General features: G+C 38.4%; 1 protein-coding gene across 1 annotated transcript; it reads left to right on the top strand.

Moving 5' to 3' along the window:
• The first annotated feature begins 2,723 nt into the window (after positions 1-2,723).
• Hpgd (15-hydroxyprostaglandin dehydrogenase) lies at positions 2,724-30,748 on the top strand. The gene is made up of 7 exons (XM_059244649.1): positions 2,724-3,187; positions 3,428-3,551; positions 6,724-6,830; positions 13,816-13,912; positions 26,485-26,561; positions 27,739-27,902; positions 29,779-30,748. The coding sequence occupies exons 1-7, from the start codon at positions 3,095-3,097 to the stop codon at positions 29,915-29,917; spliced, it is 801 nt and encodes a 266-aa protein (XP_059100632.1). The 5' UTR covers positions 2,724-3,094; the 3' UTR covers positions 29,918-30,748.
• The last annotated feature ends 41,341 nt before the right edge of the window (positions 30,749-72,089 follow it).

Here is a 72,089-nt window from a genome sequence, read left to right on the forward strand (position 1 = left end):
GTCTCTGTAGATTTCCCCATCATGATCTTGACCCCTCCCCCCCCCACCCCTGCCTTGCTCATAAAATCCTTCTTCCTTCTTTTTCACTGGACTCTCGGAGCTTGCATGGTTGTGGATCTCTGCATCTACTTCCATCAGTTACTGGATGAAAGCCCTATGATGATAGTTAGGGTATTCAGCAATCTGACTACTGGGTAAGCCAGTTCAGGCGCCCTCACCACTGTTGCTGGTAGTCTAATCTGGGGTCATCCTTGAGGATTTCTGGGAATTTCCCTAGCACCAGGTTTCTCCCTTACCCCATAATGTCTCCCTCTATCAAGATATCTTTTTCATTGCTCTCCCACTCCATCCCTCCCCCAGCTTGACCATCCTGTTCCCTCATGTTCTCATCTCCCATCCCCTCCCCTCTATTGCCCCCCCATCCCCAGTTTACTCACAGGGATCTCCTCTGTTCCCCCTTCCCAAGGTGATCCATTCATCCCTCTTAGGATCCTCCTTGTTCCCTAGCTTCTCTGGAGCTGTGGGTTGTAGTCTGATTATCCTTTGCTTTACAACTAGTATCCACTTATAAGTGAATACATACATGTTTGTATGTACATGTTTGTCTTTATGAGTCTGGGTTACCTTACTCAGGACTCTGAGATACCATCTTACAGCTATCAGAATTACTAAGATCAAAACACTGATGACAGCTTATGTTGGAAAGGATCTGGAACAAGGGGGACACTCCTTCACTGTTGGTGGGAGTGCAAACTTGTACAGCCACTTTAGAAATCAGTATGACAGTTTCTCAGAAAATTAAGAATCAATCCACCTCAAGACCCAAGGGATGCTCAAGCATACCACAAGGACACTTGCTCAGCTATGTTCATAGCAGCATTATTCATAATAGCCAGAATCTAGAAGTAACCTAGATGTCCCTCAACCAAAGAATGGATAAAGAAATTGTGGTACATATACACAATGGAGTACTACTTAGCTGTAAAAAACAATGACATCATGAAATTTGCAGGCAAATGGATGGATCTAGAAAATATCACCTCATCGTTTTCTTAAAAGAAAAACTTAATCACCTTCTAATCTCCCCAGTTACCACCCAGCCCATATTGTGTAATGATGGTCATGGCTCTAACACGATCTCTCCTCTACTCAGCTCCTTTCTCCTAAAATTTCAGCACTAAGTGCTGTGCCTTTTAAATATACTCATACTAGCCATTATTGCCCTAGCAAACTAAAAAATCTTTTGCCAAACTTCTACCCCTACCCCACCCCACCCCCACCACTCCCACCACCCCCACCTCATGTTCCTCAAAGCACTGGCCATTAGTAACCACTTCTTTCTTCTTGGAAACTTTCTCCTTGTTGAGCACAGCAAAGAGATGTCTTCAGACATCGTCACTCATATTTCAGTAGTTTTTCTTTTTCCAGCTCTGGCCAGGTCTTTCCTAGGGAAGGACCTGTTTCGTTTCTTTTCCTCTGTGCCGTGCATGCCATCAGTGCTGGCTTTCTGTTATTTGCCTTTATTATTATTTCTTGTCTCTGCTTTTCTCCTTCAACATGAGCCCTCACATGTAGCCACTGGTGAGTTTCTTACGCTTCAGAGCCTGGTCTCATACCCACGCACAGATAGGCAGGACTAACTGAACTTAGTGGGTTACTTGAAAAATAAGAGGAGAGGTTGGTGGGGCATAAGGACCTTGGTGGGAACGAATAGGGGGTTAAGGTGGTCATATTTCCTTGTATCCGTGCATGAGATTCTGAAGAATAAAGTACAAAATTTAAAATATTGTCTCTCCATTTCCTCTTCTCAGTACAATGCTGAAATATAAATATCTTCCTATCCTCTTTTCTCAACATTTTTTTTTTCAAGATCGAGTTTCAAGGCAACTTTGAAACCAGTTGGCTCAACACCAAACTCGAATTTATGCAGCCTTCCCAAATACTTCCCTGAGGAACCAGGCACATTCCCTAAGATTTCCTTCTATACGCAGGCAAAGTACACAAAGAATTCATTCTGCTGTTAATCTCGGGCTGCCCGGGGTGCTCTGATTTCTTTGTTTATGAAAATAGATGCCAATGAATTAAACTGACAGAATGTACTTTGAAGACTGCCGCTGTGAACGTGAGAAAGGGCGAAGCTTAGTCAGTGGACCTGTGCCCTGGCACACAGCGCTCCAGTTCTTGCGGGCTCCAACCCAAGTCTAGAAACTGAGCCTTGCGGGGGGCCAGGACCATCCAATGAGTAAGCTTCCACCAAAGCCACAATACATCAGGCTACCAGCGATGCTGACAGTCTAAGCGAAGGCATGAGTACAGACCTTCCAAGATGACACACGATTGGCACAGTTCTGAAACAGGATCGCTGAGGGGGTTCTTCAAGCTCTAGCGCTGAAATATGATTCAGTTTAAGGTCAGAGCAAAATTAAACTCTCATGCCCGATACTTGTACAAAACGCCAGTAAATAAAGTTATCATTGCTCACTCCTACCTTACAACAGTATTCGTTTATGAGATGAGAAATGATGCAAAAGCTTTAATACACACACACACACACACACACACACACACAGAGAGAGAGAGAGAGAGAGAGAGAGAGAGAGAGAGAGAGAGAGAGAGAGAGAGAGAGAGAGAGAGAACCGTCCCTTAACATTTTGTGTTCATTCTTTGGCTTGCTTGTAGCTCAGTATCCGTCAAGAGTGGGAGGAGAAATCCCGGTTCCTCAGCCTCTCCTCTGCTCTCCTATAGGATTAGCCTTTGAGTAGTCCAAGAAACTTTTTAAGAAAGTTTTTTCCCCCCTTCCTTTCTGTGTTTCCTCCGTCAGCTCAGAACCTTCAAGCAACCAGAGGCTTGAGAGCAAATTCTCCCATGGGCAAAACCGGAAAGCCTAGAAGGCAAAAGTCACCTTGGGTCGCCCCGGGTGCTCCGGGGCAGGTGACAGAGGGACAGTTTCCTAGGCGCTGGTTGACAGTTTCATCCCCGCCCACTGGCAAGGGAGCTCCTAGGGCCGCTGCACAGGCGCACAGAGGGGGCCATAAAAGCTGCAGCCGCGCAGAGACGCGGAGCTCGCCCACCCCCGGCGGAGCCGCGACCCACCATGCACGTGAACGGCAAAGTGGCCCTGGTGACCGGTGCAGCGCAGGGCATAGGCAGAGCCTTTGCCGAGGCTCTGCTACACCATGGCGCCAAGGTAAGGACCTCTCTGTCCACCCACACGCCGGAGCCCCAGCCCCGAGGGTTGCAAAGCCCCAGGCTCGCTAGCAGACCTCCAACGCCGCTGGCTGGCAGAGAACCCGAACTTGGATGAGCACATTCTGAGGTCTAAGAAGGGAGCGTCTTGTTTATTCATTGCTCGTGTGTCCCGCGGCTTGGTGTGGCAGAGCTGCACACAAGACCTGCTCCCTCTCTCTCTCTCTCTTCTTGTTTGTAGGTAGCCTTGGTGGATTTGAATCTCGAGGCAGGTGTAAAGTGTAAAGCTGCCCTGGATGAGCAGTTCGAACCTCAGAAGACTCTGTTCGTCCAGTGTGATGTGGCTGACCAGCAACAGCTGAGAGGTAAGACATGGGAAATCAACCCATAGACTTGGGAACACGCCCTGAGCAAGCAGCAACCTGAAGACTGCCAGGTAAGAGCCCGACAAGGCTGAACGCCAGCATCGCTCCCTTGGAAGAAGCTGTGACCTTCAAGCTCCCATGGATAGTTTGGACTGTTAGGGTTCTTTCTGACAATCCAAATGGCCGTAAAAACTAAAGGGAAGACAGGACAGCCTAAGAAATCCTTTTATTTTAGTTACTTGGCAGCACATAATGTAATCCAATGTCTTTTGTGTATTCGAAGACAGTGCTGCTACAGTAATTACTCGGTTGAGGGGACAGGCTGAGGAACTGTGGCAATAACTCCCAGAAAGCTGGAAGACACAGTTAAATGACAAGCAGATGCCAAGTTCAAGGGTCAGGGTCACAGGCAAACCACATACTTTTAGCCAGATGTTTTCTCTGGGTTTTCCCCCCTCTAAGATGGCTCTTAAAATAATTACTGTGTGATGTGAGAAGGAAAGAAGGAAAGACTCTATCGCCTTTCCCCAATGTTTTCCTGTTTTTCTGTGACCTCTTAAAATAGACTTGCGAAACATCGGGAAGAATATTGGCGTCGGCACTATGCACCGGCTGTATAGAGGGTTCCAAGAATTTTCATAAAGAAAATTTCCCAGGGGGGAAGCATAGGAAAAAATATTGGTTTTTCACAAGGTTGTTATTCAAAGGAATGAAGTAAATTGGTAGGCACATTTTTTTAATCCAGAAGTCAGAAAACTTACACCAGGTCCACGCTAGAGCTTAAAGGGATACTGAGGTCCTAGGTGTCTTACAGCTTAAGATATCCTATGAATAAAATGGACTGATCTGTTAGAAGACAATGAGTCTAAAGATAAGGGAAACTGGGTTAAAGAGAATGTCATTAAAATATGAGTGATGGTATGTCAGGCAATAGAGCTAGCATGCGTGAGTAGAACAGATTTTTAAGGGCAGTCGTTAACAAGGCATGCTTTGCCAGAGGATAGTTTTATTGAAAGCATGTTAATGACATTTAGGTTCAACCAAGAGCCAACATTTATTCTGCTGGAATAGAGGACCAGTATAGATAATTCGTATGGCTTTACACAAGACATTTAATGTAAGTTATTTTGCCAGTATTTAAAATGAGTACCATGGCTATGAAGATATTTATTAAGCATAAGTAATTGTGAAGGAAACTCAGACACATAATAAATGACCCGGAAGGCCTGTCAATCATAAGAAGTTCACCTGTTGTTTAGAGTGAACAGGCATAAAATGGAAGGATGACAGTGATGCTCACAATGTCACAACTGAAGGCTGCCCGGGACTTGTGAAACTGTTTAGATACATTGTTACAATGCAGAGTTGGAAGGGTTCTTGGAGACATCTAGACATGTTATTGTACAAATTAACAAACCGAAAGAACACAGACATTTAGGTGAAGTATAGAGTGTCATAGCATGTAAATGTCAGAGGGAGCCAAACTTTGAAGTCACGTGAACCAAGATCTCAGTGATATGTCAAAAAGCAGATGGCACAGGGCACTTTGGCAAAATCAAAGCAGTGGCAACTAGGAGGAAAGAAAACTGAGGAAAAATCAGACATATGTATTTAATAACTTAAACCTAGGATAGAAGGGGCAGGGGCAGGTTAATATTCCTTGACCTTTTCTGGAACCAATTGAAGACTTAAGAAATGGTTTTAAAAATCCATTAAAAAGTAAAAAAGTTTGTTTTATTGTTATTATTTTCGTTGTTTTCCAGTTTGGCCCAATGAGTATAAAATGATGCTTATGTAAAATCTTGGAAAATGCGCTTCACAATCAACTTGCGTGTTTATTGCCTCCCCAAAAATATTTGATGATTGTTAATAATTCTATAAATTTGTTTCAGTCACATTAAATTTTGGATTGATCTGCCTATTTAAAGAAACCCATGTGTTCACTTGCAGGGCTGGAAATAGACTTATGCCCCGTGAAAGGAAAAAAAACATAGTTATTGTCTATAGGCTGAAGTAATAGAAATAGAATAAAAGTGACCACTTGTTAAATCTATAGAACTTCATAAAAGGATGCTTTAAGAAATATGAGCTTCCCAATACCAAAATGGTAAGGCCAACTTTGAACTGGATATAGAGGGTTTACAGACTTTGATAGATGGTTAGACAATGCAATGTGTGAGATTCAGGTCTTGGAATCTATATAAACTTCTCCAACTTAACACAGTTTTATACAAATCCATAATGTAAAGTAGTAATGATAATAAGAGGGAAGAATGAAACAAGAAAGTAACATTAACATGGTGAAATCAACTGAATAAAAAGTAATCTTTTACTAATTAGGACAGCAAAGATTCCTGGAAAAATGGTCGTAATGGATTTAAATGCATGAGTACTGAGTTAGTTTAATGCTTCATGTATACAATAGAGCTTATTAAAAGGGGATATTTGAAAAGCTAGGGTCATGGTCACTATGGTGGAGCACTTTTCTATAGTGTGTAGGCCCTAGATTTGACCCTTGCTGCAAACAAACGCAAAGAATGTGTATTATAGTCTATACCAAGGAGTTACAATAATTTTCTAAGAAGAGAAAGATACTAACTGCCCAGACCGAACTCAGGAGGGCTCTTAGTTTGCAATGCTCACTTCTCTAATATCTGCTCCATCAATTTATTGATTATAGAATGCTAACATGAATTCAAATCATCTAAGGATATGTTGAAGTAAGATTCTGATTCAGTGGGCATGCAAGAACTATACTGCATTTCTAACATTTGGGTAACTCTAGGTATTACCCAGAGTTAGTCTGCAGACCACTTACTGAGAACCAGATTATGAGTGTACTTCTTGCTAAGTGGTCAAGTAGACTTAAAAATCCCACCAAATTTAGTAGTGCAAGCCTGTAATTTCAGCTACGGAAGCTGAAGAACGAGGATTCTACGTTTAACAACAATCTAGGCAATGTAGTGAGATCCTGACTCCAAATAAAAAGTAGAAAGATGGCTAGGGATATAACTCAGTTGGAGAGTGCTTGTATAGAATGTCAGGTCCTAAATTCAACCTCTGGTACAACAATGAAATAGAATAAAATGATAAAGTAGACTCAATGAAATCCATAGGAAATTATTTAAATACATATGTGGAAAATGAAAATCTCTTTCTCTTTTTTTATTAGATACTTTTAGAAAAGTCGTAGACCATTTTGGAAGATTGGATATTTTGGTCAATAATGCAGGAGTGAACAATGAGAAAAACTGGGAACAGACTCTGCAAATCAATTTGGTAAGCTATATTAGACTCACTTATTCACTAAGACTATTCAGTATCACTTCTGCATATCTAAAATGTTATTATAGTCATAGAATAACAATAATGGCCTTCAGTGTAGAAAAATGGAAGTTACAGAAAACTAGCAAATTATCTTTTCATAAATATGATGATACTTGATATTTGTAATTATGAAAACATGTCTTAAAATATTAAAGAGAAGCAAAAACAAACAGTTCACCAATAACCTGACATACATGAATAAGTGAAACTGAAATTTTGGTATCTATAAAGTTTTATTAGAATACAACCCTGAAGTCATTGTTATGTTTTCTGCATCTAGCTTTGTGCAGTAACGGCAGACTGAATGTTATGACAAAAATCTCATGGCTTGCAATGCTAAAAATATTTACTGTCTAGTCCTTAACAAGTTAAGATTGCTAAACCCTGACTCAACTTAAGTTTTGAAAAACAAGTCTTGAATTCTAAAAATAGATCAGAAAACAAGGTTAAAGAGATCATTGAACTTTATAGTTATTAAGACTTTTGCCATAAAATTCAGTAATTCTCTCTCTCTCTCTCTCTCTCTCTCTCTCTCTCTCTCTCTCTCTCTCTCTCTGTGTGTGTGTGTGTGTGTGTGTGTGTGTGTGTGTGTACATGTGCATGCATGCTCTTGTGTGTGATATCCACATTTGAAGATGAGTTAGCTCTGAAGTAAATTGTGAGTAAAATTTTAAAATGAGGTTTTTAATTCATCCAGTGTTGTACAAGTGGATAGATTATAACATTTTATGAACACCCTCAACATAAGGCTATTGTGGTTTAATAAAACTCAAACCTTTCCCCAGCATTGCAAGAAAACAGGAACAAAAGCAGAATGTTAAGAAGTGTGTAGCTAAAACAAAACGTCAGATGGATTTTATACAGGGCCACCATGCCCTGGCTCAAGTTATTACAAATTTGCTAAGCAGCCAAATGTCAAGTACAGCACAATGACTTCATGGGTGAGAATACAGAGTACTGTTTCATGAGCTTCCTCCTAGGAGATAATAAGCTTAAAAACAGCAAGTAGATGGGGCTGGAAAGATGGCTCAGCAGTTAAGAGCATGTTTTCTGTTTTGTTCTGTCCCCCCCCCCCCGAAGTGAGTTTAGGGGTCCTGATCTAATTGATTTGTTGCCATGGATTTATTGCCTACCACTGATCTATTGCCAGAATGATCGTTTGTGATTTTGCAAATACTCATTCTATCTAGAACATTCTTGGTGAGCTCTGAGGGGTTACAAATGGCCCTCCAGTTGCCTTCAGAGAAAGGGAGAAGCTCAAAAATGGCTTGTGAGACAGTAGAATGGGTGCATTTCCTGTGTGGGAAGGGCTGATGAGATCAGCAGGGTGAAGAATAAGAGAGGGATAACTATGGAAAGTAATGAACGTGCAAGGACACACACATGAGATGGTTTGGCAAATCACCAAGGACTGTGCCAAAACACTGAGACGCACACAAAACCACTCATATTAATTTGTACAAGATTCTTTGTATTTCTACCCTCTAAGAACACAAAAAGTAATTTTCTGCCTTCAAAGAACTTAATTTGTGCTAGCATGAATTATGCATCTAAAAACAGTTCTAATGGAATTATACACTGCAGAGTTTCTAAGAGAATGGTGGAAATATGCTGGATGGGATTTCTCAGGAGGATGCATTGGGAATGGAGGTACAGAGCAATGGTATAATTATCTGTTTCATATATATGAATCCTGAACTCAGCCCTCAGGAAAAAACAAAAAGGATGCTCTTAACTGCTGAACTATCTCTCCAGGTCCATATAATTCCTATTTTTAAGCTTATTATCCCCAAAACTCATGAAACAGTACTCTGTATTCTCACACAGGAAGTCACTGTGTTATACTTGACCTCTGGTTACTTTGCAAATTTGTAATAACTTTGGCGGGTAGGTAGGTATAGAATTGCTTCAAATATTAGTAAAGCAATTCTATAATGCGATTCTTTTAACATTTTGAAGCTTTTGTAAACATAAACAATTCATCTCCATGCAGATGAGAAATACAATCTAATTTTGATAAATAATTAACATATATTGAATCCTTTGGCATATTCAAATAGAAAGCTGCTATTGATGATTATCTTTCCAGAAATACTAGTTGACTACCGATTTCCTCTGGGGAAAAAAGGGGTGCATATTCGGAATTAGTCAAAACTAAAGTTTAGTCCTGAATGTAACAATTTATGGACTCTATATAAATATCTCTGACCTTGACATTCACAGTTGTGAAAGAAGTTAAACTTCTTGCCTCTAAGAACCATTAAGGTTAAATAGGACACAATTTGTGTGAAGGATACAGCCCAGTGTTACTACAGAGACATTCAAAAAAGCAAATTTCCCTTCTAGGTACCAGAATATATATTTGTGCACAATCTCCTTTTCATATGAAGTGGATTTTTCTGCCTTATTGTTCCTCTAATAAGGAGATGAATTGAGAAAACAGGCAGAACTGTTGCTGCTTAAATAAAAAGTTTATTATGGATTCATCAATAAGAGCTTAAGAAAAAGCAAAAAAGCATGCTGTTGGAGTTGAGCCCACAGGGAGGTCAGCCATGGCAGACAACAGACACACAGTGGGGAGAGTAACATCAGAAAAAGAATGAAAAAATCCCAAAGTATTCCACAGAGTATACAAGACTCTGACCAGCCCCCAAAGGACAAAAATGGAAGAGAGAGGGGAAAAAAGGAGAGTTACTCCTGAGTCAGGACTCAGAAACCTGAGCAGACCCAACAGAACCTCACTGTGGTTAGTAGGTGCCTGCTGCACTTGGGGTAAAGATTCTGGGAGGGAAAAATACATTGTCTCATTAAGCTAATTATCTGCTCCCTCTTTAGGTTAGTTTAAAGAAGCATTGTTCTTAATGTGTTTGCTTTTGTTGGCTCCAAAGGAGATTAATAGCAAATGAAATATGTAACCATTTGCTGCCAGTGATACTCTGTAACAAGGAAAGTTCTAGCTGAAGTATATTAGCAAGAATTGCTAAATTTAAGTATCTTTAGCCAAGTAGAAGACATTATATCTAGCACCAAAACAAGGAAAAACTAAAAAAAAAAAAAAAAAAAAAAAAAAAAACTCAGACATGAAAAATTAAACAATGAAGGAGATTTCAGAAAAATAATCTCCATTAATGTTCTTTGGGAACTGGCCTGGAGAAAATATAACGACCTTAAAAAGCAAGTTTGCATGGTTTAGATGCCAGAATATTCTCAATTACAATGTAGTGTAAGAACTATAAACTGTGAAATATGTCAAGAGAAGGGGAATAAGATGAGGGAAATGGAGAAATGACAGATTGGGAATTTTAGTAGTGAAAAATATACGTGTATGTCTCTCTGAGTATGCATGTATGTACACTGTGTATGTGTGCTGTAGAAACATGTGAAACCTGATAAGAAAGAAAGCAAACAGGGTATGTTTTTTCTAGATGTCTGTGTTACTAGAGAATTATTTCCAGTACAGAGGAATAGAAAAGCATGACTGTAAGTTACAGAACACTGCAATTAGCAAAAAATTCTAACACTTGCAATAGGTTTTAATTACAATTTTAGTATTATATATAAAAGTTGACTCTTCATAACTAAAAGTATTGATTGAACATGTTGATTTGATCATTTTGTCAACAGTTAAGGAATTTCTCCTCTTTGAAGTTAGAGAATTTTTTTCCTATGAAGTCAAGAACAGAATTTTAACTACATTCACAATGTATCTTAAATAATACCACAGAACCAATTTATAATCTGTTTTATCTAGAAATGTCATGTAGTTTTATCTTGATGCTTGATTTAGTGATCCAATATTTTATATATATGCATTCCTCAAAACCAAGAAATATTAACAAGAAATATTTCATTCTATGATTTTTCTAAAAGTTCAGTGTGTGTGTGTGTGTGTGTGTGTGTGTGTGTGTGTGTGTGTGTTGTGTTGTGTGAAATCTGGAACAAGGAAAAGATTTTTATGGTAAAAAAAAAAGTGCAAATATTATTTGTATACAGCCCAAACATTGGATATTCCTTAAAGTTTGTCCCATCAATACTTTAACTTAAAAAGTTATTCAGTTCTTGAACTTAGACGGTTAAGAAAAATATTCCCTTGTCCACCTCTACAGAAAATATGGAAATGAATCCTGCTTTTTAAAGCTTTAAAACTAGGGAGCTGGAGAGATGTCTCAACAGTTAAGAGCATTGGCTGCTCTTGCAGAAGATACGGGTTTGGTTCCCAGCATCCACAGAGTGACTCACCACCCTATTGTAACTCCAGTTCCAGGGATCAGGTGCCTTCCCCTGATCTTCAAAGGCACTGGCCACCCACATGATCCCCATCCATACTGACAGGCGGACAGTCATACATATAAAACAAAATACACTTTTTAAAAAAAATTTAAAATTGAAGCATAAACTTTTGTGCATTTCTTATCTTACTGCAACTTGAAGATTTTTAGAAACACAGAAGCAGAATGTCAGGAAAGCTTTAAACATCAGAATAAAGGCATATACTAATGTGTGTAAACTAGAACCTTACTCAAGCATGCTGAAGAATTGGGCAGAAATTAACAAACAGAATTGAACTGATTTTAGTAATTTCAGCCATGTACATATTTTTCCTTCTTATGTAATCCATTTAGGTGTTTTTTTTTTTTTTTCACTTAGAGGGAAGTGTGATTAATTATTTAATGCCCTTGCTTAACTGGAAAAATGCTTAAATGAATAGAATTTTCAACTTACCTTTTTTTTGTTTTGTTTTGTTGTTGTTGTAGACATACTAGCAGAAAATGGAATCTCCCTAAACACTTTCTAAGAAAGTACTTTTTCAAATGAAAAGAAGGAAAACACTAGTATGTACCCCTAGTTTCAGACTCATGGCCTATTGACCTTTATCTGTGCATTACTGTAAAGTATAGATAAAGCAAGAATTAAGCTGTCCAAAGTGAATTTTCAGTTTTGAAAAGCTTAAGCTGAAAGAGAGAAGAGTTCAGAGAAGTAAAAGGAAACATACTATCAGTTTTCTCTCGAGTTATTTCAGAGAGTAGGAAGTTCTTAAAAGTTAGAATAGAAGTTGAGTTCCCACTGAAGGGGTAAGCAGGGAAACAGTGGACGATCAGAATAAAGCCATCAACAGTGTGGAATAATATTAAGTAGTAGATATGTCTAAAGACTGTGTCCAAGTAGCAGAAAGTCTCCGCTCAAATTAGAACTAGAAAAGAGTCATGTGATTTCCCCAAACTGAAGGGCTCAGGATTATCCGACACTGTACACCAGTGTTTTCCTCATGATCTGGTCTCTTTAGCCCCGCCATCTTTTACTCAGGTTTCGTCTTCATGATGTTAGTATCTTAGCTGTGCTTTACAGTGACTGAACAGTCACCAAGCAATGTAAAGGGGAAAATGTAGCCATTTCTTCATACCTTTCCTAAGAACAACAGATTTCATGATCCTATTCTTCACCTCCACCTTCACCTCTCTATCCACAGGTCTCACTAGCCATAGCTGGGTCATACTCTAGGTCTCAAACATAGCACTATAAAGGGGGATGAAATTTCCCTGACTGAATCACATCAGCCAGTGTCTACACTAATTCTAGGAAGGTCACATTCTACTGTGTTACATGGAGAAGATGCATATAGATGTAAAATAGATAGTTTATGCTGTAATCCCAGCACAAAGGATGATGAGGCAGGAAAACTTCCTTGAGATCAAAGTTAACTTGGGCTACATAGTGAGATCTGGGCCAACCTGGGTCATTGTGTGAAAAGCACAACAGACCCTAGATAAGCAATCCAATCCTGAGAAAAGAGAACAATTCTTGGGGTAACATAATACCTGATTTCAAACTACAACTTGGAGTTATGGTAACAAAAGCAACATGATATTAACGCAGAACATGTATGTAGATCAATAGAATAGAATAGAAAACTCACATTTATACCATCATAGCTAAAACTATCTGAAATTTCACAGGGATGCTAAAAACATACATTAGAGAGTCTCATCAACAAGTGGTATACACATGTAGAAGAAAGAGGTTAGATTTCTGTTCTTCACTCTGTACAAAAACCCACTCAAAATGTTTCTGAGATATTAATGTAAGACCTAAAACTCTGGAAGTCTTAGAAGAAAATCCTGAGTAAATACTTTAAGATACACACATAGGCAAAAGCTCTCTGAAAAGAACTTCAGTCCTTGGGAAATAATAGTAATAACTGACAAGTAGGATTTGTGAAAGTCAAAAATTTCTGCACAGCAAAATAAACAAATGAGTGAGGAGACTGCCTACAGAATGGGAAAAAAAATTCCTAATTATTCATCTTATGAAAGATTAGTAACCAGAATATACGAAGAACTCAAAGAGAAAAATAAACATACTCTTGAAGTAAAAAAGCAAAACCATCAATAAATGAGCTAATGAAAGTGGACCAGCAAGTCTCAAAAGACAAAAATACAAATGTAACCCATAAACATCAACCAAACTTCCAACATTCTTAGCCACCAGGAAAATGAAATTGACAGGATCTATCTCATGGCAGTCAGAATGACCGTCAATGGAAAGTAAATAAAATAATGTTGACAAGGATGTCGGGAAAAGGGAGCCTTTGTACACTGCTGATAAGAATGTACATGCTTGCAAATGAAAATTCAATTTTCTCTATGGGTGTCCATATGAAAAGAGAAATTACTCTTGAGGATATAGGCTGCATGCCCAGACATAGATATGCCCATAAGTTAGGTGAACTTATGTAGAAATATGATAACTTACACTAATGTTAGGAGGGCAAAAAAAAAAAGCAAATCAGGAGCAATTAAAAATTTAAAGCATGCAAAAACTCTCATTGATTATACTTGCAGCTCTCCCTACATACCTGAGTGAGCAACATGTTTGGTATGCAGACAGAAGATAAAGACTAATAGCTGTATCGCTCTTTCCATTTTTGCTCCTGGGTTAGGTTTCTGTTATCAGTGGGACCTACCTTGCTTTGGATTACATGAGTAAGCAAAATGGAGGCGAAGGCGGCGTCATCATCAACATGTCTTCACTAGCAGGTAAGAACAATTCTCATTTTAACAGGAATTTTTTTCTTACTGATAATTTGGACCACAGAAGTAAATCTGTGAAGTATATGAATCATCACAACAAGATTGAATTAAATCTGGTTGTTTGTTTCCTTAAAGATTTTTTAGATTTTTCTACACATAATACAAAAAATTTGAACAATGTATCTGTTACTTCTTTTCAAAGTTATCTTTACGGTGATATTGCTTTTGTGTGTGTGTGTGTGTGTGTGTGTGTGTGTGTGTGTGTGTATTTCCAGTTACTTGTTTTCAAAGATTATTTTAATACTTCCAAGCAGTCATACTTGTGAAAAAAAAACTTTTGACAAAATAAAAACTACTAATGTGATGTCACCTATCTCTACTCCCTTGTGAATTTAGTGAGAATGTGTAATTTTAAAATGTGACATCATTTGTACTAGTTGGTGTATGTTAAGCTGTTAAACAATATCCAAACACATCTTAGTTTTGAGATATAATTAGTTTTGACAACATCTGTATATTATCAAGGGCAAAATTTTTAGTCCTGGGTACCTAGTCTATATACAGCAAGTTGGAAAACCTGGCTGACAGAAGATCTTCACCTCTATCACGGACCTACTAGTGTTGATCTGCGGTAGGCAGAAACCTTTTTGTCCAGTAGAAAGAAGTAAGGCATGTGGAGGACACATCACTGCTCTTCCACCCCCACCCACCCAAGCCATGGCAGACCTTACTGTGCTTGCATTCCAGTGCAGAATTTGACCCATGATTCATCGAGCTACTTGAAAAATCTGGAAAATATTTTCTAATTGTACATGTAAGAAAAATGGTTTCAGTGGACAGCTGATCTTTTGCCACACCAAGGACTGAAGAAATGAAGCTACACAATCAATCCAAAGGTGGTTTTCATTCAGAATAAAGTGGTTTAGTGTCAGCGAAATGCTGTATTCTTCAATAACAGCCGCCAATGTGTGGAGCGACTCAGTTAAGTAACTATACTTTTTACAACTCCAGTCAGGGATGGATGTGCTGGTCCACACCTGTATCAGCAGCACTTGAAGGAGCTCAGGTAGGAGGAAGGAGGACGGCCCAGATTAGAAGCCAGCTTAGCCAGCAGCAATGCCCCATCTCAAACAAATGAACAGCAACAACACAATTTCTCGGAATAATTCACCAATGCTTCTAGAAGGGTGCAAGTGAAATCATGACATTTAAGAAGCCTGCTCACACTTGATAGCGAGTCTAAACTCTTCTTTATCCAAGATTATGAGCCTAGGAAGAACATAAAGGAAACTGAAACCCTGTCTTGAATAAATCTTTTCATTTGGCTGGTCCCTCCAGGCCTCATGGGGGAGGGGGGGTCCCGACCCTCAAGGCTGTTGCTAACTTTCCTGTGACACTGCAGCTTGCCCTCCTTTGACACACACGCTGGGAGCTGGCCTGAACCCCAAGTTCCAACGTGTCATCAAGAGGAGCAACTTAAGGGCCTCAATCTAGTGTTCATTTTGCTTTCTTGGCTAAGAACTGGCCCCATCATGCCGCTTACCCATGGAGCCTTTTTTTTTTTTTTTTTTTTTTTTTTTTTTGCCTATTTCTGACACAAGTCCTATAACTATGTATAAGTTTTTGGTCCTGCAGGTGCAACTGTGGATTATTAGAAATTCAGTGATAGGATATTGCTTTGGTTCTAAACTAACTTTCTGACCCTATTATCATAATGACTATTATGTCATCTCAAATTCCTCCTCCCTTTGATTTTCATCCTAACATGTAAGACACCCCCATTTTAAAAGGCTAAACAATGGACTAAGTGTCTCTGTGTCCACTCGGCTCGGCTTTCAGGCCTCTTCAAGTGCCCTTTGCACAGCCAATGCAGCCTGCACACCTGCTGTATATCATTTCCTTGTTCTCATTAGCTGTCTTCTGCTACCGCTCTTCCCACCCAGAGCTTTTGCTAACATGCCTCCATCGCAAAAGTTTCAGAACAGTCTTGTGTTTTATCAAGTAATGTCTAACTCATACATAGTGGATCAATTTGATAAAATTTCAGAGCATATATGTACATATATATATAGTCCCAACATTAAAGAGGAGCAGACAGGAGAATGGCCAGTCTGAAGCAAGTCTGAGCTACATAGTGAGATTTTTGTCTCAAGACAAAAAAGGTTGACCATGTAGCTCAGTAGAAGAGCATTCACCTAGCATGAATAACAGCATGTATGTGTACATGTACTTGCAGCCATATATAGACACACGCACGCACACACATATGAACAACAGAGTATTAAAATAATAAGAGATAAAAGAGAACTCCTTATTCATAATTTTCTCAAAACCATATCAACAAATGTAAGACCTTGAGTCATGGTACATAGATTGAGGTCATCAAACAAACAAACAAAACCTTAGAGGTATTATTAAATATTAAATACTTTATTTTATTTTTGAGATTATAATTACATTATTTTTCCCTTCCTTTCCTCCCTCCCTCTCATATACCCCTTCTTGTTCTTTTTCAAATTTATGGCCTCCTTTTTTCATTAATTGTTGTTACATACATATAAATATATATATAGAGAGAAATTATATATATCTACATACATACATATATATGAAATATGTATATATATATATAATTTCTAAATATAAGTTGCTAATCTATATAATGTTACTTGATCTATGTTTTCAGGGCCAACCACTTGTTATTAGATAACCAATTGAATACTCTTCCCTGGAGAAGACTATTTCTCCCTTTCAAAATGTTTTTAACATTTACTTCCTGTTTGTTTTCCAAACTTCCTTTACACATTTTTCAGTTTGGGTTTTGTTTTTTCTGCTTACTCTAGTGCATGTAGAGTTGCAGGCTATATTCAGCTCATCTGGTTCAGCCCTTATGATTTCTTATAGTCCTTCACTGCCCTGGGAAAACCTCAAGTTGTTATACTGGCTTGGGCAGAGAACCTATGAGTAATGACCACTGACGCAGTTTTGAAGGCAGTTAATGGGTTTAACAAACAGAGTGGATGAGCCGGAGCAGAGGAATGAATGTGTTCCACCTGCACCTCCAGAAGAGGGTCTGGCCATTGCTCTCCACGTGGACTCTTCTATAGGAGTTTTTGTTTAAACACGATATACAAACACTCATTCTGTTACACACTCAAGTATTAAAAAAATGCTGGAGGGAACAAGAGAGAATGAAGTCTGTCTTATTGCCGATGACTGGGTAGCTGTGCGGACATAAGACACCTCAACAAGTCAAATGGGCTTCTTAGGATGGGAACGAAGTTCCGTGAGTAAGACCATTTAATAGGCAAGCGTGAAAACCCAAGTTCAAATCCTCAGCACTCATGCAACAAGCTTGGCACGGCCACTCATGCCTGTAACCCCAATACTGAAGAGTGGAGACAGGAGAATGCCAAGAGCTCAATAGCCAACCAGCCTCCTCAAAACAGCAAACTTCAGATTCAATAATTCAGATAATTCATTGAATTATCTTCAATAGTCATTGAAACCACTAATTTCAAAGGAACGACATAGTGTGAAAAACATTGTAATTATGACTAGTTATAATAAAAGAAAACTCACCTTGCAATATTTTAGTGAATGTCCCGGGGTGGGTCAACTTTTCCTACTATATGGATCCTAATGGTTCTGATGCACACTGTCATGAGTGTATGAGCCCCACTTCCTGATTGGCACTGCCAAAGCTCCCCTTGCTAGTCCAGAAAGACTAGTATCACTTCTGTTGTATTTAATCATGAAATAATTAAGAAGACACATATTAGAAAGGACTGGTGTGGAATCTTAAATGTTTTTTAATGAGGTGTTTAGGAAGTGAGCAGATTCACTGTTTCCTAGCATGGGAAGTAATAGTCTTCTAGAGCTGTGTTTCTCACTGCAAACTTTACTTAGGAATAGGACTTTGGGTGATCCTAAAACTCTGTTCCAAGGTAAGAGGACATAGGTGTTCACTGCAAGAAGCTGGCTTCCACTGTGACTAGGGATCTTCACTGGCTGGGTAAAGGCCATCTCTGTTTCTTCTGGCAACATCACAGTAGGGACTGGACTTATAGGAAGTAGAATTTTGATAGAATATTAACAGCAATTTTCTGAGAATTAATCACTGAAAATATTCTTGGACTTATCTTCCTGAAAAGATGTTTATTATAAAATATGTAATAGTTGTAAATATTCTGTCACTTTTTATGTCATGCCACACTTTCACATATAACCTCTCAGTAAACCTAACAATAAAAAGAAAAGCCACCCGAGGATGGGGATGGTGCTAACTCAGTATGAGGACAGTTTCCTAGCGTGCATCACTCGCTGTGCTGTATCCCAGAATCACACAAAGCTAAACAAAAAATAACAAAACTGCCCTGAATAACGTGTTCTGTCATGTGAAAACCGTATAATGAGGAAGTTCCCAAGTTTCTTTGGTCATTTTAGGCATAAACATAGATAAATAGATCCCCACTACTTCTCCTTTTCCCCCTCATAAAAAGAAGTGGAGATAATAATAGACAGATAAGCAAATGGTTAGTTTCCTTTGGGGTTGTATAGAAAATGTGGCAGATTTAGATCCTGTTTTTCTGACTCCAAAATTAGCATGTTTGGATTTATATTCACAATTTATATTCATAAATTGAGTTATTTTCAGTATTTTTACATAGTATATTTTACATGATTCATATCTATTGAGAAACAAATATGCTTGCAGATTCTATACAATTGTGAGAAAAACGTTAGCTTTTGCACAAAATAAAAAAATTAACTTTTTATTTATTGAGAAATGTAGCTATTAAGGCTGGGTTTTACAAGTATGGATAGAAAAATATTAAGAAGAGAATAAAATGAAAATAGAATTTTAGCATTATGACTTTATACATACATCAGTAATTTTCAAGTATTTCAAATGTCTTATATATACTATACAAATTATTTTATCATCTGGGTATTATGTAGTAGTATCTTGAATAGTCACAGAAAACATTTATTTTGTGTGAAGAATTTCTCCTTCTACTGTGTTGTGATCTGCACAGCTTTGGGGTTGACCAGACTCGAGAGATAGAGAGTGGATACATGTAAAGAAAAACTGTGACTGGGTAGGCCATGAGCTCTGATAGCAATGAGCCAGCAGCCAGGAAACAGCCATGTTTGTTATATGCAACTGCACCAGGAGATGAGTTAGGGGTCTCGGTAAGGGAGCAGTCCAAAGGTGAAGTTATCAAGGAGAAAGAAGCTGGGCTTCATATATTCTGTACACACTGTCAAGATCCATATTCAGAACAGAGGAAGACTTTACCATTCCCCTGAGCCTGACCCGCCAAAGATCCTGCTGTGCTGTTCCATGGGTCTGAGGCATTAGAGTCCTTGACATGACTATGCTTATGGCATAAATGCTCATTCATACAGAAGTACACACACTGCTTACCCTACTGATTTTTTAAAACTGTATTTTATGTGTATGTGTGTGGTGTTTGTTTGTGTGCACATCTTAACTTTCCAGACCGTTCCTCAGTGCACCTAGAGCTCATCTAGACAGGCTGACCAGTGAGCTCTCAGTACCTGCCTGTCTCTGCCCACCCCTCAGTTCTGGGGTTCCAGGTGTACACTACTGTGCCTGGCTTTGTACATGGGTGCTGGAGATCTGACCTCGGGTCCTTACACTTTTACAAGCATTTTACCCACTGAAGTATCTTAAATTTATTATTGTTGGCAGACATAAAGGCTAGCATTAGACTTGATAGAATGTTTTAAAAGAACCATCTTGTATTTTATTAGTAAACATAGTTATTGAAAAATACCATGCTTGACTTTTAAATATCAAGTATCAATTTTAAAGCACCAATCAGAGATTTCTTACAGTGTTAAATAAAAGAATATTTTTTATTAGTTTTAGTTATGGTGTGTGTCTGTGTGTCTGTGTGTGTGTCTGTGTGTGTGTGTGCCTATGTCTCTGTGTGTGTCTATGTCTGTGTATGTGTGTGTGTATCTATGTCTGTGTGTGTGTGTCTATGTCTGTGTGTGTGTGTATCTATGTCTGTGTGTGTGTGTCTATGTCTGTGTGTGTGTGTTAAGTGTGTGTGTGTGTGTGTGTGTGTGTGTCTGTGTCTGTGTCTATGTGTGTACACAGGTCAGTGCAGGTGCCCCCAGAGGGACAGAGGCATTAGACCCCTGAAGCTGAAATGACAAGCAGGTGTGAGCTACTGATATGGCCATCGGGAAACAAACTGATCCTCGGCATAGGCAGAATACGCTCTTAGCTGCCAAGTCATCTCTCCAGCCCCAGCACAACCAACTGTTTTGTTGTTGCTGCTGCTTTTGAATCCTTCACAAAAGGACAAATTATTTATTTAGCAGGTATTCATTCCAGCAGCTTGACCTTAGGAGTCCTTGTATTGTCAAAGCTCCTTGTATGGTTAGACGGACTCATCTAATCCGCATTGCAGCTGAATATGTTTAAAATAGGACGTGATTATAGTTTACTCTTAAAAGGAACTAAATTCATAGTTCTTATATGAATCTACTTCTGTAAGTTTTTTTTTTTTGTGGTAGGGTTTATAACAGTCCATGGTTTTGCTAATTAAGATGCTGTCCCAGGTTTGTAACATTTTAGAAAAAAAAGATATAGTTTCTTTTTTTAAAAAAAATGCAAAGCAGATAGATGGGTAAATATGTCAATTAATCAATAATTTCAATTTTTTTTTATCTTAAGAGAAAATGATGAATGTTCCAGTATGTTGATGTAAAAATAATAACAAATTGTACATAGTGTTTGTTAACTCTCTATGGTTGTGACAAAGTGACTGGCTTGAAATAAGTTTGGAAGGATTTGTTTAACTCACAGTTTTAAGGATATAAACAATTATGCCAGGGAAGGAAGGAAGTGTACTTGTAATAATGGAGCCTGTTTATGCTGGACAGATCTGGAGGCAGAGAAAATGGAATGCTGTCACTCTGCTCTCTCTCTCTCTCTCCTCTCTCTCTCTCTCTCTCTCTCTCTCTCTCTCTCTCTCTCTCTCTCTCTCTCTCTCTCTCTCTCTCTCTCTCCTCTCTCATCTACTCCCCCTCCCCCTTTTCTCTTCTCAGTCCAGGACTCAACCCTTCCTGGTTGCACCTTTATAGAAACATCCTCAGAGACACATGCAGAAGTGTGTCTCCTAGTAATTCTAAAGGTAGTCAAGTTGACAATGAAGATCAACTCTCATAGTGATGTTGTGACTATGTGGGTAGCATCATTTTAAGCATATTGTGTACGTTGATTTACTGTAGACTCATAGTAGCTTTTATTACTACCCTGGCTTGCATCAGAAAGCACTACAGTATGCGCCACTTATCTCTGCAGAGTTGACATGGCAGATGGGCTCATAATTCTGGATTGAAGATTTGAGCTCAGTCTGCCTGATACGCAAGGTCCAATCCACTGTGTTGTAATCCCTCTCGATACATTTAATTACAAAGATAGCATTGCCTAGCTTAGTGGGACACGCCTGTCATCCCATCACTCAAAAAAGGTGAGGCAGGTGGATCTTGACTTTAAAGCTAGCCTGGGTTGCATCATGAGTTCCAGGCCAAGCTAGAATACAGTTGCCAGATCCTGTCTCAAATAAAGTGAGACTAAGAATATTGTTTTCGGTAGGCTTCATTTTTAATAGAGAAGTGTTAGGTTCAAAACAAAATTGGGCACAAAGTACAGAGAACGTGCCTACCTCTCTACTATCACTTAGTAGCAGTCTCTTTCACTAACGGCACCCTTTCTAAAGTGCTCCATTTGTTCCAATAGATGAATATACGCTGGCACATTTTCACTTACAGTTCATAACTTACATTAGGATTCACTCTCCTACCATCACCACCTCCACTACCACCACCACCACCACCACCACCACCACACCACCACCATCACCTCCATCACCACCACCACCACCACCACCACCACCACCACCACCACCACCACCACCACCACCACCACCAAAACACATATTTGATTAGATTAAAAGATCCTCAAAGTGGATGAGTACAGTCTTTATTCACCAAGCCTCACTGAAATTTAGCATTCCCTTGATCATGAAGGTAGGCATGGTGCTGTGACTTCCTCATAAGGTGTAGACTTGAACAGACGACACTGACTCAAATTGGCAGCTATCTTATTGTATACATGCTGCCCTGTCTGCACTGCACTGATAACCCTCTGCTCTACCCGTCCATTTCTCCCCTATCCAGCCTGGCAAACACACATCTTTCCCCTGTCTCCACAGCTTTGCCTTTTTTAGGAAGTCATGGCTTGAATCCTACCATATGTCATTTTTGCAGCTCAGCTTTGTTTCTTCATAATAAAAAGTTTAGTTCTGCCTCATCTGTTCACGGCTTGATATTTCATTTATTTTTAGTTCTACGTACAGTGTACTATTTATTCATTTACTCATAGAAAGACATCTCACTTGACTCCGACTTTGGGCAGTTACAAACAAGACCACTGGAAGCATCCACGCTCAGGTTTTTGTGAGGACATACATATTCAATTACTTTGGGCCAGTGCCAAGGAGCACAATTGCTGAGTCGTGTTGTAAAAATACATTTTTGTCAAAAACTGCCAGGCTGACTCCATGGTGCCTGTGCCATTTTGCATTCCACCAGCAATGACTAGGAATTCCTATTGTTCTATTTCACTAGCATTTGCGACTCTCAGTGTCTGGATTTGGGCTATTCTAATTAGTTCCGGCTAGTGAACTAGAATTGAAGTATGAAAATAATTTGTGATTGCCTGTGTGCCTGTGACAAGGAGAGAGGAATTGAGAGTATGTTGTCCAGGAACAGTGGGTACAAAGAGGACCAAAAACAGCAGTAAAAGATGAAGGGGTGCCTCATTTTAGCTTGAAATTTCATGAGGACATAATGAGGTTGAGCATATTTTCTTTCTTTTTTCTTTCTCTCTCTTTATTATTATTTTTTATTTGTTTGTTTTTTGAGACAGGGTTTCTCTGTGTAGCTTTGGAGCCTTTCCTGGATCTTGCTCTGTAGTCCACGCTGGCCTCGAACTCACAGAGATCCGCCTGCCTCCCAAATGCCGCGATTAAAGGTGTGCGCCACCACCACCCAGCCAGCATATTTTCATATACTTCTTTGTCATATATAGTATCTTCTTCAGAGAGGTAGTTTTATCTGTATTAAAAAGTTTTTATTCTTTCTGTTGAGTTTTAAAATTTGATAGGTATATTTTGTTAGCAGTCCTTTATGACATATAACTGTTAGAAGTATTTTCTCCCAGTCTGTGTGAAAGTTGTTTAGTTTCTTGGAGAAAAAAAGCAAAGTGGTCATATTTAAATACTAAAACAGTGCTTATAAGTGATATTTTGTATAGTACTAGTCCACCCATTGGTTATATGCATTTAATTTATGTATGTTTGCCTTTGTGCTTAATTTTACTCGTGTGTGTGTGTGTGTGTGTGTGTGTGTGTGTGTGTGTGTGTGTATACTGAAATGAATTCATTGCAGCCCGAATGTTGGAATTAGTATCCACATAATTTAAGTAAAGAAGATTGGCAGGAGAGGTGCTGTGACTAAAACAAAGCTCCACGTCAGGAACAAATAGCAGATGAGGGGTTCTTGCTGAGAAGTTGGAGTTCAACCATGAGAAAAATTGCCCCATCTGTGTGTGTGCACATGACACATAAAGAGAGGAACAGGAAACTATGTTCACCAGGAGCAGATAAAGTCATCCAGAACAGGAACATACAGAAACCAGAGGGTCGGGGACAAGTCTAGAGTTGTTCGGCATGCTTGCTTAAAGGTCTAGCCAAGGAGAGAAGCCAATGCTTCCAAAGCGTAGCTGTATTTGCTACTACAGAGGAAGAGATTGAGCCGAAGGAAGACAGACGCTTAAACTACATGTGAATGGGGTCCCAAAGTCACTTTATACCCACCCCAGTACAAGAAGCACTGCAGATCAATAATCTACCCTACCCATTCAAAGTCTGCGAGGCAATAATTGAAATCAACACCCTCTGTGAGATGAAAAAAAAAATCTCCATTTAACCAAATCATCTAGAATTTGACCAAACGCCTAACCGGTGGGTAGAGTCCTCTTTCTTTTGAATTTTAATACCACAAAACTGGAAACAGCCCAAATATCTATTGCAAAGTGAATGCATTGTATAGATAAATGCTATATCATTCAGTGGATTACTGTTTAGCAGAATAATAGTAATGATGATAATATCAATAAGATACTGATGAATGAATCCCAACATAGTTATCACAAATGAAAGAACCAGACCCCCCCAAAAAAAAATTCAGTGATTACATGTGCATAAAATTCTAGAAAATGCAAACACTAACGAAGCATATCAGTAGTTTCTTGGGTGGAGGAAGAAGGGCAGAAGGAAAGAATCATAAGGTGATGGACTTGTTTGTCATATGCTTATAGCTTCATAGTTTATGCTCATAACATCAGTTGTTTATACATATGTCAAAACTTATAAAATTATGCACCTTAAGAATATGCTGTTTTTTCCATGAACTGTGGACTGGTGGTTGTGGAGCCCCCATGGACTGGACTAGGCCCTCTGGACACGGAAGACAGTTGTTTGGCTCAAACTGTTTGGGGGGCACCCAGGCAGGGGGATCGGGATCTGTCCCTGGTGCATGGGCAGGCTTCTGGGAATCCTGTGCTTGTGGTGTGACACCTTGCATAGCCTTGGTGCAGTGAGAAGGGGCTTGGACCTGCCTAGGCTCAGTGTGCTGGGCTCTGCTGACTCCCATGGGAGACCTCGATTTGGGGATGTGGGATGCAGGGTGGCTTGGGAAAGAGGGCTGGGGGTGGGAGAAGGGAGGAGGGGAGTCTGTGGATAGCATGAGGAGTGAGTAGAAAATTTCTTAATAAAGAAAAATTTTTTAAAAATAAATAAATAAAAAGAATATGCTGCTTTTTATATCAATTATAACTCATCAAAGCTGTAAAAATTTAAATACAGCGAAAACTTACAGTGTTAAAATAAAATTCATAAAACCCAATGCTATTTTTTTTAATGGGAACAAAGTCACTGGGATATGGTAGCTCCTGCTTTTAATCCAAGCACTTGCAGGATTGAGACAGAAGGACTGAGAGTTCAAGGCCAGCTTATGTTACATAGAAAACTTGAGACCCAGTCTGGAGTATATAGTAAGACCTTGGTTTTGTTTGCTTGGTTGGTTGGTTTGTTGGCTGGTTGGTGGGTTAGTTGGTTGGGTTGGTTTTTGTTTGTTGGTTTGTTTTATAGTTACATATAAAAGCAAACAAGCTCTTTGGCATTCCAATTGCATTTACAACTCTACTTCTAAAGAAATGGCATATATATATATATATATATATATATATATATTTATATATATATATATATTGTGCTTGCTCATGACCACAGCCAAAAAAACACTAGTTGATATATTTCTCATGTGTGACCCCTTGAAATAACTAGAGATCATGTTTGTCCACTCTACCTAGGTAACAAAAATTCATTCAGTCATCATTTTTGATAATATTTATGAACAGTATTCTTGTCATTTCTGTGGCTGTGTCAGTTAGCTTATCTGTGATTCAAGACACACCTTTTGTTATTTGCGCAGGATGTGAACACCATCCTGCAAACACTACCTTTGTCCCGTATACCTGTAACAAACAGGTGACACAGGGACATAAACAGTACCATCTGGCTACACTCCCTTGTTCTCTTTATCTTACACGTCTGACATCCCTATGTACCCTATGGAGACACTGTAAATTCTTGCACATTTTACTGACTCAAAACAACAAGAGGACCAACATGTTCTAGTACCTTGAGATCACTGTGTACTAAGTGTGATCTACCCTCTTCAGGGATTTAAACTGCTCTTGGGCAAACATGCTTCATAAATGGAAGCCTGGAAGGCACCCAGGGAGTGGTTAAGGTCTGACTTTATTGCTGAACTTTGGCATGACACTTTCAACCGTGTGGTGGTGATGTTGTATGACCAGTTAGCTGGGTGGAGACTGGCACATATCAGCAGAATAATTTAACACGAATATGACACTTGATGTGAATGAATCTCACAGTAAACCAGGGGCCAGTCACTATTTCCTGACTGAGAGGAATTACATATTGAAAAAGAATTGTTAAAACTGGATCACCTGAGTCAGGCAAAGTGGTACACACCCATAATCCTGGTACTTGGAAGGCTAAGACAGGAGGATTACAAGTTCAAAGACAGCCTGGGATATACAGTGAGACTCTGTCTCAAAAGGAAAATAAAGTTAGCGGAAGAAACTCATCAGACATGAAAATATATAAATGAGTAGTTAAATCCGACCGTTAAGTTTGGACTGACGTGAGAGATAAGCTTGGCAGCAACAGTCACTCAAGCCAAACAGGTTCTGTGGGATGGTTGTTTGTTTGGGGTTGTTTGGGGTTCTGCTGTTGCACCTGGGGGTCTGGTTTCACCCCCAGTGTACTTTCTGGATGAATCTTAAAGTGCTGTGACCAAAAGCCATCCTCTGTACAGTCTTTATAAGATAGTCCACTTTTGAGAACTTCCACTGTTTTAGACTTTTGCTTCCTTTCTTTCAGGACTTATGCCTGTTGCACAACAACCTGTTTATTGCGCCTCCAAGCACGGCATAATCGGATTCACACGCTCGGCAGCGGTGAGGAAATCAGAAGCACAGTCTCTCTTCCTCCTTGTGCTCATGGATGAAACCCAAATTTTATAGACTATAAGAAAAGAAATACAAATTTAAAAAAAAATCTAGCCGAAAGATGGAGGAGACATCCCACTTAGATCCTTATGATGAAAACATTTTCGATCATGTAGAAGACTAAACAAAGGATATATCACTGTCATTAGGTGACACTAATGAATATTTTAAATAATAGAGAAATACTCTTTGTTTTTAAAATTGTGCACAGTTTCTACAATATTAGTGTCAGGAGTCCTTAAATAGAACACTTAAACAGAATTTTGCCTGCTGTTTGGAGAATGTATTATGAAGCACAGACAGCAGAAAAGGACAGTTGGGAAGTCTCTGAGTGGTACTGGATAGGATGAAAGGACCAGAAAGATGAAGTGTTTCACATTAACAAGGCAAAATCATAAGCAGAAGCATCAAGGTTAATCATTCTTGAGAAGGAAAGTAGTCTTTACTCTTAATTTGGGTTGATTAGACCTCAGTACTTAATTTGAAAATATTTCAATGTTTTAGAAGATATTACCAAGCAGATATTTCACATTTAAATGTATGACTGACTATTTCTATAGTCGATTCTCATGGTTCACAGCAGTTAGGAAGTTACTTGCAGATGCTGAATTAGTAAATGTTGAGCCATCATTTCTGGAAGAAACAAAAGGAGAAGTTACTGAAAAGCCTGAGTTGAAAACATTTCGGTCAGCCCCCCAGTATTCAACCTTGTTTTATGTGTATTTCTGTATAATGAAAAGTAATGTTTACATAGTGTGACAATACTGAATTCATAAGTAGTAGAACTTTTATTATGATGTTTGCCCCCCTCCAAAAAAAAAAAAAAAAGCCTCAGTTGCTTGGCTTCAGGCCCCTAAAGACTTCAGTAGAGAAGAGCAGCTTGGATAATTCTGTAATCTTAGGAGTTTTCCAGTGTTGGTATTTTTAAAACAGTGAATGCACTGGAGCTTTCATGAATGAATTCTATGTGTTTATACCTTATATGCCCGCTGGTAATTATTCCATATCTCAGAGCCTGTCTAGTGAGTGTGCTTTCCGTGAGGATTACAAGGAACTGTTAGTTTCAGTGTCCTGTGCTGTACTTTTATAAAGCTCCTGATGCCCTCAACTGTGTTCTGATTGGCAGATGGCTGCCAACCTTATGAAGAGTGGAGTAAGACTGAACGCTATTTGTCCAGGCTTTGTCAACACACCCATCCTTGAGTCCATTGAAAAAGAAGAAAACATGGGCCAGTATATAGAGTATAAGGATCAGATCAAGGCGATGATGAAATTCTATGGAATCCTGGAGTAAGTAAATCTCTGTCTTTTCACAGTGGATCGAAGCATTATCTACACAAGCAATTGATCTTTTTAAAGTTCTAAATTTTAGAAAGTGATACAAATCTCAAGGTTTGGGTTGACAAACTTTTGACAGGAAAAACAGGCAGGAGGAATAGAATTGTGGTTAAACGTTATGAATTTTGCTTTGAAAACAGACAGCCTTCAGCCTTTATCAGATTTCTTTTCTAAATGATATTTGCTCACTTTTCAAGGCAATTATACCTTACTTGCTTAAACTTCAACTTCAAGCAAAAATCAAGTAAAACCCGTGTGTAATGTTGTATAGTTATATGACCCCAAAATTTCAACCACTTTCATAAAAACAATTGATCATCTCTCTCTCTCTCTCTCTCTCTCTCTCTCTCTCTCTCTCTCTCTCTCTCTCTCTCCCTCCCCCTCCCTCCCCCCCCCCCCCTCTCTCTCTCTCTCACACACACACACACACACATACACACACGGACACGGACATGGACATGGACCACACACACACACACACACACACACACACACACACACACACACGGACACGGACACGGACACGGACACAGACACGGACACACACTTAGGCACACAATCAAAGAACTGTGTCTAAGTTAGAATAGACGGACCGACACAAATACGAACTCACAGAGACTTTGGCAGCATGCACAGGGCCTGAACAGGTCTGAGCCAGATAGGGTTCCAGCACTGAGATGGAAAGCAGACACATGCCCCCATCCCTAACCCAGAAGCTGTCTGCAATTGAGAGCCACTGGAAAATGAAAAAATAGTTTTCTCCAGTGGAATCTCACTAGACATACAAACCACTTCTAAGGCCAGATCCTATACCCCATGGTAGACAGACAACATAAAACAAACTCATTGGCATTTTTAGAGGTTGTCTTATAATGCCTTTCCAGGACTTTTTTTTTTAAAAAAAAAGCCTTATTTTGGATTCTTATGGGATTTCTGGATGTGTCTCTGTGTCTATACGTATTACTTGAACTTTTTCTTTGGCTGTTTTTCTTTTATTGGTTTGTTTTTATCTTGTTTAATTTTATTTTATCATCATTATTTTTAATATCCCTATTTTATTTGTATTCTAGTGTGGTAGAAAAAGGAAAGATGTGGATTTGAGTGGGTGGGGAAGTGAGAAGATCCTGGAGTAGTTGGGAGAGGGGAAGCCATAATCAGAATATAAGACAGGAAAAAGAATCTATTTGCAATAAAATTTTCACAAAAAATAAATAATAAAATCCAAATATACTGCCACAGCATAAGGGTACCCTTCATTTTAAAAAAAAGTATGTGAGGCTTTTGCAAGATGAGTTAGATGAGTTTTTCTCAACACAGAATTATAGCTGTTGTGTTGAAGGAGTCAGAGCTACAATCAAATCTCAGCTTTAACTCCACCACTGACCATGAACTTCTCCACCAAACTTCAGAAAGTATCAGTTTTCTCACATGTAAAGGCATAGAATAACAAATTTAGGAATCTTTGGCAGACCAATAAGATGATATACATCATGGAATGTAGTTAAAATGGCACTTGGTAAAAATGATCTTCAATAAATGCTATTAATTGATTCTATTTTTCCTCCAGTGGAGTCAGATATCTACTGATCTGGTCTAGATGAGAAAGTGAACATTTTTAACAATATAATTAATGACTTCAAATGCATTGCCCAATGAGCACTAAATTTGTTATATAATTTACTTAACATCTCAACGAATAAAAATTGAAGGTAACAATAGCTTAATGAATTATATTTCCCTATGACAAGCATGCAGCTGCTTAAGAAAATATTGTGATTTTATTTAGTTCCATTTATTTTCAAAATACAAATGTTTCCTTCATTTTTAGCCCATCAATCATCGCCAATGGATTAATAACACTCATTGAAGATGACGCTCTCAATGGTGCCATCATGAAGATCACAGCATCTAAAGGAATTCATTTTCAAGATTATGACATCACTCCATCTTTTGTAAAAGCTCCATGAACATCTTAAGCATGGACCATCACTGAAATTAAGCACAAGGGACTCACTCAGACTGCGTCTTTACTAATATAGCTTTTAAAATGAAATGCTGTAGTATGAAACCTACCTGTCTGTGTCTGATGTTAATATTTTTCTAAATGATTAGTTAAGTGTATAGATAAAGATGTACAATAAGCTAGCAAAAATACAGTGCAAGCCAAAACTGGGTTATAACCTACATAATCTAAGGGCAAAACACAGGATATTCAAGAGATATTCTGCCTTTCAGAAAACATATTTATCACTGTGGCTCATAAATATTAATGGTTTTCAGAGAGGAGATACTTGAATTGTTATTTAAATCAAAACAGATCTTAAATGATTCACTTTATATGTTTGCACTTCAAGAGGGGGAGGCTACTTTGCAATGGAAATACTTAGTAATAACAGCTTGTACATGATCTACAAGCTAAACATTTTAACTCTGAAGATATGGTATGTGTGCGGGTCAGTAGTTAGGGAATGAATTCCAGTGGGACCATGTCTGAATAAAATGTCTGATGTATGGGAAAATGATATTTTTACTAACACTGAAGATTCACACTTCAGCCTCAAACCAAGGAAGATGGTTTTTGTTTTCCTTCCTAATTTTAGAAATTTAATGGATCCCATAAACCTCAGGAATGAAACTTTCAACAATAGTTATAGCAATAAAGGAAGAACTTGTAAAGTTTTATATGTACTGTATATGCTTATTAAGAAATGATTCAAACGTATTTTATTGATTATTTCTTTGGTGGTTTGTACTAATTTCAAAAGTGCCTATCTTTCAATAAAACTCTTTTGTTCTAATTCACATAAATTACCTAGTTTATTATATGTACACCTAGTGAGATGATAAAACCAATTCCGTTATATCCCAAACTAAAAATTTTTTTGTACATATACTCATATTAATAACACAAAGTGAGAAATAGTTCTGCTTTGCTTTCTTCGTCATCTGATATTTAAAGATCTTTAAATACACTCATTTTGAGTAATGCTATTTGTAAGCAGTAAATGATACTAGTAAAAGTGAAAGTACATGATTTTCACATCAGTCAGTTCCTCAAAGAAATGCTGTGTAAGTGATTCACTGTGCCTGAAAAAGTCCAAGCTTCTCAGCTTGGAACAAATCCACCTATTTGAAATTGATGAGTACTTCCCAAATACTGCACTATTAGCATTTCTTGCATTATTTTAACTCTTCCATAAAGACCTAACCACTTAATTTTTAAGGAGGAACTTGAATAGGAATGACTAGTCTGAAGTTTCACCAGAAATATGGACATGTAGCAGGAAACCAGTATTTGTGAACATCTAGTAGAAATGAGTTACAATTAGACACAAATGCCTTTGCATATTCTAATAGTGACCAGTCAGCAAGTACTGCAGGTATGTGTAGTGTGTCTTACATCTTTCCTCCCTATAATGTGAAGTTTTACTTAAACTTCTTATTTATGGCCGGGCGGTGGTGGTGCACGCCTTTAATCTCAGCACTCGGGAGGCAAAGGCGGTCGGATCTCTGTGAGTTCGAGGCCAGCCTGGTCTACAGAGCGAGATCCAGGAAAGGCGCATTTACGGATAATTATTTTGTGCTCACAGACATCAATGTATGTTATACTTTGAATTAAATTTTTTCAAATTAACTATAAATGTACTTAAAATCAAATATTACATAAAACTGAAATATTATTGCATCATGTTAAACATTTACTTAAAAATTTATGTTCTATAGGTAGCTTTAAATAAGTCTACAATGTTATGTATCCATATGATAATTGAAAAAATAATTAAACTAAATATGAAATGGAGACCTTGGTTTCCTTAACTTTTTAGTAAAAATTCTAATATAAATAATATGTAGTTTTAAATACTTTCCTTTATGAGTGGAATTAGAAGTTACAGAACAGAAAATCTACAAATATAACCACACAAAAGAAATTGAGGACTAGATGAAAAGACATGGAAATATCCAGCCACCCTGATTTTTCTCAAATAAAAACTTTAAATAAGTGTTACATGAACATAAGCATCCAGATGCCATGACTGCCAATCTGATAGCCAAGATGCTAATTAGTGGGTAACATATCCAATATGGACATGTAGGACAAAGTTGTTCATGTCTCAAGCGAGAAAGAGTCAAAAGACACAGGATTTTATCATGCTACATAAAATGACACTAACTTAGAACTTGTGAATGACTTATATCTGGGATTTTTCCATTAAATATTTTCAGACTATTGTTGGCAACGAGCACTGAAACCATGGATGTTGAGTAATTATATCCTAGGGACTGAAGAAGCAGCTGATAGAGTGATGAAATATTCCTGTTCCCTTTGTTTCTCCAACTATAATCATTTTCTAGTTCTAGCATGGCTTCTAAACTGCCATCTTCTCTGATCAACTTCAATTCTTAGTAACAACAGCAGAGACACTAAAAACTTATACCAAGGCCAGCAAGATGTCTCAGTGGCAAGAGACACTGATAGACCTGAGGCTCTGAGACCAACCTCAGGATCCCACAGTGACAGGTGAGAATAGATTCTGAGAACTACCTCTGACTGCCACACCCACACTTCAAGTGTCTGTATTTACACACAATAGCATGCGTGCACACACACACATGTATACACACAAATTAAAAAATAATAAAAAATTTGAAACTCATACCATATTAAGAGTGTGATTTCTTAGTCTTTCAGAAAACACCTACCAGAAAAATTGTCATGCTAAATGATCAAATGTTAACAACAAAAACAACTTGGGGTAATTGGGAAAAGAACCAGAATTCCCATTATCTCCCCACTTTTACCCAACACTCTGGTTTAATTAGGCAATAAAAAGGAAATTTGACTGTGAAGGGAAAAAATAAAATCCCCACTTTTACCCAACACTCTGGTTTAATTAGGCAATAAAAAGGAAATTTGACTGTGAAGGGAAAAAATAAAATTATTGTTCTTTCCACTGGATAAAACTATAATTGTTAGAAAGTCCACAATTTTTAACTAAAGAGTGAATGACGAGCTGAGCAGGTCTATATGACGTTCGGGATAGCTAGGGGATATTGCAAATTCAATGCCACACCCCCAGTAAAGTAAATATCAAAATAAAATGAGTCACATGAGTTTGTTAGATTGCTTCTGCTTATAAAGTTATATTTACACTTTTGTAGAATATTAACTTGAGAGACCAATGTGCTCAAAATGTGTACATTAAAATACTTTATTTTATGAACAATGAGATGCCAAAGATCACTTGAGCTTTCAGGAGCCTTCAATGAATTTTTTTTTTTTTTTTTGAGACAGGGTTTCTCTGTGTAGCTTTGCGCCTTTCCTGGGACTCACTTGGTAGCCCAGGCTGGCCTCGAACTCACAGAGATCCGCCTGGCTCTGCCTCCCGAGTGCTAGGGTTAAAGGCGTGTGCCACCACTGCCTGGCGCCTTCAATGAATTCTAATGAGTTTGTTGGTGGATCAGGGTGCTAGTTACTGAAGGATAAGATGGCTGAAAAGTCCCTTAAGATACAACATTGTAATTTGCTGCATCCTTTTCTGCTCCCTAAAGATTTTTTTTGGCAGCATTTACGCACACTAGGACTTCAACTACTCATTCTAAAATAGCTCCTCAGCTGGTTCCCAACCCTCCCAACAGCCAGAACCAGATATACAAGTTTTACAATGCACTTTTCCTGGGGAAGCATGAAACACATATCAATTCACCCCAGAGAATAAACCAATGACTGATAAAAGTAACGATTACACCAGCGTGCAACGGGGTGAGTTTGTTGATGTTGTTTCTAGGAATATGGGTGAGAAGTTACTTAGAGAAGCAGTGATGATTCCAATACAGCTGCATCACTCCGGCCTGGTGGGGTTTTGATGAATCACGAAGCCTGGAACCCTGAGACTCTGTAAATGTTGTACTCACATAGCCCAACAGGTAGAGGAATGTTTTCTAGGCAGCTCAGCTCATGGGAGTCTCCTCTAGATAGCTTAGCTAGTCAGAGTCTCTCGCTCCAGATGTTTTTACTGTGTTTGTAATCTTGTGGATGGGTTTTGGGAATCCTGTAAGTTTTATTTCTCGTGGAATCTGTAAAGGTTTTATTTTAAATGTTTTCTTTTTTTGATATGAGAATATAATTATACCATTTCTCCCTCCCCTTTCTTCCCTCCAAAACCTACTATGCACTGGCCCAGCCCCCTTGATTCCTTTCAAATTTATCACTTGTTTTTCTTTAATTGTTGTTACATGTATGGCGGGGGTGGGGGGGCATGGAGAGACCTTTCTAAATACATAAAATACATTAATACAATCTACTCACTCTGGAGAGTGTTACATGTGTGTGTGTAATTTCAGGACTGAAGTTTTGTATTGGATAACCAATTGTGCTCTTACCTGAAGAAGCCTGCTTTTCTTGCTTTCAGAGGTCTTAAGTTACCTAACATTCTCTGTCTACGGTCACTGCCTCATGAGCGTTTCCCTTTCCACATTAGTGTTTCCCTTGTTCAAGCCATTTTTTTCATGTTTAGGAAGTCAGGTTGGTAAGACTTATGGATGTAGCTTCTGACACTTCCAGGAGACACAACCTCACCGAAACTCCCAGCTGCTCTGGCTCTTACAATCTCTCAGCCCCCATTTTCATAATGATCCCTTAATCTTAGGTGCAGGAGTTGTGTTGCAGATCTGTTGGTACTGGGCTCCACAACTCTGCATCTTGATCAGTTGTGGTTTTCTGAAATGGTCACTGTACATATGTTTCCTTAATGAGGGTGAAGACTACTACACTTCTCTGTGGGAAGCATGAGAAGCATTCTTGTGAGTTGTTGGTAGGGATATCCAAGAGACTCCAAAAATATTGGAGACTGTTACTGTAGGACATATATATATATATATATATATATATATATATATATATATATATATATATATATATATATCCTGAACCTCCTATCAATATGGAATATTGCAACTTGGAGGAAATTGCTGCACAAAAATGAGTGAGCCCCAACCAACGTTAACCAAGCCTGACTCAAAGCAGAGAACCTTCTCCACTATACGAAACCCAAATCATCAACATACAGAAGCAGACAGTTGTTGGAATCCCTTGATGTATATGTGCTTTGTTATACAGACATGCTCCCCAAAACGATAAGGTCTAACAATAAGATACTGTAAAGAGTCTTACAAAAATCCTGAAACAAAAGAAAACATGTAAAACACAGTAAAGTGAATAACATAAAAATTATCAAGTACCATCTGGCTTTGACAAGTACCTTCCAAGAAAAGGTCAAAAGAAAGAAAGAGGGGGAAAGGAAGAAGGAAGGAGAAAGAAGGAAGTTTTTTTCAAGGAAGATGGAAAAAAGTTTTTAAATGAAAATAAGATCTCCAGACGAAGGAAGATGCCCAGAGAAATGAAGGATAGTGAAAGGAGATGAGAAAGAAAATCAGAATGAATAACAAGTTTAAGTCATGGAAATCATGCCTTCTAGAAAATAAAATATCCATAGAACTGAAATACACAAAAGCACTAAGTGTAGATAGAAGTGAGTGGAAATAAAGTTTCCTAAGGCCTTTGTATTTACTAGTATCTTGGGATGGTAAACATTCACCTTGAACTTGACTGGATGGGCTCTAGGGAGGCACCATTTGTCATGTGTCAGTGCAGACATTTCCAGGGAAGATTAACCGACAAGTGAAAACTCACCCTGTACGTGGTCGGCAACCGTGCTGTGGGCTGAGGTTCTAGACTGAATTATAACAGGTAAATAAGAGAAACTGCTGAACATCAGCACCCACCTCTCCCTGCTTCCCAACTGCTGATGAATTCTGGCCAGCAGATCACAAAGCATGGCTCTGGGGTTTTTGTTCTACTTTGCTTTTTTTTTTTTTTTTTTTTTTTTTTTTTTTTTTTTTTTTTTTTAACTATTATAGTGTAGCTGGTCTCCAACACATTTAATACCTGGATTATTTTGGTGGGGATATCTTGTGAGTTGTGTGGCACTCCTTTCGCTGAGGCAGCCCCACGGTACTGGACACCTAGGTGTCTAATTCTTTAGACACTCTGGCGAGGACCTTTTCTGATAAGTCATGGTAGCCACCTAAACTTGGATTAATCCAACACGTATGTCTATTTTATAGTGAGAGAGTTATGAAGTCTGACTGCTCCACTGTTTCTGGCCATGTGGAAGTGTGGGAACAGGAAGTTTTCTATCAGGGAGGATGTTTTGAGTATCAGTTGTCTTAAATAAATTTCATTGTCCTTATCAGATGGTTGCTTAACTGCTAAGTGAAAACACGGTTATGTTTCTTTCTGTATCTTAGTCAGTATGGGCCTACTGTAAATTTAAGGGAATAACACAGACATCTAGGATTTTTCAGGAATCAACACAATGCAACCAAGGTTTATGAGATCATCAAGTCAGAAAGTAGGATCTTTCTAGACTAAGATCTTATTTTTTTCCAACCATTTTTTCTCCGACCCACATCCACTGTACAATGTCAAGCTCTCATAACACTGTATACTCATTAATATATTTTTATTTTTATTGGAATTAATCTCAAGCCTAAAGTTTTTAACCTTAGTCTATTAAGCCCAAATACTGTTATTGGGGTCATTTATCTTACTCCTTTAATTGGGTAGTTTCTCAGCTCCAAACCTTGTCTGCTATTTCCAGAAGCGTGAAACTGAGCCCTCTAGGCAGACATGCCAGACACACACAATCAGATCACAAATCGGTGTCTTGTCCCGGCCAAAGTTTATCAAATTACACGCTTCTCACCCTGTGCTCTGGCTTTGCTCATTCCATTTCCTTTGCTTGTAAGTCTTCCCTATTCTGAAGCTGGGAGAGAGGGGAGGCAATTCTTTCAAGCAGAAGAAAATTAAAATTGAGTTGGGATAGGCTGGGTATGTAGGGTCTAAAGCAGAGATATGTGGAAGAGAATTGGACGTGTCTCAAAGAAATGTGCCTTTGCAGTTTAATCTAGCATAAAAGCATAAGGAATAGATTTCTGGATTTCATTCTCTGCACACAGATGTTCGCAATCATGGTTGATTCAGAATCAACTGAACAAAGAGAATGTGTTTCCTATTATAAGAATAGCCCTTGAGATGATGAAGCAAGCCTCCCCATGGTGAAGCCTTGTCCCACAGTGGTGTTCAGCAATGTATATGATGTATGAGTTGATCTGGACCATGAATGAAGAAGTTTAGTAGTCATAGTCTAAAACAGTATTGTCTTCACCCTAACACAATTCTTTTTTTTTTTCTATTCTAAAACATCAAAAGGTAAAACATCTAGGATGCTGGGCAGCTTCCATTCTGCAATATAGTTTCACACACAGCACCACAGAGCACTGATGGGTCTCAACTCCTCATTATCTTTATTTATCTTATCTACCTCAGATTGGAGTAAGTGACTAATGAAAATGTTAAATATACAACAATTCTATCTGGGTCACTGCACTAAAACATTCAAGTCCTGAAGAAAAGAAAAGAAAAAAAAGCAGGTGTAATAACACTTTGAAGACCTCTACACATACATACATACACACACACACACACACACACACACACAGAGAGAGAGAGAGAGAGAGAGAGAGAGAGAGAGAGAGAGAGAGAGAGAGAGAGAGAGAGAGATTAAAATATAACAATGAGGAAAAAGCCAGGCTGAGTACAGACAGCAATTTCTGAGAAAATTTATTCACTTTAAGACTGTAGGTACTTCAGATATTTCTAAGGCAAAGGCTGGTTCCTTAGTCACACTCTCAGCTTCTTATACTTCCTTATAACAAAGAGAGGACACTGAATCAAATATTGCTATTCTACCCAGATATTCTCCACATAACTGAAATCTACATTTGCCCTTTCTGCACAGCAAATAGAGTTCATGCCTGTTCCCTCGTTTCAAAATATGGACTTTACAGTATGAATGTGGAAAAAATCCTCATAGCTAGGATCAGAAGAGTAAGAGCCAAATACTTCACTTTCTTAGCTTGACACAATGATTCAATTTGCACATTTATTTACTGGAAATGTTTTCAATATGTATTTAAAACAATTTATTGTGGCAAAGTCTAAAAGCAAATCAGAGACGATTGTTCAGCTGTGAATGGTAGACACCAGAAGGCTAAAGGTATTTTTAGATATACAGACCATGGTAACAATAAAATTGGCCTCTGGAGCTTGATGACTACGGGTCCATATTTCCCTAATAAGCAAGGAAATAGTTCTTTTAAGCTGTTTGTCATTTGAGTTGTCCTTACTTAAATGTGATAATCTGAGAGTATAAATCAATTGAAGAAAATATGTCTTTTTACTATTCCCTTCACTTGTTAAAAACAAAATCAGAATAGGGATGCCATCAAAAATAGCCACTGAATGTCAGAAGACTTGGTAGCAGTAGAATTTGGAAAGCTGATGACTTATACAATCTGAAAAGGATGCTGAATAGAGTCTAGAAAAACTGTGAAGATAACTGATTTTTTGTTGTTGTTGTTGTTTTTTTAGGCAATAACCAAATTTGTTCTTTCTTGGGAATTTCATTGTTTTTCAAATGTGTGTTTACACAAGCCCTGATTTTAGTCTTGGAATAAACATTGCAAATCTTAGACAAAAATCACATGGAATCAAAAAGCTTGGCTGGATATAATCATGATTCTTTTCCCCCTGAATTAGTTGTACAAGGTATCTCAGAACTTCCCCATATAACATGAATTGGACATAGCATTTATTATATATTATGTAGTATTTAAATGCTATAATTAAAGTCTGTATATCCAGTTCTATAAAATACATGAAAATTTGATTACTCTAGAAGAAGAGCAAGGAACTCTCTTTGCCAAATAGGATGTTAGTCACACACATTTGTTCCTGTTTGGTAAACAGTGAACGTTATACCTCTAGTGTTCTTTAACTATTCAGAGAATAAGTTCTACCCAAAAGAACTTCTGTGAACAACATTTGCTTATATCTCAGAGTTCATTCTACTGTTACTATCTGCACTCAGATTTTCCTTTGAAAATGGCCCTTCCCTGATGTATTACAGCCATGAACTCTTGTGAGGACTGACTCTATCCCAGCTCTACACCACGTATATATTTACTTAAAGCAGAATAATTCTATAGGGGTTTTTGTCTATATGAAGCCAGATCAATTCACATTTCCTTTTTTTTTCCCAGGCACAGCAACTGTCCCAGTTAGAGTAAATCTCAAAACATGGGTTCAGTGCTTGTATAAAGTGATGCATTGTTTAGCAACTATTAATAATCATTCTGTGAATATGCTAGAAACTGACCTGAGGATGAAGTCAGATGAAAGAATTCAGGATAGGTCACAGCTGAGGGAACACAGGAAAATGTAAATCTGCATTAATCTAAGTATGCCTTGACTTTTCACATGTAGGAGGCAATAAATCTGGTTTATTGTTTATGATGGTTGACTTGGAGGTCTGTTAATTGCAACAATACACTGCTGCTACTATGTAAAATATCTGGGAAGCTATTCATACCCAGTGAAAGGATAATATAATATAGTAAAGGTTAAATTAATGATAAACGATAAACTATCTTTTTTATTATCATTGAAAATAGATTTTTTTTCCTCAAATAATATATCCTGATTACAAACTCTCCTCCTTTTACTCCTCCCAGTTTCTCGCTTCCTCTCCTCCCATCCATAACCCCTTTCTGTCCCTCATTAGAAAACAAACAGGCTTCTAAAGGGTAATAATAAAATAAAGTAAGATAAAACAAAAACTAACTCATCAGGATGGGCAAAGCAGACAAACAGAAGAAAAAGAGACCCATTTGATCACACATTCGGGAACCCCATAAAAACACTAAGCTGGATGGTCAAGTTTTGCACCCCGATAGGCCTCTCCACTGCCGCAGCAATCCAAATGAGATTGAATTAGAAAAAGCCCTGGTTTAATGGGTAAAATGTTCCTGTTCCCAGGTGATTCTCCAGCCCCCCCAGAGAGGAGACGGGGATGAGAGACAGGAAACACACACACACACACACACACACACACACATGTCAAAATGAGATAAAATATGAGACACGGAACCTCCAAAGATCCCATTGAGTTCTTTTTCTGTTGGCCATCTACTGCTGGGCATTCTTGTTTCCCCAGTGAGACTCCCTTGGAGGAAACTAAATTTTCATTTGCAAGTTGTTATCAATTGGAGATCGTTTCTGGGTTAGCTATGAAGGCATGTGTAGCTAGAGTTTTCCTGCCTGGCCCACAGTCAGGACAAATCTCTCTTACCCACCAGTCCCACAGCCGCTCAGACCCAACCAAGTAAACACAGAGACTTATATTGGTTACAAACTGTATGGCCGCGGCAGGCTTCTTGCTAACTGTTCTTACAGCTTAAATTAATCCATTTCCATAAATCTATACCTTGCCACATAGCTAGTGGCTTACCGGGATCTTCACATGTGGCTTGTCATCATGGCGGCTGGCAGTGTCTCTCTGACTCAGCCTTCCACTTCCTAGAATTCTCTTCTCTGCTTGTCCCGCCTATCCTTCCTATCCTTCCTATCCTTCCTGCCTGGCTACTGGCCAATCAGTGTTTTATTTACTAACCAATCAGAGCAACACATTTGACATACAGAACATCCCACAGCACTATTTAAAGATTTATTTATTTATTATGTATACAGTGTTCTGTCTGCATGTACGCCTGCAGGCCAGAAGAGGGCATCAGATCTCATTACAGATGGTTGTGAGCCACCATGTGGTTGCTGGGAATTGAACTCAGGACCTTTGGAAGAACAAGCAGTTCTCTTAACCTCTGAGCCATCTCTCCAGCCCCCGAGTAATTTCTTAAAAATTGCTTATGGATTTTTTTTTTGTGCAGGTGTTATCTTCTGCAATGAAGTCTTGACATCAGTTTCATAAAGCAGCCTGTAGTCTTGACCAACAACTCAATTAATTGTAACCCAGTGGGAAGTTTTATATGGTGACAAGAGATGTCCAGTTAGGGCTCTCTGTTTCTCTCATTATTTGGTTAATCTATTTTAGTTAGGCCATTTTCATGTATATGTGCATTTTAGGAAACTTCTGGCTTTTAAAGTCCCTATTGAGACCTTATGTACATGTTTGTGTGTCTTTCCCCTCTTGCAATTTGCTGGTCAGAGATTATTTATTCCTAGTGTTGTCTTGTGTGTGCTTAACCTCTTTAGGTTGGAGTTTTCCTTTTAGATCCTTCTGTTGGGCTGGGTATGTAGACAGATTGTCCTTAAATTTGGCATCATCATGGAAAAGCTTCTTGACATTAATCTAGTAGTGATTGTTTTGGAGAGGACATCAAAGGGACTAGTAGCAAAGGCAAGAATAAACAAGACTACATCACATCAAAAACCTGCTGTAAAATTGAAAAACTAAATGGCAGTGTATGAAATTAGAGAAGCTATTAATAAACCATAGAACTGATAAGGTGTTAATATACTAAATCCATAAAGAAGTCAGACAACTTGATAGTAAAAAAATAATTTTTAAGGTAGGCGAAGAATTCAAACAAAATATATGTGGTTAGCAATCAGAGAAACGGGCCTCCAAGATGCTCAGTACGCAAAAATACTTGTCAAAAAAGTGATTCCCTGAGTTTGACCTTTGGGACCCACACAGTAGAAGAGAACTGATACCTATAAGTTGTCTTCTGACTTCCATGCATGTACTATGGCACACATACCCACACGCACATATATATGCATAAACAAATAAATGATTTTTTAATTTTTATGTAAAAATAATAAAAGTAAATCTTCCATATAATCTACTAATCTCTTAAAATATTTTATTAATTTTTATGTTAGCATACAAAATAATGGGTTTCACCACAGCATATTCATTAATTACTAGTATTTTTACATGTATTTTATTTTATTTTTAAGAATTTTATGCATGAATATTGTATTTATACCACTTTCCCTCCACCCTCCAACTCTTTCCATGCTCCTCTACTCTCCCTCAAACTCATTAGCTCTTCCTTAATTATATATGATATATATATATATAATTATATATCATATATAATATAGATATGTGATATCTATTATATAATGACCTCCTGAGTCTATTCAGTGTTTCTCATGTGTATATGTGCTTAGAGCTGGCCACTTAGGATTAGATAACCTATCAGAGAGGGCTCTTCTCTGCAGAAGACATATTATCCCTCTTTCAGCAACCATTAACTGCCCATAACCCTTTATTCTAGGGTAAGTCCTTGTGAAAGTTCTTCCCACATTGGATAGTATGAAACGCTACTGTCCTTCTGCTGGTCTTGTTTGGGTGACCATATTGTTGCATTTTCATGAGTGCAGCTCCCTCTTAAATACAGAAGACACTTCTCCTAGAAGTCTTGTTCCTCTGGCTTTCCCAATCCTCTGTGATGCTCCCCAGGCCTTCAGTGTAGTGATCACATTGTAGACAAACCCATTCGGAATGATCTACCAATCTGACGTCTGAGTATCTATCCAAGTGAAATGAAATTGTATCTCAAAGAGATAAGTGATTCCCCTCTTTATTGAAGCATTATTTCCAATAGAAAAAATAAGAAAATAACCTAAGTGTATACTTATAGGTTAAAATACAACATGTACAGGAATATTTTTCCATCATTAAAGCAAAGAAAATCCACCATTTGCTTCGTCTCAAATGAACATGGAGGTCATAATGCCAAATAAAATAAGTCTGACACAAAATAACAAGTACTGCAAATATTTTACACACATGTGTAGAATCTAAAACAAACAAGCAAGCAAGCAAACAAACAAACAAAACATGAACTCCTAACTCTAATAGGCAGAAGGAGGAATACTGGTTGCCAACAGCTAGGTTGTAGGGCAAGTGAAAGATATGGACAAAGACTACAAATTTTCAAAAGGAGTAAATTCTGGTTATTTGATGTACATCAAGTGATTACAGTTACTCATTTATCATGTACTTGAAATTAAATGAAAGCAGATTTTTAAGACTCCTCATCACCCCCTGCCCCAAACATTAAGCACTCATGCACACACAAATGCACACACACAGAGAAATGGTAACTGAGTAGACAGTTAATTTCGCCGTGACTGTCATTATAAAATAAGTAAGTATAGTAGCGACTTTTCTATTGCTGTGATAAAATACCCATGACTGTGACAACTTATACAAAGAAGGATTTCTTTGGGCTTAAAGTTCCAGAGCGTTAAGGAACCATTGCCATCAAGTCAAGGAAGCATGACAGCCAGCAGGCAGGGTGGCTAGAACAGCAAATTGAAAACTCACATCTTAAACTACAAGTGCAAATGAAATGAAAATGAACTGAAAATGGGCAACTCTTTAAACTTAAAAACCTGCCGCCAGTGACACATCTCCAACAAGACCACCCTTCCTAAGTGTCCTCAAACAGTGTCCCCAACTGGATATTGAGTATTCAAATGTCCAAGACTATGAGGGTACATCTCATTCAAACCAAAATAAGCATATTAAATCATTATTTTGTATACTTTGAACGTGTGTGTGTGTGTGTGTGTGTGTGTGTGTGTGTGTTTTGTCAATTTAGTACTTTTAATCAAAGCAGTATCAAGTAGGGAAAAAAATAACCAGTTAATCAAAATCACACATGCTAGATATTGTGTATGTGTAGTAGTCAAATAGTCTACATTTTGTAAATGCTTAGTACTAGGTTTGAAGAGTGTGCCCAGAAAGGGGAATGAATCATTTTTGGACATCACTTGTTCTAAAATGTTCCCTCTACTAACCAGCTTCTCTACTCTATAATATTACATAAAATATCTAATCTTGTTCATTCAGGTTGAGACTTTGAAAGATCTTAGCATGCAAAACCACAGTCTTCAATGGGCAAGAGAGAAGCTATTATTTGACATTCAACAATTCATCACACATTAGTTTATCAGAGTCTCCCCAGCAGAGATAAGAACCCTAAGGAAATGGAATCCAAAGTTTATTAGGTGGAGAAAGGACAAGGAAGAAAGTGTTCTGGGACACAAGAATTTACAAGGGAAACAGATATGAGTAGGACCAGATAATGAGCACAGGCAGGGGGAGATGAAGGGTAATGAAGTCACAAAAATGGTCTCCAGTCCAACTCCAGTTACTACCATTTCCCACTGCCAGCCCTGTGCTACATTAGGTGTGAACTCTTGGACTGCTTATTTATATGAGTATGAACGCAGATACCAGTAAATTGGCAAGGCAGTCAGAACATGTTCTAGAACTATATGTGAATGCAGGCCAGAAGCCTGCCACAAACAACCTGAAGAGACACTGAGTTCTAAAGCTCGACTCTCCGCTCCCTACTCCCTTTCCTCAGCCCTCACCCCACCCTGTCAACCAGTCACTGATTTTTCTTGGCAATCATCTGTCTTTACGACATGTGTGCATGACTTCGCTGCTGCATTTTCCATCCAATTTGGAAATTAACAAAAAAAAAAGGTGATGAATCAGTTCTAAAATGGCATCTAGACATAACTGAAACTGGTTCAGATTGTAGTTAATAAATTTTCCTTTTCCAAGAAAAACGAAGCCCTTCTCTTTCCTCCCAATTTATTATCCTTTGGCTACATCTTTTGCTGCCTTTTTTTCCAGCATATCAAATGAATTTGATTTTGGATCGACTTCCAGCTATTCATGGTGTAGTTTGAAAGAAAGTCTTTATGAAAATCACTTTAGGAAAGCTATTTTTCCTAGAATAAAGGTCTTAAAAATAAATGTTTAGGGCTGAGTGTGTAGTTCAATGGTGAATTGCTTTCCCAGCACCCATGAAGTTAGACCCCCAGCAGTACATGAACTAGTGCTGCTCGCCACTGCTGTCCCAGCCCTTGGGAGGTAAAGACAGATGAGAAACTCAAATGCATCCCCAGTTGCCTACAGTCCTTTGTGTAGGGTTGTTTGTGTAAGTTGTAGCTTATCTCATCTACTTCTGTATGTCTACTGTCATTGCCCATGTTCAATTCAATTAAAAAACAAAAACAAACAAACAAACAAACAAAAACTTCTCTTAATACAGAGAAAGTTCCAAGTCATTCTGAGATAGAGAGATATATGAAAAACTGTCTCAAAAAAAGGAAGTAATTGTTTTCACTTTTTTCTGAGCCAAAATAAGAAAGTCAGGAGACAATGCATTAAAATGTAAAACTACCATAGCTTTATATTAATCTAATGTCTTTTCAAAATACAATTTAAGAAAATACTTTGGGTTGTAAAATTACAGCATTCAGGAAAAATGATGCTGTGTAAAATTGTTGGAAATGAAAAGTCTTCCTTTGTATGTCTAATTCATGGTGTGATTTCAGTGATAGCCCTCAAACCTCATTTGAACTATAGAACCAATCTGTCAGCAGAATAAGTTCACATGCTTCCTTTTTCAAGGTGCTGACCTTCTCTTTTTGTTTGGTTTCATCAGGAAATATTTGCACTGTATGGTTTAGGCTTCTGGTCTTCAGATCATCTTCTGTGCCAGCAACCTGGTGTCCTTCTCTTGGGGTTCTGGCAAATGTAGACAGTGTGGTAAAATACCATCGTTCCTGAAGTCATAAGAGGTACAAAGGCTGCATTTTCCTCATTATTTATTCCACATCCCCTGTTCCCAACCTACAAATTAGTAATGCAATCCAGGAAAGAAACGTGGAGTTCTTTCTAAATCAAATGGAGTGGAACATAGAATCTGAGACTCAGAAAACAAAGGATCATTTACAGAGCTATGTAAGTTATTCACAATTATGATGGCAAAACATTTACCCCAGGGAAAGTTGGCTCGCACATGCTCAGTGGCCTGTCTCACTGTGTCCCATCACCAGTTGATAACCACGTGCCATTTCATAACCAAGAACTCTGAATTTGTTTTGAGAAGATAGGTAAAACAGTGACAGAAAAAGCTGGAGAAAATAGCGTGAGGCAAAACCCAGAGCTCATTTTCACTTCTCTCAAAAACTGTCTACTTCCAAATAGACAATTTGGTTGCATAAGTACCAGCATTAAAATGCAGTACTTACTGAAGTCTTTTTTTTTTTCTCTCTGTGTAGTTTTGGAGCCTGTCCTGGATCTCGCTCTGTAGACCATGCTGGCTTAGAACTCACAGAGATCTGCATGCCTCTGCCTCCCGAGTACTAAGATTAAAGGTGTGCACCACCACCACCCAGCTACTTGTTGAAGTCTTAAATAAAGTTTCTAACCATCAGCATGCTGGCAAGTTTCCAAAGGTAATAGAAGAAAAATTACAGAAGCCATAAGATTCTTTGTGGAAAAAAAATACTGAACATTCTCATATTTCTTAAACTCACCTTTTTCAATAGAGAGACTCATGATAGTTTATTAATACTTTATTCTTACTTTCTAATAGCCCCAACAAAGTTTAAAGATATATTTTGTATTATTTATTGGTGTGTGTGTGTGTGTGTGTGTGTGTGTGTGTGTGTGTGTGTGTACATGCACAGGTACCCATGGAGAACAGAAAAGGGTATTGGATCCCTTAAAGCTGGAATTACAAGTGGTTGTGAGCCACCAGATATGGTTCTAGGAGCCAGCTTGCTTCCTCTGGAAGACTAACAAGTGGTCTTAACTGCTGAGCCATCTCTTCAGCCCAGACAAGACTTTTAAGTTGGAAAAATGCTCATTTGCAAGCCTCATATTTGACTATAAGATACAGGTGTGTAGAAATGCATGCGTTGCCTGTGGCTTTTCTACTTTGCAGTGTACACTAGCTCTTGGGGACATGACTCCTGACCTGAACTTTCTACTTTCTCACCACTTTTCTGACACATTTTCAAAAAATTGACCAAATTCCTTGGATGGTGGAAAAATCACTGGATCAGGGAAAAAATTTAGAGCTTTAGCAAACAGCTTTGTTTTCCTATTCTAGTAATAAAAAAGGATAAGACGTTGGGTTTGAGATATCTTTCCTTTAGAGCATTTAAGCACGATGTTTTCATTTTTGCTTTTAATAGATTGCATAATATCCCCCCATGACATACTTAGAGACATTTAACTCACTAAAAGCTGAGACTGGAACCTAAGCCTCCCATACATGCCAAAGTCCACTCCTCTGGGTTGATAGAAGGGCGGGCTCCTGAGGGCTCTGCCTCCATGTCCCAAGGCCTCAAGATAACAGCAGAAGGTCATGTGCCACGTTAGGTAGCTTTCCCTCTATGTATGAGCTCTCCCCCTTTGTGACAGAGCTAATTTTGATTTGTAAATAAAGCCCTATGTTTTTTCCCTTCATTATCACCCGGGGGAAGAACTGTCGCCTTCAGGTCTGGCATTAGCCTGGGTCACTTGCCTTGATAGACCTTGCCAAGCTCTGGTACTGTTTTTCCTGATGTAGATAAAAAAGAGGACCTTATCAACAACTCAGTCAGGAAGCCAGACCTGGGTGGCAATAAACACAATTCTATTCACTGCAAATTATTATCTTAGCTGGAGGTGATGACATGCTTCTAGTCCCAGCACTCAGAGGCAAGGTGGTCAGAAGTTCAAGGGCAGATTCAGCTACATGATGAGTTCCAGGGCAGCCTCAGCTGCGTAAGACTGTTCCCAAATTAAATAAATAAATCACTAACCTACTTTACCTCAATTTTAATATAAAAATGCAATGATAAAACTAATACTATTATGGAGGAAAGAAATGTAGTGAATGAGAAACTACATGCCTTTAGAACAATATCTAAGTTTCATAAATACTCAATTTCATTTTTTTAAAAATAAATCTGGGTCAGTTTTATTGTTACCTATACTCTGTTTTTAACTCTCCCAGCAGATTCCATGCTGAGCTCATGAATGCCAACCAGCAATGAGCCTATCTTCTTCTCTCCCTCCAACCACTTGCCCAGATAAATGCTCCCACTTCCTTCCTACTCCTCCCAGACACTTAGACAGGATGAGGAGAAACTCAGCAAAAATACTTTGATTGAGATAGAAATTTACTCAAAGGTGAAATCATTTTAAAAGTCTGGCTCTTTTGTAATATGTGCTAACTGATAAAAATTGTTCATTATTTTTCCACTTGAAATGTCAGAATATAGTCTCATAATTAAACTCCCCCCCCTCTCTGTGTGTGTGTGTGTGTGTGTGTGTGTGTGTGTGTGTATGTGTGTGTGTGTGTGTGTGTGTGTGTGTGTGTGTCTTACTCGGGTTTAACTCACAATTTTTCCACTTTACAGAAGTATGAAGGCAAATACATTCTGTAGAAACTGAGGCTTCAGCTTTTCACTTTTGATCTCTTCTCTGCTAGTAGTTAAGTAATAAAAAATGCCTGACGTCAGGCAATGAGCCAGGGCTTCCAGTCAGCATGGAGTCACGCAGGTAAAGAGCAGACACTCCTCACTGCACCTTGTTGCTCAGCTTCAATGTTTAATTGGTTTACATGTATTAAATGTTGTCTCGAATTACAGACATCAATTTATGATGGGATTGTTGGTGTGTTCTTTCTCCATCATAAGCCAAAGAGCTTGAGAATCCTGAGACATTAAATCATCAAGTATTAAGATTGCTCAGTGTTAACGTAATGACTGTTTAAATGATATATAGAAGACATTGTTAAAAGATGGAAGTATGTGTTTTATAGGTCACAAGAATTTTATTACACTATTTTAGTTTTACATATGGTTTTGCATACAGTGTATTGTGTGTGATACTAAACTTTTTTAAGTCTTCATATAAAATCTTATTTTAATACTTTAATTACATTTTTTCTAAAACAAAGTTTGTTATTGTTAAATTGATGGTTTAGTCAAGATGAAATTCCCAACTGAAGCTCATGAGACAGCCCAGCAGGTAAAGGCTTTAGTACCAAGGCTGATGACTGAAGGACCCGAGTACAGTTCCAGGACCCACAGAGTGGACTGAGACTACTAATTCTACCAGGTTGTCTTTTGACTTACACACACACACACACACACACACACACACACACACACACACAATGAAATAAGTATAATTTTTAAAAAGTAATCTTTGCCCTGTCCCATCTCAGCCCTAGCAACCAACCAGTAGATAAGAGTCCTGCAGGCAGGGGGCGGGGGGGGGGGGGGGAAGAGTCCTGCAGGCAGGCTGCTCCACCACCGCTGTCATCCACTGGACTCTATAACCTACAAGACCCACTCTGCTGCCCAAACCCACTGAACCCATCATCCTCCCACTGGCCAACCATCCCCCACATGAGCACACTCTATAGGCACAAACACCATCCACACCAGTTGGAAGAACAGGCACAGGCAAAACCTACACCAGTTGAAGAACAGACTCCATAGGCACAGGTACAACCCACACCAGTTGGAAGAACAGACCCCATAGGCAAAAGTAAAGCCCACACCAGCCAAAAGAACTGGACAATATGCTGGATTTAGGCACCAAAACCCCCACAAACTTCAGTTGAGAAAACCCTACTTGACCAGACAACAGGCCAATCACCAGAACCCTTGGCCATTCAGGCCAAAAGACAAATAAAGGAAATAGACAGTAAAGGAACAAAAGACCTATCCAACAAAAACATCAGAAGAATCAACACCTATACCTATAATTATCCCAAACACAGATGGGTAAATGGCAGTGTAAGAATATATGTAACAATATAAAGGGCAATATGTCACCACCAGAACCTAGTGGCTCTATAATAGCAAGAACTCAGCATCCCAACACAGATGAAGCAGAAGAAATCGGCCTTAAAAATAACTTTGTGAAGATGATAGAGGCACCTCTTGCACCTATTGGAGGAAGAGATGGGTAGACACCAGTGCAAAAATACATACAACAATATAAACAGCAATATGGCATCACTAGAACCTAGAGATTCTATATCAGCAAGACTTGAACATTACAATGTAGAAGAAACAGAAGAAAGTGACCTTACAAATAACTTTATGAAGATGATAGAGACCTTTAAAGAGGAAATGAAAAATTCCCTTAAAGAAAAGACAAACAAAAAATTTGAAGAAATCAATAACTCCCCAAAAGAAAGTCAAGAAAAAAATAATCAAACAAGTGAAGGAAACAGTTAAAAACTTGAAAATTGAGATAAAAGCAGTAAAGAAAGCACAATTCTGGAATTGTGGAAATGGAAAATCTGGGTAAATTAACAGGAACTACAGATGCAAGCATAACCAATAGAATACAAGAGATGGAATAGAGAATCTCAGGCATTGAAGATACAATAGAGGAAATAGATTCATCGGTCAAAGAAAATGTTAAACCCAACAAATTAACACAAAACTTTCAGGAAATATGGGACACTGTGAAAAGACTAAACCTAAGAATAATAGAGATAGAAAGAGAAGAATTCCAGCTCAAAGGCACAGAAAATATATTCAACAAAATCATAGAAGAAAACTTTCCCAACTTAAAGAAGAACATGCCTATGAAGGTACAAGTAGCTTACAGAACACCAAATAGACTGTACAAAAAAAAAGTCCCTTCACCACACAATAACCAAAACACTAAACATAAAGAATAAAGAAAGAATATTAAGAGCTGCAAAAGAAAAAGGCCAAGTAACATATAAAGGCAGACCTATCAGAATTACATCAGACTTCTCAATGGAGACTCTGAAAGCCAGAAGGTCCTGGACAGATGTTTTGCAGAAACTAAGAGACCACAGATGCCAACCCTGACTACTATACCCAGCAAAACTCTCAATCATCATAGATGGAGAAAATAAAATATTCCATGACAAAACCAGATTGAAACAATAGCTATCCACAAATTCAGCCCTACAGAAAGTATAACTGTAATTAATGAGGCAATTCCACAAAATTTATCTGGTAATCAAGAGAGGTTTATTTCTGGGGTAACTAACAGGCAATAGGAGTTGGTTACAGGATCCAGGAGAGGTGAGGTACCATCTAGCAGAGAATTCTGGCTTGGTCTCCCATCCAGCTTCCAGGGCCATGAGGTATCCAGAAGGGGCCAGCAGCACACATGCACCTTGAGTCTTAAGAGGCTCCCTCTCAGCCATGCTCCAGGGGCAGGTCATAGGCAGAGGTGGCAGTTACTTGCTGTCACTCTAGGGGCAGTATTTCAAGATTAAAGCTGGAACAGCTACCCACTACAAGAATGAACTAGAAGGAAAACACTAACCCAAGGAAATTAGTTGCACCCATGAAAACACAGGCAATAGATAATCTCACACCTGCAAATCCCAAAGAAGCAAAACATACACACTACCACCACAACCACCACCAACAAAATCAGGAATTAACAATCACTGATCAGTAATATCTCTTAATATTGATGGACTCAATTTGCCTATAAAAAAACACAGGATGACAGAATGGATTAAAAAAAAAAAAACAGGATCCATCCTTAAGCTGCATATAAGAAACACACTTCAACTTCAAAGACAGACATTACCTCACAGTAAAGGATTGAAAAAAGATTTTCCAATCAAATAGACCTAGGATGCAAGCTGGTGTAGCTATCTTAATATCTAATTAAAAAAAAGACTTAAAACTAAAAGTAAACAAAAGGGATGGAGAAGGATATTTTATATTCATCACAGGAAAAATCCATCAAGATGAGGTCTTCTTTCTGAACACTTATTCCCCAAATACAAGGGCACCCACATTTGTAAGAGAAACATTACTAAAGCTTAAATCACACATCAAAACTCACACACTAATAGTGGGAGACTTCAATATCCTCTCTTACCAATGGACAGGACTGACAGAAACTTAACAGAGAAACAAGGGAACTAACAGATGTTATGACTCAAATGGACTTAACAGATATCTCAGAACATTTAACCCAAACACAAAAGAATATGCCTTATTTTCAGCACCTCATGGAACTTTCTCAAAAATTGACCATATAATCGGCCACAAAGCAAATTCCAACAAATACAAAAAAATTGGAATAACCCCTTGTATCTTATCAGGTCACTGCGGCTTAAAGTTAGAATTCAACAATACAAATTACAGAAAGCCTACAAACTCACGGAAACTGAACAACATTCAACTAAATCACCACTGGGTCAAGAAAAAAAATAAAGAAATTGAGGACTTCTTAGAATTCAATGAAAATTAATGCATAACATACCCAAACTTATGGGATACTATAAAAACAGTGGTAAGAGGAAAGTTCATAACAATAAGCACCTACATAAAAAATTTGGAGAAATTTCACACTAGGCTTTTAACAGCACACCTGAAAGTTCTTAGAAATTAAAAAAGAAGCAAACTCACCCAGGAGGAATACACGACAAGAAATAATCAAATTGAGGGTTGAAATCAATGAAATAGAAACAAAGAGAACAATACAAAGAATAAAAGAAGCAAAGAGTTGGTTCTTTGAGAAAATCAATGAGATAGACAACCCTTATCCAAATTAAACAAAAGACAAAGAGAGAATATCCAAATTAACAAAATCAGAAATGAAAAGAGGGACATAACAACAGACAACAAGGAAATCCAGATAATTATCAGGTCATACTTCAAAGACATGTACCTCAAAAAAATTGGAAAATATAAAAGAAATGGACAGTTTTCTGGATGGGTACCACATATGAAAATTAAATCAAGACCAGATGAACAATTTAAATAGACCTATAACCCCTACAGAAATAGAAGCAGTCATTAAAAATATCTCAACCCCCAAAAGCCCAGAGCCAGATGACTTCAGCACAGAATTCTACCAAAATTTTAAAGAAGGGCTAATACCAATACTCCTCAAATTGTTCTGTACAATAGAAACAGAAGGAACATTACCAAACTCTTTTTATGAGGCTACAGTTATCCTGATATCCAAACCACACAAAGAAAGCAAATTACAGACCAATCTCTTTCATGAACATTGATGCAAAAATGCTCAATAAAATACTGGCAAACTGAATCTAAGAACACATCAAAATAATCATCCACCATGATCAAATAGGCTTGATCCCAGAGATTCAAGGATGGTTCCACATACAAAAATCCATCAATGTAATCCATCATATAAATAAACTGAAAGGAGGAAAACCCACATGATCATCTCATTAGATACTGAAAAAGCCTTTGACAAAATCCAACACCCCTTCATGATAAAAGTCTTGGAGAGATCAGGAATACAAGGAACATACCTAAACATAATAAAGGTAATTTACAGCAAGCAACAGCCAACATCAAATTAAATGGAGAGAAACTCAAAGTGATTCCACTAAAATCAGGAACAAGACAAGAATGTCCACTCTCCCCATATCTATTCAATATAGTACTCAAAGTTTTAGCTAGAGCAATAAGACAACAAAAGGAGATCAAAGGGATAGAAATAGGAAAGGAAAAAGCCAAAGTTCCACTATTTGCAGATGATGTAATAGTATACATAAATGACCCCAAAAATTCTACCAGAGAACTCCTACAGCTGATAAACACCTTCAATAATGTGCTGCAATACAGGATTAACTCATAAAAAACCAGTAGCCCTCTTATATATAAATAGTAAATGGGCTAAGAAAGGAATCAGAGAGACAACACTCTTTACCATAGCCACAAACAATATAAAATATCTTGGGGTAACTCTAACCAAACAAGTAAAAGGCCTGTGTGACAAGAACTTTGAAGAAAGAAATTTTCAAGACTTTGAAGAAAATATCAGAAAATGGAAAGATCTCTCATGCTCTTGGATACGTAGAATTAACATAGTAAAAATGGCAATCTTACTATAGCAATCTACAGATTCAATGCAGTCCCCATCAAAATCCCAACACAACCTGACTTCAAGCTATACTATAGAGCTACAGTAATAAAAACAGTCTGGTATTAGCATAAAAACAGACAGGTAGATCAATGGAATCTAACTGAAGACCCTGACATAAATCCACACAGCTGTGAACACCTGGTTTTGAAAAAAATAAAAGCCAAAAATAGACAATGGAAAAAAGAAAGCATCTTCAACAAATGGTGCTGGCAAAACTGGATGGTGGCATGTACAAGAATGTAAATAGATTCATATCTCTCACCCTACACAAAACTCAAGTCCAAGTAGATCAAAGACCTCAACATAAATCCAGTCACACTGAACCTGAAAGAAGAGAAAGTGAGAAGTAGCCTTGAACACATTGGCACATGAGATTACTTTCTGAATATAACACTAGAAATGCAGACCCTGAGACAGACAATTAATAAATGGGACCTCCTGAAACTGAAAAGCTTTTGTAAGGCAAAAAAGACTGCCAATAAGACAAAACGCCAGCCTATAGAATGGGAAAAGATCTTCACCAACCCCACATCTGACAGAGGTCTGATCTCCAAAATATATAAAGAACTCAAGAAGCTAGACATCATAATAATAAATAATCTAATTTTAAAATGGGGTACAGATTTAAAGAGGGAGTTCTCAAATGGCCAAGATACACTTAAAGAATTGTTCAACATCCTTAGGTATTGGGGAAATACAAATCAAAATGACTCTGAAATACCATCTTACATCTGCCAGAAGAGTCAAGATCAAAAACGCTAATGACAACCTATGTTGGGGAGGATGTGGAGTAAGGGGAACACTCCTCCACTGCTGATGGGAGTGCAAACTTGTACAGCTACTTTGGAAATCAGTATGTTGGTTTCTCAGAAAGCTGGGAATCAATCTACCTTAAGACCCAGTAATACCACTCTTGGGCATATACCCAAAGGGTGTTCAATCATACCACAAGGGCACTTGCTTTACTACGCTCATTGCAGCTTTATTTATAATAGCCAGGACCTCAAAACAACCTAGATGCCCTTCAACTAAAGAATGGATAAAGAAAATGTGGTATATCTTCACAATGGAGTATTACTCAGTGGAAAAAAAAAATGATACCATGAAATTTGCAGGCAAATGGATGGATCTAGAAAAAAAAATCATCCTGAGTAGGGTAACCCAGACCCAGAAAGACAAACATGGTATGTAATTACTCATAAGTGGATACTAGATGTAAAGTAAAGGATAAGCAGGCTACAATCCACAACCCCAGAGAAGCTAGGTAATAAGGTGGACCCTAAGAGAGACACATGGATCATCCTGGGAAGGGGAAATAGATGGAATCTCCTGGGTAAACTAGGGGGATGGGGGCGGGGAGAGGGGAGGAGATGAGGGATCTGGATAGTCGAGTTGAGGGTGGACAGAGGGGGAGATCAATGAAAGAGATATCTTGATAGAGGGGGCCATTATGGTGTTAGGGAGAAACCACTGGAGATGGTGCCTGAACTGATCTTCTCCTGTAATCAGATTGGTGACTACCCTAATTGTCATTATAGAACCTTCATCCAGTAATTGACAGGAGCAGATACAGAGATCCACAGCTATCACAGGGCCAAGCTCCTGGAATCCAGATGAAGAGAGGGAGAAGGGATTATATGAGCAAGGGAGGTCAAGATCATGATGGGGAAATCCACAGAGATAGATGACTAGGGCTGTGGAAGCTCAAGGACTCTATACTGACAGGTAGGGAACCTATATAGGACCAACCTATACCCTCTGCATGTAGGTGACAGTTGTATAGCTTGGTCTGTTTGTAGGGACCCTGGCAGTGGGACCAGGACCTGTCCCTGGCACATGAGCTGGCTGTTTGGAACCTATTTCCTATGGTGGGATGCCTTGCTCAGCCTTGATGCAGGAGGGAAGAGCATGGTCCTGCCTCAACTTGACTCCCATAGGAGGCCCTGCCCTTTCTGAATGGAGATGAAGGAGGAGTTGATGGGCAGAGGGAATTGGAGGAGAAGAGGAAGGGGAAACTGTGGTTGGTATGTATAGTCAATTTAAAAAATTTAACAAAAGAAGTAATCCTCAACTAAGAACTCCTTAAATCTTTCCAATTTAAGGCAGATATCATAGGACAAGAAAGCAAACTCCCCATCTATGTATGTATGTATACATATATATATATATATATATATATATATATATATATATATGTATCTATCTATCTATCTATCATCTATCTCTCTGTCTATTCATACAGACATTTGTTAAAAAATAAATAAAATCAAGAAGCTTTAAGATACTGTGCCTTGGGATGTTGAGATTATGATGGGAAAACTTGCAGAGATGATCAGCCACACTTCTGAAAACCCATGAACTGTGAACTAATAGCTAAGGAGCCCCAATAGGACTAGACTAGACCCTCTGGTTATGGGAGACAGTTGTTTAGCTCTAACTGTTTGGGGGGCCCCCAGGCAGGGGGATCCAGCTCCATCCCTGGTACATGGGCAGGCATTTTGGAGCCCAGTGCCTAGGGTGTGACACCTTGCACAGCCTTGGTACAGTGGGGAGGGGCTTGGACCTGCCTCAGCTGAGTATGCCAGACTCTGCTGACTCCCAATGGGAGACCTTGATTTGGAAAATGTGGGGAAGGGGGGTGGGTTGGGGGAAGACTGGGGGGTGAGAAAAGGGAAGAAGGGGGATCTGTGATTGGTATGGAAAGTGAATAGAAAATTTCTTTATAAAAAATGAAAAAAAAGTATTGTGCCTCATATTAGAAAGGAATCTCCACTTGTAGACATTAAGGAGTTTTATACAATTATAAATTATTTGCTACAAATTGTGTGTGCAGATGTTCATGAATATCTGCACTGACTTAAGCCTTTGCAGTCTTAATTTACTTAACCATAGTTTCTGTTTTCTTTTCATTTTAACTCAAACTTTGTTTTTCTCATTGGTTTATATGGGAAGACCTTGGACATTAGCTGTTTGCAGGGAGATATCCTGGAGTGGACATTAAGTGTTGGGAAGACTAGAGCCATGGCTGTGGTTAAGTTATATAAACATATCAGTCATTGCTTTTATAAAAGCTATTTTTGTCGTACACTTTTTTTTCTGGGCAGAGTGCCTTTACCTGCCATGTTTTCTCAGTCTTTTTTTTTTTTTAATTTGCATAGTAGTTTCCTCCGGCTTATAACTTACAAGAAAATTGGACACTAGGCTGTTGCTTTCTGCCTTGTACGGTTATCATTTTCTTCTTTTAACCCACCCAGACATCCATCTGCAAGCAAACCTGGCAGCCCCTCATGAGATACAGCAAACCTGCATTATTATAAGACAATGGAGCCTGGATATAGCTTTCCTTGTCTCTCCTCCTCACTGGGAAGCTGCATCTCTATGAAGAGGAGGCCAGCAGAGCAACAGCTTAGAAACAAAAACTATCCAGATTTTCAGTGCAAAACCAGCAAACACCTCTCAGGTCTTTAGAAGTTTGCTCTGCCTCTATTGGACTTTTGATGGAAGCGGATAAATAGGAAGGAAAGAATACACTTAGGAGTTGAAATATTCTTAATGGGGGGGGCAGGGAGGCAGGGAGAAGCACGAGTAGTTTGTGAGTCACTGAGTCCAGTTTGCATTTTGAAACTTAATAAACAACAACAACAAATGTTTGCAGTGTATACTGGCTTCAGGAATGTGGACAGAATGTTAAAGCAATGGAGTTCCAACTCCTGGCTTGCCTTCTCATACTAACAAGGCTGTACCTTGGCATGGTACCACTGAGCAGGAGACAGACACTAAAAACATAATAGGATTTAACCTGTGTTTGCCATCTACTACTTTACACAAGAAAAAGGCATGCATTCCTGGGTAATCTGGGACTTAAAGGAGAATAACATTTATAATCATTTAAATATACATTAATCAACAAATCCCCTACCCAGGTGGCACAGAATCAGAAATAGGAGTGGCAACAGTGGATGCTTTTGCTTCTTCTTTACTAGAGGATGGTTCTCTACGGAATAGCTATGTACAATATTTAAAACAGCCTCTAACTCACAAAGATATTTTTATAAACAATGCAAAGTGCTAGGTCTATAAATCATTTACATCCACAATCGTAACAAACATTCCTAGTGATCGGACTACCTAGCAGGCTTCGGAAAATGTCACAAAACTATTTATCAGGAGGATTTTATAATTCTCAGAGTTGAAGAGATTTTTTTTTTTTATCCTAGCCCATTCCTCACTGCGTATAAAGGATGTCAGCACATGTGAAAATTACCCTTTACGGCACACTAACTTCTGTTTATTGATCTCTATGGTCTGACACAGGCTACTTAGACTAGTCCTCTGTAGATCAGGTTTTCTATGTGCAGGCCTTCAGACCCACACCAGAAAAGCCAGATGAGTTCTCTGTGACCAGCACTGCAAAGCTCCTCCTGGTCTCCCCGCCTCTCTAGATAACAGGAACCTGAATGGCAAGCTTGGGCTTGCAGAGTCTGAGGCTTCAGGTTTCCTCGGGCTACTTTTCTAAAACCAGAGGTCATTTTGAAATAACAATTTCAGAGCTTGGCTCTACAAGAATACTAACAGAATGTCCCATTATAACCACCTCCATGTGTGTCTTCCAAAAACCAGAGCAGATGTATTTTTATCAGACTCAGGAAAATGGGGCACTTTTCCAAGTCTCTGGATCAGGGCTTGGTATTTAGTTCAGTGGTAGAGCATTTCTCTACTTTGTGCACAGGCCTCAGTTCAGTTCCCAGTAAAACACACACACACACACACACACACACACACACACACACACACACACACACACGCAAATCCTCTGTATTATTTTTAAGAATTTCTGTAGAAAGAATATTAAGTCACAGATTGGTATACTTATATTTAAATGAAAACTGCCCACATATGCTTCTAGAACAAGATTTACTTTAATTGTTGAGTCTTTGCATCTCAAAATGAACTTTATCCTTAAGGCACACCTTTCTGTAGGGTTTACAAAAGAAGGTTATGAATCCTGGAATGGAACTTGATTCATGGCTTCTAATAAAGATATTTTAATCCCCCTGCCAAGTTCAGCAACAGGCTTGCCAGAACATAGAATCTCCAGTAAGCCTACTCCTTAATCTTGTGTGAGAAAAGAAAACAGGCCCAAGGGCAGCAGGAATTGAATATGAGAGTCTGTCTCTATTCCCTTCTTCCTGTAAAAGGGCATCACCCAAAGCAACACTGGCAATGTCTAGTTGTGCTCAGAGCATTCGCAAATAGAAAAGGCTTCTCCTACCTATGTAGGAAAACACCTTTAGTAACCTATACTCTTAATGTATTTTCTTTATCCAATAAAGACAACCTTTGGTCTATTTTTAAGACCTCAAGCATTCTAGATAAGGGGAAAATAGCTTTTGAATCTTCCAACTAATTAGGCTTGGGAGATAGACAAAAAGGAGAAAGATCAATCAAACTGATAGGCAATAAAATATTCAGCTGTGATTGGCTTTTCACTTTGTTTTTGTACTTCTGCTGGAATATGGGTGTGCCTGGCATCCTGGGAATTCACATTTCAGGCAAAGTAATAAAAGTAGATTGTAGAGCCCTGACTCAGAAAAACTAGTAAATGACTTTAGCCCTTGATGTGCTCAACTTTGCCTGGCCACTTCACTCCCTGCTAAAGATGGACATCTCTGCTTATCTAATTGTCACCCAATTTAATTAAACAGAATGGAACATTGCTTGGTTCTTAAACCGAAAATGAAAGCAAGATTTTCCAGAGAATGATTATGTAAGTGGATGGTGAGTTACCATTTCCAAGAAAATCAGTGGAGTGAAATCAACTCCCTTCTTTGGAAATTAAAACTTGTCATACATTTTTTTCATCAAGCCTACTATATTTGATCTTTGCTCGAATTTTGCAAAAGGAGATTGTTACTAGAATGTTTAAATACTTTCTACTTACCCACATAGTGACACCCATGAATATCACATGTTCCTAAGAAAATAAGTAAGACCTGATAAGTACAGAGGGATGGGAAGACCAAAAAATGAGAGGAAGACCATCTTAAAATTCATTTAATCTGTATGCTCTTCCATTTTCAAAGGAATACATAGATTGCCAACCATGGGGCTTCCTGAAAGCAGGAAGCTTTAATACTTGGTTTTGAGGTTGCAATCATTTTCCAAATGCCAAACCCTTGAGTTACTGTAATAAACCGAACACAGTCCACAGATGGTCTTCAGCCCAGAAAATTATTCATTAGAATATGTTTCATTTTAGTGTAGTCTCAAGAGGACAGATGCTTTAAACAACGCTGACTCAATGCTGATATGTTGGATATGTAAAGCATTGCTCCATTTCCAAGCTTAGGAGATTTGTGTATAGTACCTAGATGATTACATTATCAATAAACACATGGGAAACATAAATGATCAGAATTTCTTACTTTTAAAAATAAGTGTAGGAAATGTATCAACCAATGCAAAAACAAGCAATATAAATTTTTGTTAAACTAGTAAGCTTCATTAACTTGAAGTGGATAATTTCTACTTAAATCTTTATCATGCTTGGGGATAGCATATGTTATCTAAGCACTCACAAAATCTTGGTAAAATACAGCATAGCTCAAACTGGTATCTTATCCAACAGGAAAAAAAAACTGCTCTGAAAGGAAAACTAAACTAAAAGAAAACAGCACAAATGGAGAAGTGTAAATGAATATTCATAAACCATCGCTAGGTAGGAACTAAGCAAAAAGACATCCAATGCCCCTTGACACAGTTGGAGTAAGTAGTGCCTGAAAGTCTGAGTCATTATGTACCAAGTAAAAACAGATGGGACAGTTTGTATTTAAAAAAAAAATATTTATTCTATAATGTTCCAAGGACTTGCTGTGATAGATGTTAGAAAAACATGCAATATAATAAAATGAAAGAATTTTTTCACTGTTTTTTTCAAAGGATTTGATCTTAGTCATCCTAAGATTGGACTGGAGAATCCAAAAAACCTGTACATGTATTTCTCTAGAAAATACCAATTTAAAAGACTCTCTTAAATTCTTCAGCAGTATTATACTGGATTAACTTCACTCGACTACAAATATACACAGTAACAAGATAAACAATGCTAGCCTAACTTGAGAATCATAAACTTAAGTGAGGCATTGTGGACTTTAGAATATAGTATATTTCAGGATATTTAAGGTTCACATTTAGTTTGTATATATATCCCTCCCCCCCCCAAAAAAAAAGAAAACCACCTGCAGGCAGAAGCAGCAGCCAGAAATCAGAATTAGAATTAAGATTCATTGCTCAGTTTCTGACTGACAGGGGAAGGCAGGGCCATATTTTAAGGGTTGTTAGAACCCTGATGTTACTAAGTGCCTTTGACAGTAGGAAATCAGGGACCTGAGTCCTACAGCCACAGAAAACCAAATTCTGGCAAAACCAGGAATGAGCTTATAATTAAATTTTTCTACCAAATATCTAGACAACTCCATCTAGTCCACAGTTTGATTTCCATCTTCCAGTATTCCAAAGACAAGGCTCAGAAAACACAGGCATAGGCTGCAAAGACAGCTCAAGGGCTAATGCACTTGCCCCATAAGTATGAAGACAGGAATTTGAACCTTCAGAACCCACATTAGTGCCAATGGACTTGGCTACCTCGTGTAATTCTGGAGCTTAGAAAACAGAGACAGAGCATGCCAAGTCCAGCTGGCTTGGTAGACTAGCCATATCGGGAAATCTATGTTCAACAGAGAAGCCATGCTTCAATGAATAAGATGGAAAGGGATTGGGGAAGATTCCCAAAGTCAACTGCAGGTTGCCACATGTACATTCATCCACATGTGCATCCTCACATATGCACGCAAGCCACACACAGCCATGGGAGAAAGAAAATAAACTCTAACATGCTATTGAAGGCATTCAGAATGTGTTGTCTAAATGCGGTACTATGGCATGTTGATTACTTTTGAGCTGGAAGTATTCCAGAAACAGCGGGTGCTTGAAGGGTCTCTAAGGCACGTATTGGTAGTCCAAAAGAGTAAAACAATATCTCTGTAACAGAAAGAGCATTATGGACACTGAAGACTCACTGTGGATATCAAAATGGAACTGGTCAAGTATTCTTTCTCTTCCAGTAGCATCCCCTATACAGTGCCCACTTACTTTCTTTCTGTATGCAAATTATCAATCTTTTTTACTTTTTTAATAGGTAATTTCTTGTTCTGGTTTTCTCATATCTTCATGTTTTTCCTATGAAGTATTAAAAACTCTACCCACCTTTGGCACCTGCCTGAGGACCACATGTCCTCAGGCTCTCTTCTTGTGCTCCATGGGAATCTCCTCCCATCCCAGCTAAGACTCCCAGACTCAGCACAAACTCCAACCATCTCTTCGAAATGTGCTTGCATGCTCCATCTTTAGGCAGAGAACTTAATCTCCTGCCCCTAACATCCTCCTCCAACTCTATCTACCCATGTGTTACACACCTGGACTCATTTCCAGAGAGAAATATTAGACATGTGCTACCAACTCTGCCAACACTATGACCAGAGAACTGCCCTTCCACAGAAAGGGACACCAGAACACATCGCCTACTCCACCCATCCCTGCCGCCTGAGGACTGTGTTTCATCTCTGCTCTTCAGGTACTGGTCCTAGACTTGCGTCACAGCTAACTCTACCTGCTCACATCACTTGAGAAAAAGTTCCAGGCATCTCCCAAAAATTCTTGAAGATTGGCTAAGAGAACCTTCTAACTTTACAGATTGTCTTCTCCTGGTTAGAAACTTTCCTTAGCTGGAACTGAGCCGTTATTGCTTTCAGTACCCCACTTGAACATCCACACTGAGTTGCCCAAAGACTGAACCCTAAGCCCCATACAGCTGGTCAACCACCTAACAAATTGAGATGGGTGCTATTTCGAATTAAGAATCCGTGGTTTCAGATTAGCTGCAGTAGAAAAATAAGCTGTGATTAACAAGAGACAAGCATCATTGAGTTGAAAATTTCGGGGAAGCATTCGCACAGAGCTGTGATCCAGAGGAGCCAAGGCTGCACCTCAAGCTGGCAGCCGGACTTAGTAATGTGTAAGAGTCTCCCATGTGTTACTAAAGGATACATATTCTTCTTAAAGCCCATGGAAATTTTTCCAAAATACATCACATATTAGGACATAAAACAAGTACCAACAAACATAGGAAAATTGAAATCATATCTTGCATTTGATAATGGATAACAGATGGATATAAACAAAACAAAAGAAAGGACAGAAAATATACAAACTGTTGGAAGATAAACAACACACTACAGACTCAAAATTGTGCGGAGGAAGAAATCAAGATGGAAATTGAACAAAAATCAGAACACAGCACATCAAAATGGACACAGTGAAGGTAATCGTAACAGTAAAGTTTGTATCACTATGTGTCTAATCAAAATATTTGAGGGATCTCAAACTAATAACTTAATGATGCCCCTGAAAACCTTAGAAGAACAAGGACAACCAACACCTCAAAAAAATTGATGGGAAGACATACCCAAGTTCAGGCCTGAAATTAATACAAAAATATAAAATAAAAAAACCACAAAGAGTCAGTGAAAGGAGAATTGGTTCTTTAAAAAGCTTAATAAGACTGACAAAAATTTAGCCAAATTAGCCAAAAGAAAAGAGAGAGGATCCACAATAAAAAACTGGAGATGAAAAGAAGGATGCTACAACAGACACTGGGGAAATTCAAAGAAGCTTAAGGATATAATTTAAAAATATGTTTCATCAATCCAGAAGATCTAAAAGAAATGAATTTCTAGATTCATATGATCTACCAATCTTAAATCAAGATGAGGTAAATGACTTATTTTTAAGCTTTATTTGGATTTATGCATTTTGTTCTATGTGTGATTGTTTTGCTTGCATATATGTATTGCACCATGTGTATATATACTTGGTCCCACAAAGGTCAGAAGAGAATGTTGGATCTCCTGTAACTGGAGTCATAGAAGATTGTGAACCATAATGTGGCTATTGGGAATCTAACCCGTCTTTTGCATGAGCAACAAGTGCTCTTAATGTCTGAGCTTTCTCTCCAACCCCATGAAGCAAGTAGAGATAAACAGATCCAGACACCCAGTAAAATAGATGCAACAATTCAACAAATCTTCCAAATAAAGAAAAAAAAAAGTCCAGGGCCAGATGGATTCAAAGCATATTCTACCAGACCTTTAAAGAACACCAACATTCCTATAACTATTCTACAGAATAGAAAGCAAGAAAATTTTCCAAATTTCTTTTACAAAGCTAGTATTATCCTGATACCAAAACCATATCTTTGATAGAACATAGATTCAAAAATTCTCCATAAAATACATACAAACTGAATTCAAAAACACATCAGAAAGGTTATCCACCATGACCAAGTAGACTTCATCCCAGAGGTGCAGGGGTGACTAACATGTGTAAATCAATAAACATAATCTACCACATATACAAGCTAAAGGACACAAACCTATGATCATCTTATAACAGGCAGGAGAGGCTTTTGAGAAAATCTAACACCCATTTATGATAAAAAAAATCCTGGAGAAAATGGGGATACATGGGACATTTCTCAATATAATAAAGGAAACATACAGAAAATCCAGAGTCAACATCATCCTAAATAGGGAGAAACTCAAAGCATTTCCATTACAGTCAAGAATGAGACAAGAATTTCTACTCTCTCTGCTCCTGCTCATCATAGTACTTGAAGTCTAAGCTGGAGCTGTAAGGTGAGGGAAGGAAATAAAAAGAATACAAACAAGAAAAAATGTCAAGGCAACTTTATTTGTTGATGATATAATTCTACACAATAAAAGACTCTAGAGATTCCACCGAAAGTCTTCTAGAACTGGTAAATAATTTAACAAAGTAGCAAGATACAAAATTAATGCACAAAAAAAAAATCAGTAGCCTTCCTACACACAATGACAAATACACTGAGAAGGAAACCATAGTAGCCTGAAAAAAAAAGATCTAGGAATAAATTTAACCAAGGAAATGAAAATATGTACAATGAAAACTTTAAGACACTGAAAAAAGTAATTGAAGAAGATACCAGAAGAAGAAAAGTCTTCCCATGTTCATGAATTGGTAGAATTAATACAGTAAAAATTGCCATCCTACCAAAACCAATCTACATATTCAATGCAATCCCCATTAAAATTCTAATACAATTCCTCACAGAAATTAAATAAACAGTCTTAAATTTCATATGGCACTACAAAAGACACAGCACAGTTAAAACAATCCTCAACAACAGAGAAAAAGAAAGAAAAAAAGGAAAAGAAACCCAAAAACTGCTGGAGGTATGACCATCCCAAATTTCAGTTATGCCACAGAGCTAGAGTAACAAAACTATCATGAGACTGGCATTAATTCAGATTCACAGACCACTTGCAGAATAAATGTCACTAAAGAACTAAAGATGTTTCAAAAAAAAAGTCATGTGGACTTACATTACTATAGAAGTTTCCGTGTGTGTGTGTGTGTGTGTGTGTGTGTGTGTGTGTATTACAAGTCTATAAATATACATTAAAAGAGTCAAAATGGAGTTACCACATAACAGGACAGCAATGCTTCTACCAGACACCAGAGGCTAACCAATAGCACAATCCCAGGAATGGTTTTCTTCTTTAGGAGCTTTTGGCTAATGAAGTCCCAAAGACCCCCAAACATTACAGGCTGTTACCCATTGCTGTCAGTTATCCTTCAGATGTTGATAATGAGACCCTTTTGCTGAATATATTTCATACTTGGGTCACAGAAGATGGAGAAATCCAGCTGATACTGGCCTGGAAATTCATCCTTACTGACTAGCTTTATAGTGCTGGAGGGTGTTATGTAAGCTACTGGGGGAGAAAAGTAATTGCCAGTCATACCCTGTGAATATGAACCCTGTGAGCTACAATAATGAGTGGCCTGGCAAGAGATGCCCATGCAAACAATAGTGACAGAACTAGAGCCACTTTTAAAGTAACCAATCACGTTCTAATAGGATTCAAGTCCTGCTCCACAAAAGGAAACTCATGCTTGGCTCTATCATCTGTCTAGGAACCTATGAATGGACAGCTCCTAGACCTTAGGAGGGAACCTACTATTATTCTGCTAAAGGGATACAGTGTTAAACCAAATTCTAACATCCTATTATACCCATCGATTAAGGCATCTCTCAAACCTCAATCAGTGAAGCTTTATTTGCAATAAGTGATGATCAATACAGAAACCCACAAATAGTCAAAGTACGGGGGGAAATGGCATAACAAATATCCAGTCCTAAATGGAACCCTCTCCTCCCATATAGACCACAGCTCCTCCTCCCAAGGCTCAGGGAATATTGCAGAAGAGAGAGAGGAGAAAGTCAAAGAGCCAGGGCAGTGGGCGACTACAAACAAAAAATCTTCTGGACACATCAGAACAACTGCACATATGAATTCATGGCTATTATGATAACATGTGTCCAGTTCCAGTATGGAGATGTAAGTTGAGTTGAGATCTCACCCCTAGCAAGGAACTATTGACAGTTCTTAGCTACTGAGAGGCAAAATGTCAGTTTTCTCTAAAAGTATAGCCCATGATAGAGCAATTATGCTCCAGTAGAAAGCCACACTTCTACTGAATATTTAAGTAACACATCCAAGAATATTTAGGTAACACAAATTGGCCTTGATATGAAAAGGGGGGTGACAAAATTGGGTGAGAAAGGAAGGCCCGGATCTAGAGAAGTGAGAGTGAATATGAATAAATACAGAAACACATTGTACAAAATTCCCAAGGAACGAATACACTCTAAGGTATCAGGTAAAACAAGTGTGATTTTTCTCCTGGTAATCTTTCTTTCAGAGAAGGCCTTACGTAGTCCAGGCTGGCTTCAAAGTGCCTGAGTCACAGAGAGCGACTCCAAACTTCGGTGACACTTGCCTCCACCCTTAAGCACTGGGATTACAGGTGTGCACTACCATGCCCAGTTTGGTGGCTGCTAGGGCCTGAACACAGGGCTTCACGCATGCTAAGAACACAGGGCTTCATGCACACTAAGAAGCACTCTGCCAACTTAGCTACATCCTCTGTCTCCTGTTAATACGTTTTATTTTCAACTAACTCCAAGGCCTACCTACAGAATGTACAATAGCAGAGAACACATTTTTATTCATCTTAGTGGACAGGGCTGGTTGGGGTTCTTCAATTATTACCCAAGGTAATTAAACATTCTCTTAAGGTACCATCAAATCTCCACACTTGGGTGATAGGACTTGCTTGTCGTCTTAATGTCTGCCTCTCAGGCTATATAGTTTTTATGTACAGTGACAAAGAAATGCTGAAGTATTTTCATTAAGATTGCAATCAGTGTTTTACGTTTTACCAGAGTCGATGATGTTACATTTGAAACTTGGAAGTCTCTCTGGTTTGTTTGTTTGTTTTTTATTTTAAAGAGTACTTAGAGGAAAGCTTGAGAATAACTTCCTAGCAAATCTGAGAGAGAAACAAGGCAAGTGAGCTGGAGAGGAAGAAAACAGAAATCCAAGTCTTTGGGTTGGGTCCAAGGAGGCTGGCAGATTCAGGAAAGGAGATCGTGAAGCAGTCACCCGGTAGAAGAGGGAGGGGGAGCTTTAGGGAAAGAATGAGAAAGTGGAGATTGTCAGGGAAGCATGCTTGGATACTGGGCTTTTGGCCAGTAGCCAAAGAAAAAGAGATGAGAGAGAGAGAGAGAGAGAGAGAGAGAGAGAGAGAGAGAGAGAGAGAAGAGAGAAGAAGGGGGAAAAAGAATAGAAGAGAAGAGAAGAGAAGAGAAGAGAAGAGAAGAGAAGAGAAGAGAAGAGAAGAGAAGAGAAAACAATTAAATTCTTTGTAACTCAAGAAAAGTTGCGGGCCCTGTGGAGGAGGGACTTATGGGAAAGGTGCATTATGCCATTAAGGGGAAATTGATGACTTCCTTTTCCTTGGAATCAGATTTCAGGTGGCCAGGCATCTCTTGGACAGGTGGTTAACAAGTCCATCTAGATTCGTTCTTAAGAAAGAAGACAATAATATACATTGTTCCACTCCGGAGCCTATCAGATTGTCGTGTCCCCACCCAGGACCAGAGCTACCACATTCTTTTGATCAGCAGATCTAAGGAAGGGCAGACCTGTTATCTACCTTTTTAGTGTCAGCAGGACAAATGGGACTGGAGTCCCCAGCTGACCATGAGGGCAGGACTCATCCTCAATGGCCTTCTAAACTACTAATCCTTAAATAGCTACCTAACATCCCCCCTCAAGGGCTGAGACTCTAAAATCATTTGGATGTGTTGAAGTGTGTGTGTGGCAGGCGGGGCGCGGGGTGGGTGGGAGGGGATAATAGCTAACACTGATTCCTCCCGTGAAAATCCAGAGCTCTAATCCCAAACTGTTTACAGAAGGTTTATAGAAGCTCTAATTACAAACTGTTTAGTGTCTAGCCTGGAGTTTCGGTCATGCCACCACATGCAACTTCCAGACAGGGGTGCTTGTTTGGAACAAGAAATAAATAAGGAGAACATAGGACTAAGGACCAGAGCCTTCTAGCATTTCTGTCTTGGAACTGGAACTTACCCAAGGGCACTTCCTACTCCTGGCTAAGGACAAGACTAAGAACTGCTTACATTTGGAGTTCCTGCTCCCAAAGCTGTCTTGCCAGTTTCCACCTCCTGTTCTCATCATTAAGAAATAAATATAATCAAATAAGAACCATGTAGGACAGCTGAGCAGAGAAAACCCAGTGGAAGTGGAAGACAGGACATAGCTGTGCATGGACAAGATTGGGATGATAGGAAGATGAACTGTCTTTGACTGACTCATTACAGCTCTTGCTTAGTGACGTTGCTTTCTCCTGACTGTAGTTATCATTGTGCTATTTTAAAGTACAACATGCAAGTAGTTTGTGGCATAAGCATGCTGTGGTCCACCTTGCATCCAACTAGACTCTGCAGCCAGTTGTATTTTCTAAGTGTTAGAAATAAAACTTGTGAAAGTAAACATATGAACAAATATAACTTACAAGCATACAGCTTCCTGTGATTCAACCTAATAGACGGTAAGGAGAATATTTCTAAAAGAGACATACCACTATGTGTTTAGTATTGGTGAAGAGAAGGCTGAACTACTGACCATCATTTTTACTAAAGACATTAGATGAGAAGTTGGTCTCAGCCTTTATTAGAAAGAATGCACATTAAGCAATTTAAAAAAAATCTCTGAGGGTGAATGATGCCATCTGTTCCAGTTGGCCACTACAAAAATCCCACTGCAGTTGGGATTTTGAAACATGGTTATGTATGTCAATAGCAGAATGATATGAGAAAGAAATCAATGTGAATTTGTAGCTGAGGAAATTAATGACAAATGTTGAGTATCCTTTACACAGTGGCGTAAGAAAACAGGGAAGAATATTCACTTCCACTGGGTCTGTGCCCTCTATGGCAGCAACTGTCCTTTCTGTTCTTGCTGAAATCTTTTGTAATTGAGCCCACATTTTTATGACTCAACCTGGACTTTACAGTAAACCAATTCAGTGATGTACGAAAGTCTGCTTAGGGTCCCTAGCTTTCCTAACATTTTGTCCTCTAAGCAATCCACTGGCTCCAAACACACCCCAGCTAATTGCTCATTCAAAGTACACACTGAAACAGCAAGTAAGAACTAGTTGACAATCTCTGTCATTTCCCTTAGGTTAGTTCAAACTATTTCTACACTCCTCACACTTCTAATTGTTCTCCCATACCTGAGCTTGGAGACAGTTTTGTTGAAAAATCTTACAGCACTGAAAGCTTTGTTGGTTTCCTTCCATCTTATGTAATGTTTACTTTATTTCTTCCAGTCCTACTTATTCAATTTGTGACTTTAAAAAAAGAGAGAAAAGGAGAAAAAGAATATTTACTTTTTTCAAAACCAAGAAAGCCCTTTACATTTCCTAAAAAATCTCATCACTACCAGCCATTTCTCTGTCATTGTCTTACAAATTATCTTTTGCTTTCAAAGGAATTTCTCCCTAATGGGTTGATTCTAAGCTACAGCCCAATCCTGGTGTTCCTGTGTCTGAGTGTTATTCCTCAGCTCTCCTTCACTTCAATATTTTGATTAGCACTAGCAATGTTTTTCTTGCAGTATCACCTCTACATCCTTTATTTTGGCAGTGTCAAGACCAAACATCTGGTTTTTTGTCCTGCTTTTGCATCTGTTGCTGTGGCCCTGGTATTGAGGCTTTGTTAGAAAAAAGCAGCTCTACTGCCTCATCTAGATCAAGAAACATGAAGAACCTACAGACTTGCCTTAAATGGGGAGATTTCATTGACTCCCATTCAGGTTTTCTTAAGGAACTTATCTGTTAGTCAAAGCTGTCAAGTGTACTAGTATCACATTCTTCATAGTCCTTCAGTGTTGGTTGGATCCAAAGTGACAAACTATTTTCAAGATTTGTTTTACTCGCATTTGTGTTTGTGTTTTGTGTGTATTTATTCTACATGTGTGCTTAAAGACGCCAGAAAGAAGCATTGGATCCACTGGAGCTGCAGTTACAGATGGTTGTGAACCACCTGACATGAATGCTTGACCTGAACTTGGTCCTCTTCCAAGAAGAGCAAGTATTCATAACCTCTGAGCCATCACTCCAGCTCCATGACAACACCCTCCCCCCTTTTTAAGTTCCTGATGTTTTCAATGTATGTCTTCACTCTTTTCTACTGAACTTTTTTAATGAGATTTTTCTGCTGCAGGTATTTGAACTTGAAAGCCTTCCACATTTAGGCAAGTTTTGAAAATCATCAGCTCCCTTTAACTACTTTGGCTGAACTTATAAAGTCATGTTACAAATCCACAGTTTGGAATTAAACAATAGATTTAAGAGATTCAGATGCCAATTTCTATAGCTCTTTTGCATGACTGCTCAACAATGATAGTTTGCCACAAAAATGTATCCTCCATGAATTCTGAGTTTATCTCTGTAATGGGATCTATGAAACTACTCCTTCTGTTTGCATATCCCATCATATGTAATAACTCAGAAGGGGTATCCAGGCAGTCGATGAAAAGCTAGGAGGGTTGTAGGGCTAACCTTATTTGTCCCCTTTCTCCCAGTTACTGACTGATCCATACTGCCTGTTGCTCAATGTGCGAATACATTTTAGTACAATTTGCCTGTAAGCAATCAAGATAGGAACCAATTACTCAGGCTAGACATATTAAAAGTTTAAGTCAAAGCATCTTTTGGACAAGCTGCTTCTATCACCTTGCTCCATCATGGCCTTGCTGCTACATATGTCTCTCCTGTCAGCAGTACTCTCAAACTTTGGAGCTCCTGAAGTAAAACTGGTTTAACCTGTGAACACATACACACACTGCAAACATACACACACGTGTGTGTGCTGTGTTGTAATTAGTTCATGTGCCTTCACAACAGTCATGCATTAATTCACTGGATTCAGAAAGAACAAAGAAAGTGTAAATGCAGACTGGGAATCAGTCTTTCACTCTTGCTAAACAGTTGGAGATTTGAATGTGAAAGTACCACCTTTTAAATAAAAGTTCTCAATAAAAAGAACACATTCCACTATTTTTTTCTTGGGAAAAGTGTGGCAAAATTGGTTTTCTTCATACAAAAGAATAGCTTGAGGCCACTGGGCACTGAGGAAATTATTAAGTTGACTTAGCTTCTCATCTTCCAGGAAGCCTTGCACATTCGTTGAAGATGTCCGTCTCCATTTGGGAGAAACTTTTCAATAAAGGAATAGATTCCAAAGGACAAAGGAAGAAATCACAGGGGTGTTTAAAAACAGAGAATGGGCATTTAAAACACTAAATTATGCTGCAGGAAGTCATTGAAGTTGAAAGGAGATAATGCAAATTGTAATTTCTTCTTACCTCTGTTCTTTCAGAAAGCCTATAGTCACCCCTTTCCTTCTTGGTGATATTGTAGATACAATTAAATGGACAGTTTTTATTATTTCTTCTATTGGTAATGTAATATATAAGTTCACTCAATAGTAAAATAAATACTCAAATTAGATAATGGAAGACTTAGAGATTTTTTTCTTAAATGTGTGCTACATATAACAGACATGAAATGATTCTGACATAACAAATTGGATTACTCCCCTATCCTGTTTAAGTACAATAGCATATTAGAGAATTGTTGGCCTTGGTAAGAATTTAGGTGAAAGCAAGCCACCTGCCATGTTTCTCAAACTTCTAGGGAAAAAAACGATCAAGAAGTCCATTGTTAAGGAACATAGTGACTACAGGGAATAATGATGGAATAATTGGGCTTTACTTTTGAAATCTTTTCTACCTCTCCTATATAATCATTAGTTCCTTTATTTCTGTAATCCACAAAGTGTCATTGGGACTCCAGATTTATTTGGGAAAACTTTGTAATTAATGAAGAATAGAAGGAGAGGGTAATGGGAATAGAGAAGAAGGTGAAGAAAGAGGAAGAGGAAGAGGAGGGA

This window comes from Peromyscus eremicus, chromosome 17 (genome assembly GCF_949786415.1).
Source record: "Peromyscus eremicus chromosome 17, PerEre_H2_v1, whole genome shotgun sequence".
Lineage (NCBI taxonomy): Eukaryota > Metazoa > Chordata > Mammalia > Rodentia > Cricetidae > Peromyscus > Peromyscus eremicus.

What these genes read in the sequence shown, in the direction of transcription:
- Hpgd (XM_059244649.1), top strand. Translation starts at nt 3,095, where the DNA reads ATGCACGTGAACGGCAAAGTGGCCCTGGTGACCGGTGCAGCGCAGGGC. An exon ending in CAACATGTCTTCACTAGCAG is followed by an intron (nt 13,913 to 26,484) that starts GTAAGAACAATT and finishes CCTTTCTTTCAG; the next exon opens with GACTTATGCCTGTTGCACAA. An exon ending in GATTCACACGCTCGGCAGCG is followed by an intron (nt 26,562 to 27,738) that starts GTGAGGAAATCA and finishes TCTGATTGGCAG; the next exon opens with ATGGCTGCCAACCTTATGAA.